This window comes from Protopterus annectens, chromosome 1.part2 (genome assembly GCF_019279795.1).
Source record: "Protopterus annectens isolate FY-2018-M chromosome 1.part2, PAN1.0, whole genome shotgun sequence".
Lineage (NCBI taxonomy): Eukaryota > Metazoa > Chordata > Ceratodontiformes > Protopteridae > Protopterus > Protopterus annectens.
In genome coordinates, this window is record NC_056727.1 from 16,242,904 (window position 1) to 16,314,992 (window position 72,089).

Below are 72,089 nucleotides of genomic sequence, written 5' to 3' on the forward strand. Positions count from 1 at the left end.
GAGATATTCTCTTATTTTCTTCATAAATGAGGCTTTCTATCAAATCTGTGATATTACTCCTTTGTTCTACCAATGATTTTAGTTTGTTTAGAATTCTGTGCTAAGAGGTTGAGAGGCAAGTGGATTTGTATATGAAACTATTGTACATGTTATGCAGTGCCTGTCATTGTAATGCTGCATTCCTGAAATTTGGCTGGTTTGTGATTAAAGTGGGAATAGTTTTGGGGAATGTCTTGTTTTTTTGCTCCATAATTTTATTTCTTGTCTCATAGTTTGGTGTACTCTTCTTAAACGTTCTAACTTTCTACCTAACCATTTGTTCTTTCAGACTTTAGTCACCTGCTCCAAAGAGATTGTAATAACAATCTTTTAGATCTTTTTTGTGATTCTTCACATGTTTGGGGGGATGAAAGGAGGAGAATGTTGTAGAATATGCTGAGATTTGCCACCAGTGGTTGGTATTTGACTTAAAACTCTGTGATTTGGACCTTTCTCGTTAAGTCTTTTGCCTACTAGTCATAGTCATTCTCATTCTCCAGTCTTTCTGCTTCAGTACAATAGTAACGGATGTCAATGGAAGTCATTATGTGATGTAACTATAGATGTTGTAATGCACTTCATTTGTGCTTATTGCCTGCATTGCTGTTCTTTTTACCTACATGTCATTGTTACTCTGCAGTTTTTTTGCCTGAGGTACAATAGTAACAGACGTCAACAGAAATTTTGTAATACATTTTGTTGTGCCTATTATATAGCTTGTCCTTATGTACAGTGAACAGCATTGGTTGCTCATTCTTTTGTGCTTGCAGTTGTACTAACATGACTTTTTTGAACCTAATCCATGTTTTCTGATTTGTCTGCCTGCACTGGAGTTCTGTTTCCTACTGGTCATTTTTTTCTCTTTAGTTTTTTCATATCACAGTGCAAGATAGAATTAACTGGTGACTTTTCTTGTTGGGTGCACATTGCACCATGGATTTTGTACCTCTTAGTTGACTTAGTGTGGCAGCTTCAGTTTTCCTGCTTAATCTGAATGCATATTTTGTTGTGGTCAGAACTTAACACAGCTGTCATCATGTGTGCCATTGAGCTATAAAAGTCAGCTGACATGAGAATTTACATTTTGTAAAACTCATCTTTCATATCAAGATGTAGTGCTAGAGGGGGATGATAATGTTACCTGGTCATAGACTGTACTTTTATTGTGACTTTTTGTAGGTGTAGTAGAGCAATACAGTAGAGGATACTTGGAGAGTAATGCACAAAAGTGACATATAGTTAGTGATTGTATTTTGTAAACAGAAGAGGCAAGTGCCGCAGGTAGTGTGTTAAGGGAATGGGTGTAGGTTTGCACCTTGAACTTATAGTTAAGACACTCATTGCATACACTGTTTGGCTAGCTTGGGATTTGTATTTCAGATTTTATGGCAATGGGCATCTCAAAGTTGAGTGTTTGTGTCAGTGGGTCCGTTAAGTAAATCTGATAGGTAACATTTCACTACTGTCATAGAGGCGTTGTTGCTGTGCAATCTGGGAAATACCATCATGTTCAGAATGTGTTCAGAATGCTAACTTATGTCAAAATTTCAGTTGACATTACATAGCCCTGGGTAGGTCAAAGAAAGTAGTGTTCTAACATGTACCTGAAATGCAGTGTAGTGCTTTTTACTAAAAGTATGACAAATGGACTCAATGTCTGCATGAGTAGCAATGCTGCTTTACTTCAATTCCTAGTTAAAATGAAGCATCATACCTCTCAACCTGGAAACATCAAAAATCTGGACAAAGGCCCATGAAAAATAGATACAAATCTGTACGTTGATTAACATAAACTTTGCATACATAAATACAGGGCGTCACCTCACAGCAAGAGGTTCTCTGGTTCGATTCTCGGCTGGGGTGCCTTCTGTGTGGAGTTTGCATGTTCTCCAAGACATGCATCTGGAGTGTTTCTCCCTGGGCCTCCGCTGAAAACAGGCTCTGTGGAACCTAGTCGGACATTCCCGGTCAACAAATGTTAAATAAATAAAATAAATAAAAAATAAAATAAATGCAACCCCACCCACTCAAATGGAATAGTGGGATATCAACTTTCAAATGCAAGAACAGACAACCAAAATATGCCCCCCCCCCAGAGCCTGTAGTAAATGGTAACCATTTTTTGAAATGTGTAGCAATGATGTTCACTGGGAAGAGAGAAGATGATGAACCTTGGGATTTTGTTTTTGGTGACTTGCCGTATGTGGGTTTTGTGGTAAAAGTAGGGCATTTACAGGTAGGCAATATTCTAATCTTAGCAAACGGATATTATAGTTTGCTAGGACCACCAAAAGTCATTCTCCATGGCCTACTGATCAGTGGCGTAGCTAGAGTTTGTGCCACCCTGGGCTATCTTTGAGTTTTCCGCCCTTCCCCCCTCACAAAATCGGGGTCGAATGGGCCCCCCTATACACAGCCCTCCCCCTGCAGCCATTCCAATGTCCCACTTACCACACTGTAATGTGCATACTGCTTTATTTCTACAATAATTATTTGGATTTCATTTAAAACTTTTATTTTACATTTTATAGAACAAACACTAACAGACATTTGCTAAACAAAGCAATACAGTCTCACAATGAAAATAGACTTAGCATTAAAACTTCTCCGCCCTTGAAAAACAGTATTGAAACCCATATTCAAAGAAAATGCATTTGGCTAGTGGCTGATAAAGATTACCTTTAGTCTGTTTTCAAATCATTGGCCCCCTTGCACACAAAATATACACGTGTTCTTTGATACACCTTCCTGATTCTATTAAATTATATTCCTTGCATAATACAGCACACTTGTTAGAGCAAGTTTTAAATTTATTGTTTTGAACATCTTTCCAGTAAGCAATGAAGCAAAATGCATGAGCCAGCAATGACAAAACTGCCCAATTCAGGACATTTCCAACATAAAAGTCTACTCAAAGTCTACAGTCGACCAGTATCAGTAAATATGCACAATCTTTGCAGAAGTAAAATTCATCTAAATAATTCCACATTAAAGAGATCTGTAACTAACGAAGAGGTTGCTGCTAGCAAACAACTTTATATTTCATTGTTTCATCTACAAATAAAGTGCTTGTTGCCCTTGAGGAATAAATTGCCTATGTTACATTCAAAAGAAATTATAAGCTAGTAATATTGCAATAGGGAATAGATGGTAAACTGATAACAGGTTCATAGCTACTAGACATCTCTGCCAAAGAGCACATTCTCATGACTGTAGCATCCACCTCCTTTAAATGTACAACAAAATACAGTATCAGCAATCAATCAACATACTGTGGGAATAGAACACACAGCCTTCTGCATTAAAAACAAGCATTCTACATGTTGTGCTACCAACAACAAACAGATTTGGCATAAGCAGCACTAAACCTCTGTCCCCCTGAAGCACTATGCAGAACAAGAAATCTGGAAAAAGCCAACATTTATTGGGGGAACAAAGGTCTAAAACTAGAGGCACATTTTAAACATTGCTTATATAATCTTAGAAAAGTTGCTAGAATAAAATAGTTTGTGTTACCATGCATTTCCTGAAAGATAGGAAGACTGAAACTTAAATGGCTATCATTATTCAATGAATTCAGTTCTCACTGATTTGCTGGAAAAACACAAATCTTAACAGGAACAGACCACAAGTACGAGCCAAACATTCCAGATGTTCTGTGCAACTTTGGACTTAACTCCTTGAATCAAAAGTGGTGGAATGGGTAGAGAATTTAGTATCTTGCTTCTAAGGTACAGGGTCTGAGTCTGAGTAATTCTAATTTAGCATGAGTTATACCTAACTGGGGCATTCACACACACACACACACACACACACACACACACACACACACACACACACACACACACACACACACACACACACACACCTACCTAGTATCTCCTTACAGCAGCAAATAATCAGGCAGAATGAACTACACTGGGAACAGGAAGCAGAATGGCACTACTAGTTTATCGCAGCATCAATCTCCTTCCCTTATAATGCACTCTGAACTAATGAACTACACCGGGGATTGGAAGCAGAATGGCACTATTAGTATCTTGCAGCAGCAATCACTTTCCCTTACATGCAGAACTAGTATCTCCTAAAAACATTAATGCACTCTGAACTACCAGGAACTGGAAGCATAATGGCACTACTAGAATCATTAATGAACTCTGAACTACTGGGAATTGGAAGCAGAATGGCACTGCTAAAAACATTAATGCACTCAGCTACTGGGAACTGGAAACAGAACAGCACTGCTAAAATCATTGATGCACTCTGAACTACTGGGGACTGGAAGCAGAATCACACTAATAGTATCTTGCAGCAGCAATCTCCTTACATGCAGAATGGGACTGGAAACAGAACTAGTATCTCTGAAAAACCTTAAACGGAAGTATCTTCTTACATGCACTCTGAACATGGAGAAAGCCTTAAACGGAAGCTGTAAGCAAACTCCCCTTACCCATACCTTGACTTGCGCTTCAGAACAAAGGAACAGGAGCAGCAGCAAACTTCAGACAAGAAATAAGAACAAGTAAACTTACTTTAGTTTTGGGTGGACAGAAAGAAGAAGAACAGACTGCATGGAACAGATGCATCCAGACTAGAATGCACAGAAGATTCTGCTGGACTGGAAGAATGTATTATATGAAAGTTTTATTTTATTTTGTACTACCGTCCCAAAAGTGCTGCCCCCCTACATGTTGCCATACAGATTTAAACACAAACACAGTCAGGCAGTAGTACACACCGCCTCCATCCCTCAGCCAAATTCTGACAGGCTGGTGACATCAGCAAAACTTCACCCAAAAAAAATTTTGAAAAAAAAAAAAACCTGGGAAATTCGGAAATTAAAGGGGCCACTTGAGAATTCATGGCAGTCCATTATTTTGACCTCAAAATTGGCAAATACTGAGAAATTTGGTATAGTTGAGAGGTCTGTGAAGCATACATATTAGTCAGGAACAGCAAAAGGAAAGCTTCAGCAGTAGTGAAATGGGGATACAAAGAGACAGGGTTCCATTAAGAAAATGTTCTGTTGGTTATCAGAGAAGGGAGAGTCAGCAAAAATCTACCTTCAGTACAACACAGTGGTTCTGCACTACACCCTACCCACTATTTTGTTGCAGATACACCACAGGCTATCCCTTGTGAACCTGCAGCTGTTACCACAGAATAAATCATGTCAACATATGCAGATACAACTTTAGAAGTGCTGCCCAGATCACCAGAATTTAATACAGAAAAAGGCCATACTTCCGTAGTGACAACATATGTGGCCTTTGACTTGCAGGGAGTGTCAGGTGTATCATTTGCAAATCTAGGAACTTGGCCAGACTTGATAAGGGATGAGTTTAGGGTAGCTGTCATCTAGCATGGACTTGTGCAGGTGGTGTTGCATAGTTCCCAATCAATGAATAGAAAAGATTTACATCACAGAACTATTTTCATACACTGCCTAATGGGGAGAGAAAAAAACATACTTAAACAATGTAATTGGTCAGCACTGAAATATCTTCCACTTGATGAAGCTGTTGAATATTTTAATTCCACATTCTTATCCATCCTGAACCACCATGCCCCACTACGTACTATTAGATGTAAAGCTAAACCTGCACCTTGGCTCTCAAACACTTCAAGGCATAAAATCCATCTGAGAAACAAAGCCTGGGTGAAATGGCATTCTACCAAAAACCCATTAGATCGCTTAATTTTCAGACAACTAAGAAATGATACAAAAAAAGCCATAGTGCTAGATAAAAAGAACTTTTACCTCCAAATACAGCAAACCCATGTTAATAAGCCTCAAATGTTCTGGGACAGCATTAACAAACTTCTTCATCCAGGACAATCAGTCACCCCCAACCCTCTAGGCTCCAACCCAGATAATCCCATTCATACTGCCAACTCCTTTAACTCCCTCTTTACCAATGCCATCCAATCTCTTGCTAGCCATCTTACACCAGACACTGCAAACCTGCCTAATTCTTTTTTAAATCCTCCTCCTTCCTTTCTATTGCAACCAGTGTCTACTTCTACTATTTGCTCTCTTCTAATAAAACTTAAACCTTCCACCCCCTCAGCTGACCAACTCCCAGCAGAATACCTTCAAATAGGAGCCAAATCTATAGCCTACCCTATATCCATTCTTATCAACAGAACCATTAGTGAAGGACATGTCCCGACCATCTGGAAAATTTCTTATATTATTCCTCTACACAAAGGTGGGAACTCAAATGATTTCTCTAATTTTCGTCCCATAGCCTTGCTATCTCCCCTGGCAAAAATTATGGAAAAATGTATTCAGAAACAACTTCTAAACCACCTTCTTCAAAATAAGCTACTGGCTAACTGTCAACATGGCTTCAGCCCTTACCATAGTACCACCACTGCCCTGCTATCTTTTACAGACTGTATTAACAATAATCGTAACAATGGCTTTCATTCCTCTGCAGTATTCATTGATTTATCCAAAGCCTTCGACATGGTTCATCACCAGCTGCTCTTGCATATCATGCAATCTCTGTCCCTTGACCCATTAACCATCAACTGGTTCAAATCTTACCTTAATAACAGAAAACAAGCAGTTCTCTGGCCCAATAATCTTTCTAATCTCCTCCCTATCTCCCTTGGTGTCCCTCAGGGCTCCATATTATTTCCGCTCCTATTTTCCATCTGTATTAATGATCTTCACTCAGCTATTCCTCATTCTAACTGCATTCAGTACGCAGATGACTCCACTATTATCTGCTCAGCTACCTCTCAAATTGAACTGCAAACCATAACCCAGAATGCATTTAACACTGTGGAACAATGGTTTACAAACCGCTGTCTCCTCCTAAATCCAAAGAAAACAAAACTGCTACTCTTCTCCCCAACACGTAAGTCCACCCCCATAGAATTTACACTTACATCTAACAATGGCACTGTTATCCCTCCAGACCCAACTACCAAGCTCCTAGGAATAACTATTGACAATAACCACAACTTTGACACACATATTAATAGTACAATAAAAACAGTCAACAAGAAACTTGGATCCCTCTATAGAATCAAACCCTTTCTTACTCCAACAGCCAGGACTGCTATAGCCAGAACTCATCTCATTTCTACTCTACTCTATGCCTCACCCATCTATACAAACCTTTCTAAAACCAACATACACAAGCTGACTGTATCCTATAACATTAATGCACTTGGGAACTGCAGATTAGCACTGCTAAAAACATTAATGCACTCTCCTTTCAACTAAACAGAACAGCACTGCTAAAATCATTAATGCACTCAACTTGGGAATTGGAAACAGAATTTTGCAGCATCTTCATTAATTCACTCAAGTACTACTGGAAACAGAACAACATTAATGCACTCAAGTACTCAGCACTGCTAAAATCATTAATGCACTCAAGTACTGGGAACTGGAAACAGAACAGCACTGCTAAAACATTAATGCACTCAAGTACTCAACTGAAACAGAACAGCACTGCTAAAATCATTAATGCACTCAAGTACTGGGAACTTTAACAGAACAGCACTGCTAAAAACATTAATGTAGCTGGGAACTGGAAACAGAACAGCACTGCTAAAATCATTAATGCACCTGGGAACTGGAAACAGAACAGCACTGCTAAAATCATTAATGCACTCAAGTACTGGGAACTGGAAACAGAACAGCACTGCTAAAATCATTAATGCACTCAAGTACTGGGAACTGGAAACAGAACAGCACTGCTAAAAACATTAATGCACTCAAGTACTGGGAACTGGAAACAGAACAGCACTGCTAAAAACATTAATGCACTCAAGTACTGGGAACTGGAAACAGAACAGCACTGCTAAAAACATTAATGCACTCAAGTACTGGCAACTGGAAACAGAACAGCACTGCTAAAATCATTAATGCACTCAAGTACTGGGAACTGGAAACAGAACAGCACTGCTAAAATCATTAATGCACTCTGAACTACTGGGGACTGGAAGCAGAATCACACTACTAGTATCTTGCAGCAGCAATCTCCTTACATGCAGAACGGGACTGGAAACAGAACTAGTATCTCTGAAAAACCTTAAATGGAAGTATCTTCTTACATGCACTCTGAACATGGAGAAAGCCTTAAACGGAAGGTGTAAGCAAACTCCCCTTACCCATACCTTGACTTGCACTTCAGAACAAAGGAACAGGAGCAGCAGCAAACTTCAGACAAGAAATAAGAACAAGTAAACTTACTTTAGGTTTGGGTGGACAGAAAGAAGAAGAACAGACTGCATGGAACAGATGCAACCAGACTAGAATGCACAGAAGATTCTGCTGGACTGGAAGAATGTATTATATGAAAGTTTTATTTTATTTTGTACTACAGTTCCAAAGGTGCTGCCCCCCCCCCCCCTACACGGTGCCATACAGATTTAAACACAAACACAGTCAGGCAGTAGTACACGCCACCTCCAGCCCTCAGCCAAATTCTGACAGGCTGGTGACATCAGCAAAACTTCACCCAAAATAAATTTTGAAAAAAAAAAAACTGGGAAATTCGGAAATTAAAGGGGCCACTTGAGAATTCATGGCAGTCCATTATTTTGACCTCAAAATTGGCAAATACTGAGAAATTTGGTATGGTTGAGAGGTCTGTAAAGCATACATATTAGTCAGGAAAGCTTCAGCAGTAGTGGAATGGGGATACAAAGAGACAGGGTTCCATTAAGAAAATGTTCTGTTGGTTATCAGAGAAGGCAGAGTCAGCAAAAATCTACCTTCAGTACAACACAGTGGTTCTGCACTACACCCTTCCCACTATTTTGTTGCAGATACACCACAGGCTATCCCTTGTGAACCTGCAGCTGTTACCACAGAAGAAATTATGTCAACATATGCCGATACAACTTTAGAAGTGCTGCCCAGATCACCAGAATTTAATACAGAAAAAAGGCCATACTTCTGTATTGACAACATATGTGGCCTTTGACTTGCACGGAGTGTCAGGTGTATCATTTGTGGATCTAGGAACTTGGCCAGACTTGATAAGGGATGAGTTTAGGGTAGCTGTCATCTAGCATGGACTTGTGCAGGTGGTGTTGCATAGTTCCCAATCAATGAATAGAAAAGATTTACATCACAGAACTATTTTCATACACTGCCTAATGGGGAGAGAAGAAAACACACTTGCTTGACAAATTCATTCTCAAAAGATGCACTGTTTTGCTTTGCATGCAAATTATTTGGACATTCTAGCCATTTTCTTCAGTCAGGTAGTTACAGATAATGGAGACAGATGTCCAAAGCTTTACCCAGCCACGACTGAGCAGCACAGCATGCAGCTTGCATGATGAAGTGGAAGGAACTGGCCAATAGAGTAAAGAGTAGGCAGATGGTGGATGATAGGAGACACGCAGTGGTTGAAAAAGAGATAACTCACTGGCATGGTGTGTTAGAATGCATTATAGCTATTGCCCAATAGCTGGTGGAATGGAACATGGCATTCTGTGATACAAGTGATGCCCTGTGCACCTATGGCAATGGCAATTTATTAGACCAGGTGCAGCTATTGTCACAGTTTGATTCCATCATGCCTGAACATTTGAATTATATTAGGAATAAAAAAGTAATGGATCTTTATCTTGGGAAGAACATATTAGAATTAAATTATATAGCTAATTGCAAATGCTACTTTAAGGACCATTGAAGGGAAGGAGAAAGATGCTAGGTACTTTTCCATGACTCTTGGTTACACACCAGATATAAGTAATAAAGAGCAAATGACTGTAGTAGTAAGATATGTGGATTTTTCAAGGACTGCAGCCATTGTAGAGGAACACTTTCTGTGCTTTGTTTCTGTTAATGATGCAACCAGAGCAGGACTTACAGAAGCACGTCTTCAGACTCTGCAAAATCATCAGCTGGACATTGATAACTCATACCTCTCAACTGTAAAGATTTTCACAGAATGTCCAGATTTTTGGCTCATATTTTTGGTCTGTTCCTCATAAAATTAGTGGTATTCTGCCAAATCACTGGGATGATCTTAGGATTGAAGTCACTACATAATGATATACAAAGTGAGTTTCAGACTTCAAATCCTTCAGAAAATGTATGCTAAAACAAATCTGTTACTCTATCAACCTTTTAAGCATATAAAAGTAATAATTAAAATATGTCCCTATTTTTGGGCCTTTGTCCCCCCATTTTGCTGATCTTTGTCCAGATTTCTTGCACTACGAGGTTGAGATGTATGATGACTGTCGAGGAGAAGGATATGACAATGGCAGCAATATGAAAGGGAAACAAGCAGGAGTGCAGGCCCAGATAAAAAAAATAATTCAAGGGCTTTTTATGTGCCATGCACCTGCCATAATTTAAATCTTATAGTTAGTGATGGAACACATTCATCACTGCAGGCAGTGTTGGTATTTGGATGTCTGCAGAACATTTACGTACTCTGTTCAGCATCAACAAGCTGATGGCAGACCTTGAAATGACACATAAACTTTACCGTGATGCCACTATCTCGCAGTCACTGGGAATGGAGGATAGAATCTGCCAAGGCAGTACGATTTCAGTTGAGGTGAGTCATGGAAGCATTACAGTAGGTAGGTGAAACTTTACATACAAATGATGCAGAAACATATCAACAAGAAAGGGGACTGTGCTCGGAACTTATGTCATATAAATTCATTGTATGTTTAGTGGTTTGATATTTGTGTGCTAACAGAGGTAAATCATGCAAGCAAAGTTCAGCAGTCCATTTGTTGATATCGCTACATGTGTCAAAGTGGCGGCGTCCACTAGGGACTTGCTGAAGAACTAGAGAGAGACAAGATTTCAACATGCCATGGGTGAAACCACCAAGATAGCAGAAGAACTGGAGGTGGGAACCACATTTCAGGAAAAGAGGCAAAGGAAATTAAAGTGTTCCATTGATTATAAAGACAAGGATGAGACTGTAAAGGATCAGATGGTAAAACTATGCGTAGAGTTCTTCAGTGTGCTGCTGGACACAACAATACAGTAATTTATTGACTGGTTTGAGTAGCTTTCAGAGTTTGATAAGGCCTTTGGATTTTTATCAAATATTAAAGGCTTGAGTGAAGTTGCAGAAGAAACACTGATCCAACAGTGCAAGGCTCTAAAAGAACAACTGACTGACAGGGTAAGTGGCCACTGTAATATCGATGACTCTGAACTTGGGCATGAACTAAAACAGCCTTTGTTGAATGATTGATACTGAATCATCACCACCAATGAGTGTGTTAAATTTCCTCATTCACATCCATTTACGAGAGATCTATATAAATACTTATGTTTCACTGCACATTTATTTGACTGCACCTGTTAGAGTGGCTACTGCAGAATGCAGCTTTTCTAAACTGAAACTCACAAAGACATACCTACATTCATCAGTGAGTCAGGACAGACTTTCAGGCTTAGCTGTGCTCCGAAGTGAACATGAGGAGAGATAAGGCTTTTCATAAGTTAGCCTCACTGAAGACTTTGTCTGGAAGATATTTCTTAGGATACCAGTAATATTCTATATATATATGCTCATATTTCCTTTTATGTAATCTTTTAGAATGCTGTATGGCAGTACATTTCTGGAATCACCTTAGCTTGGCTTGTATAATGGGCTGTGGATTCACTGATTTCGCTAACTCCAGCAAGTAAGACCAAGTAGGACAAGAAGGATGAAAAGCAACAGTATTTGTTGAGGAAAAGCCAACTAGGACAGACGAGCTTCATCATGAGGCAAGGGCATCTAGGATTCATCATGAGGCAAGGATAGTTGGGAGCAGTGGATTCATCATGAAGTCAGGACAGTTGGGAGTGGCAAGATTCATTGTGATGCCTGGACAGTTGGGAGTGGCAAGATTCACTGTGATGCCAGGACAGTTGGGAGTAGCAGGATTCATGATGAGGGCAGGACATTTGTAAGTAACAGGATTTATCATGAGGCCAGGACAGCTGTGAGTGGGAGGATTCGTCATGAGGCAAGGACAGAAGCACAGGAAGAGCAAATTGCTCATATGGCACTAATAGTTGCAGCAATCAGAAAAGATAAGGCGCTAACTGAACATCGAAGGTAAATGACACTCTGGTATATGTCATCTGTGTGCTTTTTGACTTTGCCTGTTTATCTTTGGGTTTGAGTCTGTTTGCCTCTGGCTCTGTAATCCCCATGGCTTTCTCCCATAGGTCTTGTGTGTTTCTTTAGGTTTGAGACTATCTGCTTCAGGCTCTGTAATCCCTATGGCCTTCTACTGAATGTCTTGTGTGTTTCTTTGGGTTTGAGTTGGTCTACATCCATTTCTGCAATCCCCTTGGCTTTTCCTGTATCTCTTATGTGTCTAAAGTCTTTTCTATGTCTGTCCCATGGCTGTTCTGTGTGCCTTTAGAATGTGACTGTTCTGCACGTCTGCAGTGGTTTTTCTGTCTTGCGTGATGGGGTCAGTTTACCTAATGCTACTTGTGTATTTCAGTCTTCCTGTATTGCTGCCATCATCTTGTTTGGGAGTCTCTGTTGGTGTCTCAGTTCTGTCCTGCTGTAGTGCCATCTTTGTCTTGTGTGAGCCTCTGTTCAGTCTTGGTGTACTTTCTCCTGGTCTTCTGCATCTCTGTCCTGTTTGGGTGGGTGCCTCTGTCCTGTAAGTGGGAGTCTGCATGGGTGTTCAGTTTTGCTGTAGTGCTGTCTTTTTCTTGTGTGGGTGTCTCTATTCAGTCTTGCTGTAGTGCTGTATTTGTCTTATGTGGGTGTTTCCTATGTATGGAAGTCAGTGTTCAATCTTGCTGTAGTGCTGCCTTTGTCTTGTGTACGTCTATGTCCTGTGCATGGAAGTCAGTGATGGTGTTTTTGTGTACTTCTGTGGGACTGGCTACCTTGATGATGTACAGAGGCTTGTTGTAATGTAACGGCATGCTACTAAATGCCAGTCAGTGTGTATGTGTACCTCTGTGAGTGGCTACCTTGCTGTGGTAAAGGGGCTTGTCATAATGTAACAATGGTACTAAATGCCAGTCAGAGTGTGTACCTTGGCACTACAAGTCTTTGTAATAGTCTGAATGGAGTAACACTGTACAGGAATTGTTAAATGGTGCTGGGTGAGCTTGACAGGAAGGGGGGCATGACAGCAATGTGGTTGCACATTACAATCTTATGGGGAGGGCCCCCAACTTTAAACTTGCTGGGGGCCCCCAAAATGATAGCACTGGCTCTATGCACATTCAGTACATAATACCTTATATCTCTTTTAAATTCATTTCTATGTAACTGTGCTGAGTGCAGTTTTCCTTAATTGAGAGCCAGCAACATATGCAAGATTTTGCAAGCACGCACTCAGGTTTCAGTTCTGAAAATAGACAAAAGTAATCACTCCCTTACAATCAAACTGTTATACTCACATATAACCAGACCAGTTTTAATCTATTTTAGGAACTTACAGCTCAAAAGCTTCTGGTCATGTTTCCTCAGTCCCATGCTACTTTCATATTCTCGGCTCAAGATGACATTTATATAAAGGCATAGTGGTGGTATTTGCAGTTTGGCCTTGTAAAAATGCAAACCCTATGAATATGAATACACCTTTAGACTTCCATACCTAACATGTTTTAATGGACTACTTGGGGAGAAACATATGCATTAATTGTAAAAGTTGAATAAAAATAAAATGTTTAATAATAAAAATTCTAGTACAAATGATATGTTGAATTGAAGAGACATTATTTTAGTCACTGAGAAAGCACTGGAATTTGTCAAGGTTTTTATTCATCTTTTAAGCAAAGGGAGAGATGGTGAATCATTGATTTTCTTGCTACATTTGATCATGTATTATTATTATTATTATTATTATTATTATCTTTTTTTCTCTATTTTGAGCCATTTTTGTTAATTACAAAATCCATATATATGTAAGTTATTATTCAGCTATGGAGTATAAAGACAGAGAATATTGGCCATGTAACTAGTTTTGTCAAAACTATTGTTATTCATTTCGGATAGCAGAATTATTCTTTTATGAAAATAAAGCATGTGGCTGACTAACAAAAAAAACAGCTTTATTCATTTGTACATACTATTGCAATGTGGTGTTGGACTATTACAACTCGGTGCTTTTATGCATGATGCATATAAGCAGTGACAAGAGTCTATCTTGAACCATATGTATCCATGATCATGAATACAACTCCTGTGATGTACTGCAATGGCTTATACATGTTCATAAAGCATTTATTTATTTGCTTTTTCATACAAAGAAAGTAGCAAAGACTACCTCATTGTATTTCTACTTATCAGACCGTGCTGTTCAAATAGCTTGAAAATCTCAATGACACTAACCATCTTCCTTCACCATTATTTAAACTGCAATTTGACATTGCTTCAGTAATTATCTGCGAAGCCCTTGAGAAAACATAATTTATTATGTATTTGTCACTGACAACAAGCATGACCTTTATCACTCTAATGTTATTCCCAGCAGCTATAAGATGCACGCTCAGCAGCCCTCTGATGGAGACTGCATTGAGCCTTCTACCCCTGCAGCTAGAGGGGGTACTGTTCTGTGCTGCAGCTGGAGATCAGGAGCTATATAGTGCCTTAATTTAAACATGCAAAATGATAACTTACATGACAGTAACAAAACTCCCCTGATGTCAAGAAACTGTAGTCTTACAGCTATTAAATGTTAATTGCTTAACACTATGCACTTGTGCCATTTTGTATACATTTTTAAACTTTCTAGCCAAAAAGAGTCAACAACTGAATTCCTGATTCACTGTCTATTCACTGTATTTTCATTTTAAAAAATCAAACAATAATTCTTCCAGAGGATTATTATTTCTAAAGAAGATTACACATTTAGCTGCTAAACCCTATAAAACAAGTCAAATGTATAAGCACTTAAGGCAACTGGGAAATCAGGAAAAATTCTGTCCTTCACGTAATCTTCAGAGGCCAAAAAGCTGCAGTTTAAATGATGACAAGAAATGTAATTAAGACCCGTTTAGCTGCAATGAGGAAGTCCTCATTATCAGCTAATTTGCATGTCTCTGAATTGAGCTATGTCACAGTTGGTAGTAAAAGTAGTGGTGGATGGATCCTCCAGTGGCCCATGCATTGTGTTGTCAAAGGTCCACACACCTCTCAACCATCCAGAGCTCTGCAGAATGTCCCTGATATTGTATTATGTCTATCACATCCATTGTAAAATAACTGATGATTACAGTTAGTTAAACTGGACATCAAAGTTTCGTACATGTATTGTTTACAAAATGCTTGCTGATGCAAATACTAGTGTTCTATTAATGTTTTCGATGGTTTATAGTAATATTTAAAAAGTGTCTGTGTTGCTGGACAGTGTTTCCTCCAGTGTTACTGGCTTTAACTGAAAGCCTTGAATGAAGATTTTGTGAGGTATGGCTGCAACCCCCCAACACACATGAACACAAGCATACACACACACACACACACACACACACACACACACACACACACACACACACACACACACACACACACACACATGCACGCACACGCACGCACACACACACACACACACACACATACACATACAAACATTCACACTTTCACCACACTCAGTCGTACTGACATACTCATTCATCCCCCTACACACATATTCTGCCACTACCTTGTAACCCAAATAACTCCCCTTCTGTGACCACCCAGATGCGCACACACACCACATTCATAACTTTGCAGACTTGCACACTCACTGGCAAACACATGTACACACACACACACACACACACACACACACACACACACACACACACACACACACACACACACACACACACACACATCCCCACTACTACTACTTCCCTGCCAGATATTCTGGCACTTACCAGGAATATAATCTCTCCCACTGACTGTAATGGGGGGCTACATTATTGTGGCTGCATTCATTAACATGGCTGATCATGAGAAGCTATGCTGCAGAGTGATTCTCTGAATCGCCTAGCTGCATAAATTATTTACTGCTGGCGTTTGCGGGGAATTGTATCTGGTTAATTTTCACAGGCCCCTCCAGTGGAATGCCTCATTAAGATGTAGTTTTGCTATGGGGTGGGTTCATTCTGGTGAGTCTACCTACCATAAAGAATCATGGTCGACATCTGTTTAGTCCCCAAAATTTAGTCGACTGCTCAGATGGTCAACAAATTCCCAGATCACACAATTCTCAGGGTAGGGAAATATGGTCTTTCTCCATGATTGTAGTATATATAATTAGCAGAGGGTGCTGGAGTTCAGGGGGCTTCCCACCTGCAAAAAGCAATGTTTTACTCAGAAAGTTTGTTTTGCATGCATTGAGATTTTTGCTCAGGTCATGCATAGTAGTGTGTTGACGATTGCATAGTCGAACTTTTGTGGTCGATCTTGTGCACATCAACATTTGGGTCAGTTATCCTTTTCCAGTAGACCCACATATAGATAGATATATAGATGGCTAGATAGATAGATATAAAGTAGGCAATATTAATATTTAACAACTGCATTACATGAACAATAGATTCATATCAGAAAGGTTGCACCATCACGTTGGTAAACTTAGGCTAACAGTTTAAAAAAAGAAACTTGTATTACAGTGAGACAATCATGGTATTTCATTAAGCATATTCAACAAATTTTCATACATTTACAACAAAAAAAAGAGAAAAATCATGTAAAACTAATGTCATAATATTTACACAGAAGGCCCATCTCATGTATTGTCACTCAAGATACAAATCTGCAAAAAAAAAAAAAAAAACACTCTTACCTTGTACTATACCTGATTTCAAGGTACCAACATCTAAATATCTTATTTATTTCTTATGTGATTGTTATTGTGTACTAGAAAAGAAAGATGGTGTTATCTTTAAAATGTATAAGAGTGAAGACTAGTACCTAGCAAAACATGTTAAAGGACACATTGCATAATTTTGTGTGCGCACACACACACACACACACACACACACACACACACACACACAGACACACACACACTAACATACCCACACACATAATTGATATTAAGTCTGTATTATATAGTGGTAAGAAGATAAAAAAGAAAGCAAAGGGAAAGAAAAGTATTGGTTATCCCTGCATGAATCCGGTTGAAATGTTTCCATCTCATTTGTACACTTTATGACATGTAATGCTTTTAGTAGATTCTTTTTCACTTATTGCTCACCGAAGATCTATAGCTATATTTGGTGAATTATAATCCTGTGACTAAAATGATGGGACGTTTTTTTTTAACTGTCAAACCATGTGGTGATAGGAATGCCAAAAGCCTTTGTTGGTTACTTGTCTAGCCTTCTCCATGAATGATACAACTTGCTGTTTTACTTTCCCTCTAAATTTCTTTGACCTATGTAAGCAGGCCCTGAGTGACTCATAATATCATTCAACTCTACTTTGGGTTGACAGGAATCCTGAATCAAAAACCAAGTCCACAATGTCACCTCAGTGGCATTGCAGGCTAACCCACACAGTAACTCTTCTTCTGAAGAAGTGGGCACCTTTCTACAAATCCACAAACTGCCAGTGACTGCTCCTCTGCTTATCTGTCTATCCCACTTTTAAATAAGACACCATCTCATGTTTGTCAGTCATATGATTGTATTATTAAATATATTTTTGGTGGCATTTACAATTAGTTTTATATGCCTTTCCATTTTCTCCGCTCCTTTTAAAAAGTTCACTACTCTTTAATTCTAATCACCTTTTCACTGCTCTGCTCTACAAGATATCTGTTATTCTCATATCACATGTCCATATATGGCTACAGCCTCAGTGTCTTCCCTCACACTGTCACATCTTTAGAGTGCAAATAACTTAGTCATGTAAGAAAAAAAAAGTTTTTATAGGACTTCTGAGTCATATTTTTTCCAGTACTTCCATCTTAATCATTGCCTTGTTCATTTTTCAGTGAGGTACAATTCAGATTCTGTTTTAGTTGAAACAATGTTTAAAACAAAATTTGTTTGAAATTATATGTAGGAATGTATATATATATATATATATATATATATATATATATATCAGTGAGCGACAAGCTTGCCAAAGCTTATTTTACTTTGATTTTTTTGTACTTGCACTTTATTTGCACCTTGTTGACTAGATTAGTTCTAGTAAACCAGTGGTCTCTTTTCAGTGAAAACCTGAGGTGATATTTATACTGACTAAAAGAAATTTGACCAGGACACTGGGGCACTTCCCATCCTCTTTTGGATAATCACTGTGCGATCTTTTACATCCACCTGAGACCAGGCAGTTGGGGCCTCAGTGTAATGCCTGTATCCAAATTGTGGGTACACATCATAAGTAAAATTTGCTGATATTTGAATTGGGTACTAATTAAGATTTATTTTCATTTTCTTTTAGCTTTTTTTAATTAAGATTTTTACAAGAGTTTGCATTCATCGATGAGCAGTTCATACTCTGAGGTCCTGCAAATCAGCTAATTTCAAACATGATTTAGATGTGTAGATTTTGCACATCATATTTCTATCTTACAGCTAGTATACATTTGAAAATATAAAGTATGCCATTTTAATTTTTTTAAATGTCTTCAATATGCAGATTTATAGTTGACTATAGTTGTAATCAGGATATACTGTAAGTGCTCATGTGGTATTACCTGGCAATACACTTGCCCCCAGTTGCTCAAAAAGGAAAGTGCCCTAACTCACACCAGCTCAATGTTATGTAAATATTTAGCTCTCCCAGTACCTGACTCTGTTAAATCGTATAGTCCAACCTCTAACCTTAAAACTCTCACCCAGTTCTTAATCTAAATCCTTGTTCCCTACCTCAGCCACACTAAACCTAAAGCCCTTAATCACTCCCTAAACCTAAAATTCCAACCCGCTTCCAAATCTCAAATTCTATATAGCTCCCTACTCCTACACTCCCTTCCCACTTAAATATAAAGCTTGCCCTCCTGCAACTAGCCCTAAAACTCCTCTCCTACTCCCTAACCCTAAGTCTCCCATCCTAATTCCTATCCCTAACACTCCGGTCTAGCTCCCTAAACCAAACTCTCCTCCACTCACTCGCTACTGTTGCCATACTTTCCTTGCTCAAACTTGAATAATGTGTTTGGGTAAGGTACATCAGCTTTTTGCCTGAACTCATATTCAAGTTTGGGCACAAAATATCCTATATGAACTACAAGAGGCTCGTGTCACTGGCTAAGGGGATTCTGAGTGCTTAGGATTCAAGCACTTGTAGAAGACTCCTGTAATAAGCTTATAACTCAGATTCTGGTGACTTGCAAAATAGTTCATTGTACATTGAGCAGTTATTTTCTGATTTATAGTTCACACACACACACACACACACACACACACACACACACACACACACACACACACACACACAGTCACACATTTGGGTGACTCTGTGTGTGTGTGTGTGTGTGTGTGTGTGTGTGTGTGTGTGTGTGTGTGTGTGTGTTTCTTTTTATTTCTATTCACTAAAACCAGACTCTGGAATTTTCATTTAATTAGAGTACTGCACTGAAAAAAAAATATCAGTCTTGTTATCTTGTTTTAAAATCTGGCTTTACAGGAGGAATGTGCATTTGCATGAAATACACCGGATAGTAGCTAGCACAAAGGGTTAAAGGTCTGAGCTGTTAATGTGCTTTTTCCTGTGCCCAGTTTACAGTGTTTGACTCCTTTCACCTTCATTTGACTACTATATGACTCTGACTAGACAATGCTCCTGGGTCACTCCTTCAAAGGGATAATTTGCTCACTGGGCTTACCTGGTAAAAAAAAAATATATATATATATATATATATATATATATATATGTAAATATATAAACACTTTATAAGCTCAAAATCCTGAAATATTAAATTTCAGAATCTTGAGCCTATAAAGTCAAATGGACGGAAATTGTGAACCCAGAAATATTGAATCCGACAATGTCAAACCCGCGGTATGGATAGCGCATTAGGTGAGTGTTGTTTATTTTAGGGTTTTGGGGAGGGATTGTATGTTTGTGAGTATGTTCGGATGTTATATGTGTGGGTTAGGGTAGGTAGGTCAGAGTGTGAGTGTGTTAGTGTTGAGTGTGGTGCTGGGATGTCTGTGTTATGGAGTGTAGTGCGACCTCTGAGTTAGTATATATTAGTAAGGGGGGTGTGGGGGTGTAGCGTGTGTGTGTTTGTTTAGTTGTGTGTGTGTTTTGTATTGCTTTTTGTACAGTGTTGGGAGGTGTGTGTGTTTGTGTTTATATATGTTGTGCAGTGTGCGCTGTGTATTTTCGTGGTTTTGTGGTTTCGGGAGTTTGAGATTCATGGTTTTGTGGTTTTGGGAGTTTGGGTTTCGCGATTTTGTGGTTTCAGTTATTTGGATTTTTGACTTCATGGTCTTGAGATACTGAAATTCGATATTTCAGTATTTCTAGATTATGAAGTGAGTATACACACACTTATATATATATATATATATATATATATATATATATATATATATACATACATACAAACACACACACACACACACACATATATATATATATATATATATATATATATATATATATATATATATATATATATAGATTCACTAGAGAATGTCGAGTTTCTGAAAACATGACTTTCATATGGCCGAGACCATATGATCGACTTTTCAGAAACTCGGCATTAAAAAACAAATCACACACAAAAAAAAAAGTCACACCCATCATTTATGCAGGGAGGCAAGCCCCCCCCTACAACCCCGCATGTGATGGGCTATGCCACCCCACCTCCCCCCTACTTAAATATACCAACTCTGAGATCGCACTACAGTGGGGAAAGGGAAATCTCCCATTCCACGCTGTATGCAGAAGCGCAGAACAGTAGATTTCCTGCTTCCTCGCTACAATGCAATCACGGACATCACATATTCAGGTAGGAAAGGTGCAGGGGGGTCTTGCCCCCATACAAAAACGATGTTTATTACTGTTTTATTTTTTATAATTTTTTCTTCAATGTCAGGTTTCTCTAAACTGGATCATATGGTCTCGACCATATGAAATTCGAGTTTTCAGTAACTCGACATTCTCTAGTCTTCATATATATATATATATATATATATATATATATATATATATATATATATATATATATATATATATATATGTATATATGTATTTGAAACTGCTCCTGATTTCATAGAATATCCCTGACTTAGCCTCATGTTTTTGGTTTATACATCATAATATCATTGATTTTGTGGCAAATCACTGAGGTTTGCAGTCAATAAATGATGACAGACATTTTAATTTTCAGAATTCATTCAGAAAATGCATGCTGATGCAAAAAGCTGTTATTCTAGCTATTTTTAAGTATAAAACATAAATATTTAAAGTCTATTTCTGATTTGGGGCTTTGTCCCTCATTATTTTGTGGCTTTGTCGCCAGTTCTGGCACTAAGAGATTGAGGGATACTAATTATCATCACAGATTAGATTTGGTTTGCAAGACAAAATTTCTCTAACTGTGCTGAGTGACGATGGTGGCTGTTTGTTGATTAAAGAAGTTAACTCTCTGGTCAATTGCTTTATTAACCATCTGACTTTCCAGGATTAATTTGCATGTTTGAAAACAAAGTTGGAATATTTGCATATATTTATGTGAAACAGAGCTTTCATCTATACAAGATATCTCAGGATTTACCTGATTTTGCATTTATTTTTGGTGTACTCCTAAGGAAATCTGATTTTCTGGCAAATTATTTAGGACTACAGTTACTAAATGGTGACAGAGATTTGAGTTTCACACAAAATGCTTGTTAATGCAAAAAAAGAAAAGAAATGTTCTAGCAATTGCCACCCACTGATTCCAGGCCTTTATCCATGATTGTTTTTTTGGGTATGTCCCTGATTTGTGTCCAAAGTTTTCTCAAAATCAGATAAGGTGTGGTGGTTGGCAGTCCATCATTGAGGATTAGATCTTCAATACTCCATCTGCTCTCATGGTGAAAGTGCTTCACCTTTGAGATGTTTTGTAAGAGTTTCTGCTTTAAGCTATAGTGACTAAATCTATGGAAACTCTGATTGTTGGAGAAGTGGTTAGGGATGACTCTGATAAGCAGCTGATGATTGAACTGATGATTGTGTTGAAAGTTGTGTAAACTGAGTCTAAAGGGTTACAGGACTGGATTTGTATGTAACAAGACTGCATCAGCACTATCCAAGCAGATCTGAAACAAATGCAGGTAGATCTGCAGGATAGACGTTTAGTGAATGGCAAGCAGCAGCAGATAACAGAATATCTGGAGAAGAGATACAAAGTTTACAAGACAAAGTGGGTAATCTCACAATGATGTGGTAACATCAGACTTTCTGGAATATCAGAGACAGTGGAGGATTGAGATCTTGGTTATTTGTATAGCAGTTTTCTTCTGGCAATGAATGCTCCTACAGAGATGGACTGGAAGGTAGCTAGGATACATCAGATAGGGAAAAGAAAGGGGATGGTGCATATTCCCAGATAAATGATATTCAAACTGCACTCATACGCAGAAAAGGAATGGATACATAACAATGTGCAATAACAATGGGCATTTGCTGCACGGTGCAAGAGTTAATGGCTATGTAGTACATGCCATCAGGATTAGTCTAAGGTCCTGTATTGAAAGCAGGTTAAATTTGTAGGTGTAAGGAGGGAACTGAAAACTAAGGCTTTATTTGTTGGCTAAACTACCTAACAGATTTTATTGCAACTGCAGATGGTCAAAGGTTGTGTTTTACTTTTCCTGCAGTGGACTGTGATAATTTTGGCAGGCAGATGGGCCACTGGGTCAAAAACTAGTCATGCTGTGTAAAAAGGAAAATTGGTAAGAAAACTGTAGGTGCTACAGCTCGGAGCATGCTTAATGTGGCTACTTACACAACTATGGTGTGGACTGCAAATCAGCAGTGGGGGAGAGATCAATGTTTGGAAGATGATGGTGGGGAAATTAATAAATCACTTAAGAGGGACAGGGAAGATACTGAAAATGGGGTGGGGGGGGACATTGAACCTTAGGATAAGTGAGATATGCAGAATTTGGACAATCAAGTGAGCCCAGGGAACATTTTGAGTTTTTAACCACTCTAGAACTTCCACAGGATAACAACAAACCAATATAACACTAAACAAAATTAACCCATTAAATATCTTAATTTTAAAACAGAACTTATAGAAATAGAATCACTTATACCCGAATAACTTGTGGCATCCAATCTCAATTGCCATTCCAATTCACCCCGATTTAAGTGTTCATCAGTCACAAAGCCCCTGAAATCTTTATATACCTGATCCAAAATTGAGAATTTAAATTTATGGTCTTCAGATTGTAGGATGTGTTTATATAGTGCAGCTGTAAGCATTTAATTCCGTATATCTAACCAATGTTCATAATAGGTTCATAAGTTCATAGGTTCATACTAGGCTATCTGCCCAAGGGCGTTTATAAGCCTAGCCCATAGATATGTGGCTTTCGCCATCCCTTTAGTTTGAATAAAACTATGCCTATTATTTTGCTGTGCCTCTGTCAAGCAGTGACACTGAAGTAATCCCTGGGGTATATCTGCGATCTCCCCTCCATTGGTCAAGATTCCTCTTGAACAAGGCCAGCAAGGTGCTCTGCCTCACATGTACCGGGATTTTGTTCCACAGCATAGGGAGTCTCTGGGTGATGAATCTGTCCCTCCAGCACATTCTATTAATAACCGTGTCAAGGTTTAAGTCTCCCGCCCTTGTGGTTCTGAGGGATCTAGATTTTTTGAGGTGAAGCATATTCATCAAATCTGGGTTTGACATGGCCTTATATGTCAGGCACAGGTCACTTCTGAGCAAGCGGTATGAGACTGAATAGAGCTGGAGTTCTTTCAGTCGGGCAGCATAAGACATATTTTTGAGACCCTTTATCCTCTTGGTGAGGAACTTTTGGGCCTTTCCAGCTGCTGCAGGTGTCGGGTCAGATACATTCCGAATGGGGCATTGTACTCAATCATAGGTCTAATGAGTGATGAGTACAGGGGGACGATGACCTCCCTTGATCTAGATGTGAATCCCTTCATGATCAGGTGGGCAATGTAGAAGGTTTTCCTGACTACTTTAGCAACATGAGTGTCAAACGAAAGGCTAGTGTCAACCTGGGTCCCTAGGTCCCTGATGACTTCTTCTGTGCTCAGTGGATTGCCACCTATATGGTAGCTAGGGGTAACCTTGTTTTTCCCGAAGGGTATGACTATGCATTTCTTGGTGTTTAACTTTAGGCCATGGCTCTGGCACCAGTTATCCGTTTCTGTGAGGCCCTTCTGAAGGATATCTGTGTCAGAAGTGTTTTCGACTATGGCGCCCAGTTTGCAGTCATCTGCAAACTTTGTCAGCCATAACCCTCCTGTGTTTGCTTGTACTTCTGAAAAGTAGATGCCGAACAAGAGTGGACCCAGGACTGAGCCCTGTGGGACACCACTTGTGACAGGCTTTGAGTATGACATGGCTCCAGCAACTCTGACCCTGTGGGTTCTGTCACTTAGCCAGTTTGCAACCCATCTTGTGATGTATGGGTTTACATTCAAGCTGATGAGTTTTTCGATGATACCTGAGTGGGGTATTGTGTCGAAGGCCTTTGCCAGGTCGAGGTAGGCTGCATGGACTGCCTTTCCCTCATCAATGGCCTTGGTGACAGTTTCGAAAAAGTCAACCAAGTTTAAAAGGCATGATCTGCCTTTGACAAAGCCAAACTGGGTTGGATCCAAAGTCTGCAAGTTCCCTATGTCTTTATTTATGAGTTCCATTATGATCCTCTCCATGGCTTTGCAGATAAGGCTTGTCAAGCTAATGGGACAGTAATTTCCAGGGTCGGTGGAGGCACCGCCCTTGTGAAGTGGGACCACAGTCGCAGTGCGCCACTCCTTGGGTACGTATCCTGAGGTGATGCTAAGATTAAACAGCTGTCCTAACTGTGGGTTTAATTCCTCATTGAGTTTGTGGAGCACACAGCCGGGGACACCATCCAGTCCCATGGATGCTGTGTTTTTTGCCTTGGAGAGAGCAGTTCTCACCTGGGTGTTGGAGATGTTTGGGGGACTACAATCCTCTGGTATAGATATCTCTCCTTTTGGGGGGGGAGAAGTTTGCACTGAACCTGTCAGCCAGTATGTTGGCAATGTGTGTAGGTTCAGTAATCTTCACATCATTTTGGACTAATTCTGAGCATATCTGGGAGTTTCCTCCTAGGTTTCTAACAAAGCTAAAGAAGGCCTTATGATTGTCTTTTGTGTCCTTGGCGATTTTTCTCTCAAAATTAGCCTTGGATGATTTTATGAGAGCTCTTAGTTTTTTACTTATAATGATCAAAGGTGTCTTACCTTGCAAGGATTTTGCTCTATCTTGTAGTAGCTTCCTCCTTTTGTTGTAGAGCTTGTTTATGGCTGGGGTCCACCAGACTGGACGCTTGCCTTTGGTACAAAGAGTCTTTGTTTTGTTTGGGATTGCTTGATCCATGCAGTCCTGTAGGTGCTGGTAGAAGGCATTTGTAAGTGATTCAGCGGTTTGAGTAATGTTTACCACTGGCTCAGGGGCCTTAAAGGAGACCACACTAGTTTTAGAAGTGTGAAGTCGGCTTTTGAGAAGTTTTTCACTGTGGTCTTTTTATTTCAGGTGGGGCGGGATGAGGACCTCCAGCGAGATTAGTTTATGATCTGATCTCACCAGTGAGGGGTATACATCCTGTGTTGAACATTGTGATCCCATGTTTGTGATGATGAGATCAAGTATGTTTTCTCCTCTTGTGGGGATGGTGACTAGTTGTTCCATGGCATTTGAGTTTATGAACTCCAGGAACCTTTGGGCTAGAGAGTTTGGGCTTGAGTAGTGTTCCCAGTCTATATTAGGGTAGTTGAAGTCATCTAGTATGATGGTGTTTGGAGATACATTTATCCCCTCCAGTGTTTTCAGGAAGGCCATGTGAGGTTCCTGAGTTTGAGAGGGTGGCCTGTAACATGCTACAAATTGCAGAGCAGTCTTGCCTATGGTTAATTGCACCTGGATGGTCTCTGATGCATCGTGCGTTGCCACCAACCTTGAGGTGTGGGTGTCCTTTATGAATATGGACACCCCCCTCTTTTTTTGGTGTTGTCCGGATTTTGGGGCTGGAATGCATGATATGAGGTGAAACCTGATAGTGCTGGGGTGCTCTCAAGAGCCTTGAACCAGGTTTCTTTCACAGCACAGACATCGATGTTCTCCATACTGAGAAGGGCCTCGAGTGCGTGCATCTTGAGATTGAGACTTCTGGCATTGAGCAGCATTACCCTTATTTTTTTTCCTTTTTTGTGTTCTAGGGTGGTAGGTTTAGAATTTGAGCCTTGCCTAAAAAAGGCACTATGGCGGTGGCAAGAGCCTTTGCCAATATCCGGAAGCCCAGGGGTGACAGGTGCAAGCCGTCCCTTGCGAAGCAGCGTGGCTTGTCCAGCATGTCATCCCAGGCAGACAGACATTGGATCCCCTTTGAATGACACCAGAATTTAAGCCAATTATTAAAGCTGATCATCTTATCACTGTATTGTGGCATAATTCTAGGTGAAGGTAGGATACTGCTCAAGGTCAGGGTCATACCTGCTTGGTCTACATAATCAGAGAGCTCCTCAATGTCTCTTTTCATGTAGTCCAAGGAGGTACGTCTCAGGTCGTTGACACCAGCGTGGACAATGACTGAGTCGTACTTGTACCTGCTGTTGAGAGACCTGAGTGCTTGCGTTATGTGGCGGATTCTAGCGCCCGACAGGCAGCTTACTGTGACCTTCTCCTTACTCAGTCTGGTGAGCGGGACGTCAGTGTGTCTGACTATGGAGTCACCAATGACGAGTGTGTCTGGCATTGTGTTTGGCCTTAAGGGCTGTGACTGTTTGACACTCTGACTGTGTGGTCTATGTGTTGCATGTGTTTGGTCCTGAGGTGGTGGTAGTTTGGGTGTCTGCTTTGGTGGCCTCTGCTGTTTTGGTAGATTTTTGATCAGAGCCTCTGAGTATGTCTTTGTGTGATTATGTGTATGATTTGAAGTTGTGATGGTACTATGTGTGACTGGGTATGTAGTGTGTGTGGTTTCCTTCTCCTCCTGTCTGGTCTTGCCAGTCCTGTGTTGAGAGAGCTCAGCCTCCAGTTTGGCCGTATAGTTGCATCTCTCGCATGTATTTGTGTTTTGTGGGAGAAGGAGAGGATTGTCTGTGTACATGAGGTAAATGTAACATTGCCTCAATATTCCCAGGTTCACCAGTTGAGCAGGAGAGGACACTAGCAACTGATCCCTCGACATGCTAGAAGTAATAGATAAAAAAAAAATTACAAAAGACTCAGAGGGATGTGGGTTCTAGGCTGGTGGGGTACTATCTATAATAAAAGTGCTTTATCAAGGTGCAAGTACTGTAGGAGCAAGTGCTAGGCTTTACAGATAGAGAATAGTCTACTTGGGAATCAAGTAGAGATGAACTTTTTACTTATAGGATACGCTGGTTAGATCAGCAATACAGTTCTAGGAAAGTAGTTATAAGGGAAAATTTGAAGAGTGGAATTTAGGTAGCCCGAATAGTTTAGCCTTCTTTAACCGCCGCTGCTCTTGTGTGCAACAGTGGCAACTCACTGGCAATAAATTCTGGTTTTCAACTTTCTACTTGTTTTTCCTACATAACATGTTATTTTATGTAATTTTTGTGATTGGTCATATTGATCCTTTGTTAGTAAACTAATGTGGGGATACTTAAACTAGGGAAATTCTATTGGAGAAAGTTCTGATGAAGTTCCTTTGTAGTAATGGAATGAAAGTGCTCGACTGTTTTTTTGGAATAAAGTAAATTCAGCATGTTATTCTGTGTTGTTCTAGTACTATGGGTTGGTGTTATAATATTTTGAGTTTGTCCAGTACACCTCCTGCAAAATCGGACAATTGTACATCTGGGGAAATTCAGAAGGTGGAGTAAGAGGAATGTTTTGTAGATACATGGGATATATTCTGTAAACGGATGGAAGAAGAATTGCTGCAGAAATGGTACTGGGCTAGAAGCAGTTAATGATGGGAATATAAACTCTTCAGCTTGTTACAAATCTGATCAAAAAACAAATATAAGTTGGTTTAATAAAAAATAAGTAGAGTACAGAGTTTCAATGTGCATTTTGGACATTGTCACAGGTTAATAGCTGCATGTCTGACTTTTGAAATGATTGTTAATGTGGGCCTGTGTCCTTTCCTCCTTTGTACTTGCAGTTTGAAGTTAGGTTAAAAATTGTATAGGAAATGCTCATAAGTGATGACTGATACTATTTTGTTTTGTCTTTTTATTTTATATTCCTGTGCCCATATGGTGAGGGTTAGAATAAGTCCAGTTTTTACAAAAAAAACCCCAAAAGTTAAAGAGTGTTTTTGTTTTTGAAAGTTTATACAGTAAATGAAAAGGGGAGGTCTATTGGAATATTAACTGTAGCAATGTGAGTTGGGAGCAGAGGAGAGACCCATGAATGCTACAAGTATCACTAACACAGCTCCATTTGTTTTCCTGGCTCAAAGAGCTGGGCATGTATCCAAGATGGATCCAAGGGTCTCTATAGACCTAACCTGGGTAGAAAATGGTCTATAAGGCCAGGGAAGAGAAAAAGGAAGAAGGAAAGGTTTTAAAGTTAGTTACTTGGAATTTAGGGGAGCTTGTCACCCAATCATGTGAGGGAGAATATGGAGTAGATTAAAGTGGCTTAAATAAGATGTAATTTTATTACAGGGACTTAAACTTAAGAGGAGGGAGGCACTTACGTCAGGGATTCACACCTTTAAGGTTTAAGGCTATACTACAGTGACAAGAGGGTAGAAAAGGGTAGTGGCAATTTTTGCTAGGAAGCAGATGATGTTGACTGTAAAGGAGCTTCAGGATGATTTGGAAGGTACATGGGTCATGGTTGTTATAGAAATGGAAGGAGAAAAGTGAAAATGGGTGCTATATATGTTCCAAATAGTCATTTTACAGAAGTGTTTCAAAGTGTATTACACTCAGTGACAGCTATTTAAGTGAGAATGTGATTTATTACTGATGGGGGAGACTTTAATTCTGCAGTAGACTAAAAAAGAGATAGGAATATGAATGTCAGGAAAACTATATACAAGTTTCACAAGCGCTAACAAAATGGGAGAGTAAAGAGTGCTGGCAGAATGTTAGCAGGTTGCAGCATCCAGAACAGCTTGCATATTCTTTCCATAGGGATGAACACAAAGAGGTGAGTAGTGCAGATAGAATATTATTAAGTGGTAAGAGTATTATTCAGGTAATTGGCTCACAGATTGGGAAAATGTCTTTCTGACCATATGAATGTTTACGTTTCTTACTCCCATGGTTTAGTAGTGCCACAGCAAGATGGAGATAGAAATCTTAGTTATGAGAGGGGAGAATTTAAATAGGATGGAAGGCATCGGTTAACTGAGGCAATCGATGACTAAAATCGAAGATAAGGTGTAAGTAATAGAGTCTGGAATTGGTGGGAAGCATTCAGGGGTGCATTACAAGGACATTTAATGGGAGTGAAGGGGCATCGGCAGACAGGAATCAGGCCAAATTAAACAGTTGGAAAAAAATTTACAAAGGTTGCAAAGAGAATTAGAAAATGAAAACTCAGACAGAATCGAAATAGCAAAGGTAAGTGATTTGTGGAAATTGAAAACCAACGTAGAATTGGAAAGCATTATGTTAGGAAAAGATTTAATTAGGATACAGGATATTTGGTGGACAAAAGGGGGAAAAGATGGGGGAAACTACTATCAATTATAGTTGATTAGTGGCAGAAAGACTCTGATCTTGGCTGTTAAATGTAAGGAAGGCAGGATGATTCATGATAAATCAGGAATATAGGGTATTTTTATGTATTTCTTTAGTGAACTATATAGCTCTAAGCTTTTGTAGGAGGAATTACATCTTAAAAGGGATAGAAGTTTTAGGTGTCAATGAATGAAATTAAAAGAAGACAATAGGGAGAGGTTGGACACTAATATTTCTGAAAATGAGGTTATTGATGCTATTAAATCATTGAAGAGGGAGAATTCCCCTGGTGGAGATGGTTTTACAGTGGAGTTTTGCCATTTGTTTTGAGATTAACTGCTACGGTGTTCATTTGAGTTATATAATGAGGGAACAGTGGTGGTAATTATACCAAAACTCTTCACAAGGTACCAATATAATACTGATTTCTAAGGGTAGAAGTGATAGGCAATTGCTAGACAGTTGCTGGTCAGTTACAGCACAATTTAACAGCTCAGTCTTGATGCTAAGATATTATCATAGATTTTGGCAACACATCTACAAGGGTTATTACCAGGGTTTATTAGAGAAGGGCCGTGTTGCTTTAAGTAATTGTTAGTTAACAAGATACTTTTTGCTTTGGTAAAGAAAAACAATTAGAATCAAGCTGGGCTTGTGTTCTTTTACAGTAAAAAATAATTTGACTCCACTGAGTGGCCCTTTTTGTTTCAGGTTTTATAGGAAAAGGAAATAGGAAATAGGTTTCAGGGTTGGATCTCACCATAGGATAAAATGCAAAGGTACAATTACTTATTAATGGCAATTTGATGTACAATATTTAGGTTAGTTGAGAGATGAAATGAACTTGTTCCCTGTCCCCTATTTTATTTATTTTAACAATAGAAACATTGGCACAAGAAGTGTGTATGTTTTTAAAGACAATAAATGCAAATGGATTTTTTTTTTAGAATGTGCTAATGATTGTATGCTGATTGCCCAAAGTTTAGATCTTATCCTCTCTAGTGTTACAAGAATTTTTGAAAAGTTTTAAAAAATAGCTGGTTTAGAATGTAATTAGATTAAGACAGTGCAGCGCAAGTAAGGGTGGGGACCATTTCTGGTTTACTTGAGGAGGAGAAAAGTATAAGAAAAACCTCAGCTAAATATTAAGGACTGAAATAGCAGAGAATGAAAAAAAAAATGATAGACCAGAATTATGATGAGTTATTTCAGGAGATAAAAAGGCTGTGGACCAAATGGTCTTCCACAGTGTTTTCTTTGTTGTGGAAGATTAACTTAATATAAATCATGATTTTACCCAAACTTGTATAAATCTGTCACTATTTAGTCATATGTCATTTAAAGAAGAGTCAGTTACATAAAATACAATAGATTTCTGATAGGTTTGTTTGGAAGAGTAAGCGATACATGATTACAAAGGCAGAATTACAATGTAAACAAAAGGCAGAAGGCTGGGGGTTGCCTGATTTTTGTATTTGTGCAATTCCAGCAGCAGCTCCAGTAGTCTTGTAAGTTGATACAGAGATTAGGGAGAGGTCTATGTTTCCTCTTAAGGCTGAGACTCAAGCTAAAGCCATGTTGGCAAACCTAATTACGGAATTGAAGGGATCTAGTGACTCTATCTTGGAGTGATCTTTGGAATGGTCCAATCTTTATCATACAGGGTCATACTTTTTGTTGCAAAAGATGCAAGAGAAAGGAGTAAGAAGAGTAGGTGACCTAATACTGGGGCCGAACGGAGGCATTTTTCATTTTAGGGAGAGATACTATTTACCAGGAGGAGTTTGGTTGCAGTCTGAACATCTAAAACAGATTGTAAAGAACTGGTTGGATAGTGTAGGGGTTTGAAGGGGAAAGAGTCAGGGTGGAAAGCAAAGTAAGTTGGATGTTGGATCCCTTATATTTGTGACTAGATAGAATGTCATGTGGAAGTTTATAAAAATTATTAAATAAGGGCAAACATATTGTTGATGTGAAAAAATGAATGGCTAAACGGGAGATTGTGGAAAAGGTTCAGCTATCAATGTATAATTGGAGAGAATGTTTTTAAAATAACAGATAAAATAAAAGTTCTACCAAAGGTATGGGACTATCATATGAGGTGGCTGCATAGATAGTTTAGAATCCCTTTATATTTGACTAAAGTTGGAACTTTAGGAGACGTAACATATTGGAGGTGTGGGGACAAAGGCACTGGATATGGTCGAACTCTTCTGGGAATATAGAGTAATATAGCAATGTCAGGAAGGAGCTATTAAATCATAGGAATCTATTTTTGAAAAGAAAGTACCTAGGAAATGGCAGTTTTGCTGGGATTAGGAAGTGTGGTGGCTGGTTGGACCACCACTGAGAAAACTATCATGCTATTGTTAGGAGGATGGATCAGGAATTCCTTTGTTTGGAAGAGAGATATTCTTGGAACTACTAATATTAAAACTTACTGCAGAGCTTTGCTGCACAGGTATTGATAGAGAATAGGCTTAAAATATCTCAAAAATGGATTAAAGTTCAACTTTATTAAAAAAAATAAGTAGTAGTTTGGCTGGGAATGGTAATGAAGTTGAATAATTTAAAAGTGTTTTCTGTTTTGTTTTCTTTTTGTTTATTGCGATGTTTATGTTTGGAATTTATTTGATATATTATGGCTTAAGTTTAGATTTTATGTAATGATTTTTCCTTTTTCTTATCCGTAACTTGATTGTGTATTATCTTATCTATTTTGATTTTAATGTGATTATATTATTTTTTGTTTTCATACTGAACATCCTTATTGAACTGTTTTGTTGTACAAAAATGTTTAATTATCAGTAATATAAAAAAAAATCCAATAAGGTGTACTGAGCTAAGTAGCTGTGACTGCTAGCTCAGGTTTGTCTTTGAATGAAAGTAGCATACTCTCATTTGTTGAGTTTATTTGGTAAAATAAGTTTTAATTTTCCCAGTATCAGACATCTGTGGCATGCACTGTCAAAAATAAGAATGGCTGACTTTTATAGTCATGATCAGGTTAAACAGCAGTTAGTCTGGCTTTGCAGTATTAGTGTGCAGTTGTGTAAATCAAGTTGGGACACTTTATTGTGTCTGTTTTTTATCACAATTGGATATGTTAGGTGCATACAGTCAAGTAGCTGCAATTAATGGGTATGGATATCAGTGGAATATAATGCAAGTTTGAATTATCTTAAATAGGGAAGGTGAATCCAAAATTTCTTTAAGTATATGAACATTTATGTGTAGTCCAAAGACTGTGTGTGTGTGTGTGTGTGTGTGTGTGTGTGTGTGTGTGTGTGTGTGTGTGTGTGTGTGTGTGTGTGTGTGTGTGTGGGGGGGGGCATGATTTGAAAACTATTCAAGAACCAAGATGCACTTAAACTGCCATTAAACATGAATTTTGTTTGCTACATTTCCTTAATTACTCAAAAAAGCTTTAAAGTAGTGCAGTGTAACACTTTTGAGAATCCCACTTACTATGTTTTAAACAGAAGTACTAACTCCTGTGATAAATGTCATTTTTGAAATACTTCATGTGTGGCACAGTGGAATGGTTTATAACACTGCTGCCTTATAATAAACAGTTCTCCAATTCAGTTCTTGGCTGGAATACCTCCTGTGCAGAGTCTGGATGGCAGCCTCTGCATCTGTATGGATTTTTGTGGTTGCTTTGGTTGCCTTCCATCTCCCAGATGAACATGCATTCTGCAAATTGCCCACAGGTTTTATATGTAGAGTGTGTGTGTCTGTGTGTGTGTGTGTCTATGTGTGTGTGTGTGTGTGTGTGTGTGTGTGTGTGTGTGTGTGTGTGTGTGTGTGTGTGTGTGTGTGTGTGTGTGTGTGTGTGTGTATGTACGTGCGCATGTATTCTGAGGTAGGGCTTTATGCTGTCCAGAATGGGTTTCAGTGTCTTGCACCCACTCGTTACAAAGATAGGTTGCAGCATCCTTGCAAACCTGTAAATGATAAACCGAAAAATGGATGAATAGGTGGAAGGTCCTTGATAAGAGTCTGTGGTCTGATGCATTGTTATTACTTTCTTTTCTTCGCCTAATATGTTCTTTGTGTACAGGTACTAATTGCTTAATATTTTATATGTTGTACAAACTTCCTAAAAGGACTGTTTTTGCAAATTGTCATAATATATACTTATACTTCTAACTGAACATCATATATTTTTATCCTTTATCGGGTCTGTGCTGTTATTATAGTTGAAAGAATGCCTGAGCTATTGTACTCCAAAACTGCTCACTTCTACTCAATATGTTAATGTCATGCTCGTTTAGTTAAATTGTTACTACATACGTTCATAGGTTCATAGGATCATTCTAGGCTATTGGCCTGGAGGCCCGTATAAGCCTAACCAATAATTTTGCCCATGTTCCCACAAAGTCAGCACCTGTTTCCCCTATCCAGCAGGGACACAGGTGGGACCCCAGTGGTGTATTTTCTGTTTCCCATCCAGTCACCCAGGTTCCTCTTAAAGAGGGCTAGTGAGGTACTCTGCTTGACATCGAGATGAAGTATATTCCATAGACAGGGGAGTCTTTGGGAGACAAATCTGTCCTGTCAGAAAGGTCTATTAATGTCACAGATGAGGCTGAGGCCTTGCGTGCAGGTTGCGTGAGTGGAGTCTGACGTACGGATATGCAGGAACTAAATCAAGGCTGGGTCTGAGATGGCCTTGTATGCCAGACACAGGTCACCTCTGAGCAGTCTGTATGAGACTGAGTAGAAGGACGGGGCTTTTAGCCTATCTGTATAGGATAGGTGTTTGAGACCCTGGAATTTCTTGGTCAGGAACGTCTGTGGTCTCCAACTGCCGCATGTGCTTGGCAAGGTAAATGCCAAAGGGTGCATTGTACTAGATAATGGGTCTGATAAGGGAGGAGTACAGGAATGTTATCATCTCCTTGTTCCTGGATGAAATACCCTTACTTATGAGGTGGGCCATGTACAAAGCCTTCCGTATAATGGAGGCAACATGTTGGTCAAAAATCAGATTGATATCAACCTGGGTGCCCAAGTCCCTACCAACTGATCGTGTGCTTTGTATGTTGTTACTAATGTGATAATTAGTGGAGACACCATTTTCCCCAAAGGGGATTATGATGCATTTCTTGGCATTCAGTTTGAGGACATGCTTCTCTTCATTAATTTGGGTAAGGCTCTCTTGGAGGATGTTCACATCACTAGGGGAATTTAAGATAACACCCACCTTGCTGTCATCTGCAAACCTGGTCAGTCACAGACCACTGGTTTTGACTTGCATTTCAGAAAAGTACATCCCAAACAGTAGAGGCCCCAATACCAATCCTTGGATGCACAGCTTGTTATGGGTCTACTGCTAAAGGTGGCTTCCCCTATTTTGACTGAATGGGTTCTATCAGTGAGCCAATTAGCTACCCATCTGGTATATATGGGTTGATGCCTAGCTGGGAGTGTTTATCTATCTTACCCACGTGGGGAATAGGTTTGAAGGCTTTGGCTAGGTCAGTGTAGTTGGTGTGCACTGTCTTCCCCTCGTCCATGCCTTTGGTGACTCTTTTAAAGAAGTGGACCAAGTTTAACAGGCATGATCTCCCTTTGACAGAACCAAACTGTGTGGGATCAACCATTTGGAGGTTGCCATTATCCTTGTTTATAAGGTCCATGATGACGCATTCTATGGCCTTGCAGATCAGGCTAGTTAAGCTGATGGGCCTATAATTGTCTGGGTCAGTGGAAACTCCACCTTTGTGTAGAGGGTGACAGTGGCTATCCTCCATTTGGCTGGGAAGAAGCTAGTGTTTGGGCTTTATTTGAATAGGATGCCTAATGGAGCTGAGAGCTCATGCCTGAGTTCATGTAAGACACAGCACGGATGCTGTCACGTCTCATGGAGACTGTATTTTTTGTCTTTGAAAGGGCATTAAAGATCTGCTTACTGGTGATAAGGGGGGACAGGTGCTGAGGATGTCCTGGTTTACTGATGGGGGGAACAGGAAGGTGAAGTTTTTACTGAACCTGCCTGACAGCAGGTTGGCTATATCTATGGCTTTTGTGTATGGGATGTTCTTGACCAACAGTTTAGAGCAGATTTGGTTATATCTTTAAGATTGCAGTTGTATGTGAAGAAGGCCTTGTCATTGTCCTTAGTGGATGTGGCCAATTTGGACTTGAAGTTAGCGTTAGAGGATTTCACCAGTGACCTTATTTGCTTGTTCAGACAAGGGAAAGATTGCTTCTAACTTGGCACCTGCTCCTTCTTGGTCCTGGACAGCAATTTTTTCCCTTTTATTATAAAGTTTGTTTATTGCTGCTGTCTGCCAAACAGGTTTACTCTTCCTTTAGAAAGCTGATTTGGTTCTGTCAGGTATTGCTGTGTCCATACAGCTATGTAGGTGCTGATATAGTTTTTTAGTGTAGTCTTGGACATTAGTGCTAGTTCCAATTGAAGGGATGGTAGTTGTGAAGCTGCTTATAGCTGATCTCAGGAAATTGTAGTCAGCTTTGGAAAAGTTTTTTTGTTTCACCCTGAGAAAGGGGGATTGGGGAGATGGTGACTTAAGTGATCATTTTATGGTCAGATCTTACCAAGGAGAATGATACTGTAGGGGTGCTACAGTGGCTACTTATGTTAGTTAGTACCACGTCCAGGATATTGTCAACTCTCATGGAGGTGTCAACCAGCAGATCCCATGCATTGGCATTGACGAAGTTGAGGTATCTCTGGACATTCATGTTTGGGCTAGAATAGATCTTCCACTCTATAGTTGGGTAGTTAAAGTCATCCATGATCATGGTAGAGAGTTGAATCTTGATGGATTCAAGTAGTTCCAGATAGGTAGAGTGGGACTCCTGAGTCATGGCTGGGTGTCTGTAGCTAGCTATGATTTGAATAGGTGTTTTGTCAAACGTTAACTGCACTTAAAGTGTCTCCTGTGTGTCATACTGTTTGACCAGCCTGGAGGTGTGTATGTCTTTGACAAAAAAATTGAAACTCCACCAACTTTGACTTTGTAGCTCTCCATTTGGGGTCTGAAAGTATGGTAGGATGAGTAACCTGGTAAAGCTGGGGTGCTCTCCACAGCTTTGAACTAGGTTTCAGTGACTGCACAAATATCAGTATCATCCAGGCTGAGAAGTGCTTGCAGTGAGTGCAGTGTCATGCTAATACTCCTAGCATTTAGCAGCGTGATCTTTACATTTCATATAGGAGAATTTTTTTATGTTGGTAATTTTGTGCTCATGACTTTGCCTAAAAAAGGCACTATGGAGGCAAGACCCTTTGCCAGAAGCCTGTAGCCCTGGGGAGGCAGATGAAGGCCATTTCTGTCAAAGCATTGTAGTCTGTCAATTATGTCCTCCCAGGCTGTCAGGTACTGGATCCCCTTGGAATGATATCAGAAACTAAGCCAATTGCTAAAGTCAGTCATTTTCTGTTTGTATTGAGGCATAATTCTGGTTGATGGTAGGATGCTGCTGAAAGCTAGGGACATACATGCCTGGGACAGTTCATAATTTCAACAAGCACATCCCTGAAACAGTTTCCGCGAACTCTAAGTTGCAACTGCTCAAAATCGTGAACACCGATATTCTGAATAACAAAATCTCGCCCCCCTTTTGACTCATGGTAGCACTTGTTTCAGGTGTGGAGCGGTTGGAAATTTCAACGTTCACTGTTTTGTTCGACGTTTAGTCCAGTCAGTGGGACAGAATTCATGGATACGGTTCTCCTATGTGTACATTCAAAGATGTTCTTTCAACATTATTAAGGCAAACTGCCTGGGACACATATTCAGTGGACTCAATCATGTCTCTCTTCATATAGTCCAGAGAGGTACGTCTCAAGTCATTCATACCAACATGGAGTATGATACAGTCATAAGAGTACCTGTGGTTAAAAGACTTGAGAGTGTGCATGATATGGAGGATGCTAGTACCTGGCAAGCAACTTACCATGACTTTCTCCTTATCTAGCCTGGTGAGGGGTACATCTGTCTATCTTATGATAGAGTCTCCTATGACTAGTATGTTGGGTTTGTGGCTGGGCCTTAGAGGCTGTGAGACACAGGCGTGTGTACTATGTGTGGTGCTTGGTGGTGTGGGTTGTGATGTGCATGTGTGTTTTTGCTTGGGAGGTCTCTTTTGTTCAGGTATGTTTTTGTTGAGAACCCCTGCATACATAAGAGTGCATTGTACAGGTGTGGGTGGTGTTAGAGGTGTGGTGTTCTTAGTGTTTGAGCAGACAACCTTTTCAGTGCCAGATGTACTGGCTTGTGACTGAGACAATAAGGATTCTAGGTTCTTAATGTAATTGCATCTCTCACACATTGTGTTTCTAGGTGTTAGTAGTAGAGGGTGTCCGTGTACATGAGCCAGTTGCTACACTGCCTCAGGATGCCCATATCAACCAGATTAGCAAGAGAAACCATAAGAAATTGTCCCTCCATGGTTGTCAGGATCTGTAGAAGAGGTCAGGGATATGTTGTGAGTAGGGCTGGATAAAATCAATAAAGTAGATGCAAGGGAGGGCCTCACTTACACAGGAGTGATGGTAAGGGAAAAATGCAGCTGAGATACCTTGCAAAGGGTTACAACAGCACAGAGGTAGTGCACAATGAGAAAAAAGCACAGACCCATGCAAACACAGGGTATAAATTCCACAGAAATTAACGTAAAATATAAACACTAGGAAATGATCAATCAACCCTTATCTCTGAGCTCTTAGCTAAACACCCTATGCCAAACCAGTTCCAACCAGTTCACTTACTCCCACTAAGTGCAGGCAGGTCCCAGCCAACACATGATGGTGTAGCAGGAAAAGCAGGAATCATTCAAACAGATCTGGATACAGCAAAACCTGTAACCAGACTATGCTAAGATGTTTAAATTCTGTTTAGGTTGATTTAATACAGGAGAATAGATGCACACTTAACTATAACAGCAGCAAACAAGAGCAAACTGATTTAAACAAATTAATCAATTAACCATTACAAAATCTGAAAACTAAGCCCTGTTCCAGCAACCTTTAATCACATGAGTTTTAACTGCACACTCCCACCACTAAGGTGCAGGGGAAACTTCTCCAACAAAAGATGGCCTGGTTTAGTGTTCAAGTTATACAAACAGAGCTAGATTCAGCAAGTCTTAATATAGTCTATGCTGCAGCAAACAAGATGGACCAATTTTAGAAAGAAATAGTTCAAATAAGCAGGCACAATAAGCCTTCAACCAACAATTCCCACCTCAGAAGGGCAGAATCTATGCTCTCCTCCCACACGAGTGTTGACCACAAGCCTTCTTTATGTAAAATAACTGGCCTGAACCCCAAATGCTTAAACTAGACCTAAGACACTTTTAGAATAACAGACACACTAACCCTTTAACCAGCAATTCCCAACTTAGAAGGCTGTAAGCTACCTCTATTGCCACAAGAGTGTAGACCACAAACCTTCCTAATGTAAAACAACAGGCCTGAAGCCCAAGTACTTAAACCAAAAGGATTAGAATAACAGTCACAATTTAATCAGACTACTAACAAGCAGTAATAAATACAGCAGACTAAATGCAATTGAATACTTTTAAGAACAAGCACCATACTCTGCCTGGTTAGCTCCTTTGTCTAAAAAGTGATCAACTTGGGCTGTTTTATTTTTCAAATACACATACCAGTTAATCTATATGTTGCCTAGCATACTTTATTTATAGTTACAGCTGTTTCCTTGAACTGCCTTGTGTATTAGCAGCAGCAGGTTGTCTTTTTTGCTCTGTTATACTATTATATGTTAGGTACTTTATCAAGGATACTACTATAAATACATGAACTGAACTTATTCTGCGCTTGCTCTTTTTGACTTTTGTGCTGCTAGCACAGCGTCCTTTAAACATATTATTTTTTGATGTTGTTAATGCATTCTGCCTAGGCAATTACTAGCTACCTCTACCATGCTAGTAGTGTGCAATTTGAGCTCCTATAAACAGTATCTGATGTTTATTGCTTTGTGATTGAGCTACGGCTATACACATTCTCAAGTACACAGTTTTAGATTTTTAAAGACCTTTGCATAATGCTGTTTTTTTTTAATCTTCTCCTATTATATTGCAGGTATAGTGGTATTTCTTTGTGACTGAGTTATGGTTGTCTACATATCTCAAGTTTAGAGACTTAAAGCTGCTCACTGAAGGATTTTGCTGTTGTACTGTAACCTGAATTATTCCTTACTCTCTGTGTTTGTCCTACTATTTCCATCTGTTTCATCAAATTGTCTCTCATATTCTTTTCCTTTTTACATTTTCTATACCTGTAACTGTGTAAAGCAATCTGCTTACCTCATTTTCTCCCTATTCTTTCACCCTAACCCTACCTAATCACATTCCCTCTAACCTACATTTCTTCATTTTTTGCAGAATTAACAGCCTTATCTCAGCAAACCTTAACACAAAAGGGTGTTCACTGCCACTATCCTGACCATCAGAATGGAAATAAGCCAATACAATTAGAACATCTGACTATCCTACTCCCTAAAAGCTACCTCATACCACCCAAGTGTAGCAATTTACATCTAAGTAACATAACTGTAATTTGCAGTTCCAGTATTGTAACTAATTCTGTATCATACCACAAGAGCTCATAATTCCCCCTTTACTACATTTCACACAGTCTTCTTTTCATCCTCCTTCCATAAATACCTGTTAGAAAAACATAATCTTATCTGTGCAGTGCCTCTGTTTCTTTTAGCACAATCCTAGTATCTGACTTTTAGTGTATGCATGGATATCTAACTGCTATCAGCTCTGAACTCCCCTGGTTTCCAGCAAAGGTCTCTTCTGTTCTCCCTGTATAATCTTTACCTCATGCTTTGTCTTCACTTCTCACCTTATTGACTGCTTTTCTCCCATGTTCTTCCTGATTAGTGTAGCCCAGCTCCATTCCCCATTGCTATGCTCGGGCTCCCTCCAATCCCCTCCCCTTCCCCATTCCCACTCACCCCCATATCAAGTGCATTTATAATCACCATTACACCACTCCCTCAGCTCATTATCCAATAAACATGCAACCTTACAATCTCACTTCATCCTCCCCTACAGTATAACAATTATTACCCAGTATTTCACATAATTTCTCTTAAAGATATTTTTCCTATCTATAACTGCTAATACAACTTCTTTCTACTACTTAGCCTATCTACAACTATTTAATATTTCCTCTCCCTCTCTTTCTACTCTTACTACCTCTAAACCTACTTACAAAAGCTTATCTCTCTTTATACTTTTACTACTTCCACACCCAACTCACAAAACCTACCTCACAGCAATATGCTCTCTCCCCCTCACGCAGCCATGCTCATATTATCTCTTATCATTTCACTTAGCATGCTGACAGAACATACATCTCTCAAACCCTTCTACATCCACCTGTAAAATCATCCACTCAAGCCTCCTCTTTAATCGCTCACACTGATAGTTTCTCTAATATCAATGCCAGCCTAATTGTAATTGTAAATCACTATATTCACCTCAGCAGACTCCATTTCTTTTCCACCTACACTAAATTTAACCAATTACCTTACACAATCAACAAGCTAACATCTAAATCTATCCTCTTTTACTATTTTGTCAACCATCTCCTCAAAATTTCCCATTTTGGTGATATTCTTCCCAACCATGGACGTACACAATCACCTATCTTTACTCATTCTCTCCCCTCTAAAAATATTATTCTTATAACAATAAATGTACACAGTATCTGAAATAAAATTACAGAGTTTCACTCATGGCTTACACAATACTCAAAAGATATAGTAGCAGTCACTGAAACTTGGTTATAGCCTCATATTCAAAATACAGAAATAGTTCCACAAGGATACAACATTTTGAGACATGACAGACCAAGCAAAAAAGCAGGTGGGGTAGCATTAATTTATCACAACAACTATATTATCTCTCCCCACTCAAAACCAGTCCCTTCCTTTAATAATGCAGAAATACTCCTAACTTCCTTACAAGTAAATAAGTCTAAACAAATCTGGATTGTAGTAGTTTATACACCACCTGGCAAAAATATTACAACACTAGAAAAAGAAACAAAGCTAACATTATGGGTGAATTAAACATTAACTGGCAAACTGTTATCTCTCACTCCCCAACAAATAGAATTAACGTTCATTGCTTCAAACAGCTCATCACTACTCCTACCAGATCTCAAAATAATAATCACTTAGGCACATCCCTAAACTTGTTTCTGGTATCAGATCCCCAAAAAATAGTCCAGCTCCAACACTCTCCCAAATACCTTAAGTGACCATGTACCAGCCTACACCTACAGAACCCCCTCCAGAGGACTCTAAACTATGTACCTACAAAACATCAAGAAATCTAACCAGTTTATACCAACCACTATTCAATAATATCTTAAAAACTTTAAACTGGTCCTCACTAAAAACACTAACTCTAGATCATGCCATTAACCACTTTACAAAATCTTCTTAGAAACCCTAAACAGCTTAGCCCCTCTCAATACCAAAAGAACAAAAGTAAACCATGCATCCTGGCTAACTAGGGCCACAAAACAAATGATGCAAAGTAGAAACTGAGCCTGGAAAGCCTGGCACAAAAATAAAAATGACACCAACCTACTCATACACAAACAACTGCAAAATAAAGCCAAAAAATTAGTCATAGCTGATAAAAATGTATTTCTCTCAACAACTAACCAACTGATATAATAACTCCCCAAAATTTTGGAACTCATCTCTGGACTCTTCACTCCAGGGTCCACAGAAAACTCTTCCCCAGCTCTTGGCAAAGATCCATCAGAAATAGCTAACATGTTCAATTCACACTTCATAGACAGTATACCTTAACTAATAAACTACCCCGCATCAAACACAAATCTCTCCTCAACTCTAAATCTTGTACCACCTGAAATAGCACATGGCAACATCAACACTGATAACCCTCTTAACCAGTAATCCTCTACACCCATTGCAACAACTCCTACTTTCACTCTTCAACCTATTCCCACCTCTCTAATACACAAGCTTCTCCTCAAATTAAAACTCTGCTCCCTGTCCTCAGACAACCTACCATCAGAATACTTAAAACTCCTAGCTGACACAATAGCCTACCCTGTTAGCATCATGATTAATAGATTCATTACAGAATCTGAGGTACCTAATCTTTGGAAAAAGTCCATTGTAATACAGTTGCACAAAGCTGGAAAAACAATGAATTGACTAACTATTGGCCCATCTCTATCCTATCCCCTCTATCTAAAATACTGAAAAAGTGTATTAATATACAACTTCTGAATCATTTTATCAAAAACAATCTCATTATTCCCATCCAACATGACTTCCATCCAGCACAAAGTACCTCCACTGCCCTATTATCTTTCATAGAAAATTTAAACAAAGCCATCTAACTTCCATCATTTTACTTGACCTATCTAAGGCCTTTGATACAGTATCACCTCAGAAACTAGTACAGCAATTATCAACACTAGGATGCTCTCTTCCTACTCTAAAATGGTTTGCCAACTACTTAACAAATAGACAGCGATGCATTTGATGGCAAAATAATCTGTCACAATACTTCTTTAACAAAACTGGTGTTCCCCAAGGATCCATTCTTGGACCATTACCTTTCAATGTTTTATTAATAATCTCCATAAGGCCACACATCAAAGCACATTCATTCAATATGCTGACAATTCCTCTAAATAATTTTCAACAACTCCTACAAATAACACAACACGGCTTTAATTCAGGGTTCACTAGTGCCTAAGTGGCTATGGTTGGAGAGGAATACAACCTACCTGTAAAAAGGCTTTTAAATAGTGTATCTCATTTATTTCATTTAATTTCATTTTATTTCTTGCAGGGGGACAATGTGATCTATAGGTAAAGCTTCCTCATGAAATTGTTTGGTGACATCTAGGACTGGATTCCAGTTGAGTTAATTATGTCCAGGACTGTAAAACTGTACCATGACTTACTAAACCACATAGATAAATCAGGAATCTCAGAATATTACATCTCATTCCAAAACAGGTATATAGCTAGCAAAAGGATTGGACTTACAATATTTCCACTGGCACTGAATGTTAGTGGAAATGTAGTACTTAACAGTGTAGTACATTATAGATAAAGAGTGAATAAGTGTGAGTTTTAGCTCCATTCGTGTGTATTCCCTGGTACTGCAGGCACTAACTGGTGTAAAGTCTATCTGCCTGCAGTACTGCTTCTCACAGGGAGGTGGATGTGTATTATAAGACATGAGAAGCTGGTTGGGGGAGCACTGGAGGACCTTGCTCTTGTGAGATAACATTTTATTAATATATTTAAGGTTCAGTTTCCAAGACATCTGAAATGTAGTTTTTCATGTGAGTTTCAAATGCACTTCATTTCTTCAGCCCCAAACCATGCACCTCATGTCATGTCAGACAGGCAAAATGCATTTTCACCTGTCATGAATGAATTTTCAGGTCTGACATATAGCTAGTATTGTGTGCCAGGCAGCTTTAGTGACTTACCGTCCCACCGTTATGTCAACACTAGTGCTCCAGGCAGACTAAATGCCTGCAGTACCAGAGACCATATACAGGTAGAGCTGTGGTACTAGGGTGCATTCAGGAATCTCAGTTATAATGTAGCAGTGCCAGCTACAGTTGCACTACACCATGCATATATAATTAGATTCTTTATCATAAAATACTTCTGCATATTGGTCCCATTACACATGGGAAATTGGCACTTATGTCCACAGTCTCCCACAAGGGTTCCAGTCACCTGCTATACTGCTACTGCAGCTGCTGCTGCTGCTGATGATGATGATGGACCAGAAAGCCAAGTTCAGAGCAGTGTTACTAGATTGCCTTTGCAGTCCACTTTGCTATACTGATCCTTTTAGAATCCTTCTGCATACAGACTCCCTTTTTTCTTTGGTGACCATTGTCTGAGTACACACCGATAATGCTGTTTTTAGTCTCCTTTTTTGTCTGTTAGAGCTGAATATCTGTTACTATTTGTGACCTTTGGAACTTGTAGTAAAATCTTTTGTCTAGAGAAGTCTAGCTGTTTCGAGGATCAGTCTGGTTTTATCTAGCTAGAAGCATTCCTGCAACACTATGTTATTTTGATTGGATGATTTGGCTGGTTTCTGTTTCTCTGCCTTTAATTGCCAGTGTTTAAAACCAGTTTGTACTTGTTTGCTCAAGCTGTTCAAAGCTGCAGTGAGATAGGCCACCCAGCTGCTGTTGTGGTCCTAAAGCTTGGTGGCTTTGAGTTGCGCGCCTCTAGTATAAAGTTCATACTGAACACTCCCCCCAGTCATATTACATCCGCTCATTCTACTGTTTATAGTGGAACTTCGTAAAAGCCCACCCCTTTAGCTTCTCATCCTTGAATTATCTTATTATCTTCTGTCTCCTCACTTTCTACTTAAAAAAAAACTGTACCTCTTCCTACTTAATTTTGCTGCTTGTGCTTAGGAGTTCAACTGCATTTAGTTTGCCATATTTATTACTGCTTGTTGGTAGCCTCATTAAATTGATGACAGTATTCTGTTGAATTGTAGCTTTATTTCTGCTGTCCGTTACTGTTGTGATTGTGAACTACTCTTTTAAAGCAATCTACTGATTAACTAAATTTTATTGCTCTCTACTGCAATTCATTATTGTTTAACTGCATTTTATTGCATTTCATTGCTGTTTAACTGTATTTTTTTTTCATACTGTGAGTTCTGGTCTTTTAATTATAACGGATTAATCTGCACTTCATTGTGATTTTTTTTACTGTGTTCTTAACCTTAAAATTGAGTAGCATATTCTAGATACAGGTCTGCTGCATCCAGAGCTTCAGCTGCACGGGTTTTAACCCTTTTGAGATATTCCAGCTACCAATTTTCCTTTAGTAGCACTTGCGTTGTCATCTAGTAGTACTACTCATAGACCTTCCTCCCTTTATGCTCTTAGCTCTTTCAGTTACTAACAAATATGTTTGGACAATTTCCTACATTTTATCCTGCCAGTCTGGATGATATGGGTATCCTGAGACAATGTAGCAACTGCCTCATGTACACGGACAACCCTCTACTACCACCTACTAACACAATTTGTGAGAGATGCAAATACATCAATCACTTGGTGTCATTGATCTCTCACCCACAAACCAGTATATCTGGCACTGAGAAGGTTGGCAACATGAACACCACATCTCAAACACCACCCCCAAGTACACAATACACCCCCACATATGCGGAGGTCCTCAACAAAAGCATACCCAACCAAAAGAGACCTCCGAGGCATAAGCGCTCTTAAAATCCACTGCCCACCACACCACACTCCACACATAGTCCACACACCTGTGTCTCACAGCCAATAAGGCCTAAATATATATTCAACATATTAGTCATAGGAGACTCCATTATGAGACAAACAGATGTGACCCTCACCAGGCTGGATAACAAGAAAGTCACGGATAATTGTTTGACGGTTGCCAGAATCCACCATATCACCATTGCACTCACCTCTCAACAGGTGCTGTTATGACTCTGTCATAGTCCATGTTGGAGTGAATGACTTGAGATGTACCTCCAAGGACTATATGAAGAGAGACATGATTGAGCTCGCTGAATATGTGTCCCAGGCAGGTATGTTCCTAACCTTAAGCAGCATTCTACCATCACCCAGAATGATGCCTCAATACAAACAGAAAATGATTGACTTTAACAATTGGCTTAGTTTCTGGTGTCATTACAAGAGGATCCAGTACCTGACAGCCTGGGATGACATGATTGACAAACCATGATGCTTTGCCAGAGATGGCCTGTTTCTGTCTGCCTTGGGCAAGGCTCTTGTCTCCCCCATAGTGTCTTTTTTAGGTAATGCCATGAGGTCAAAACTACCAACATGAACATTTCATCAAAACATAAATTAATAGCCATGCTGCTAAACGCTGAGTCTAAACATGAAACTGCACTTATTGCAAACATTCTTAACCTTGGAAAAAGCTGACATTTGTGCAGTCACAGAAACCTGGTTCAAAGCTGTGGAGAACACCCTAGCCATACCAGGTTACTTGGCTTACTATCAAAACATCGAGCATCAGAAAGTGAACCTTTCAAAATGAAGTTTACATGTTCAATGTTTGGAATACTTAGTAGGCTGAAATATCAGACACCAATGCAGGTGAAATCGAATTCAATTTCTGCAGTCTGATGTCCCCTTTGTAGCAGTCCGTATGGACCAGATCTGTACTGCACAAAGCTGACAGTCATGTTTTTGCAGGGGGCAAGCCCCCCTACACCCATTCCATTTATGTATTCCAACTCCAAGATCACACTACAATGCGGAAAAAGGTAAATCTCCCGATCCTCACTGTCCCATGATCTCAATAGGAAATATCCCCTATGTTTGCTCCACCTGCCAGACTACACATGGCTGAGAATGTTCATAGGTTCATAGGTTCATAGCTGCTGCAATTGTCGTCATCGACGCATTCATGGGGGGCATTGTATTTCAATCATTGGTCTGATGAGTGATGAGTGGGAGACTATGACCTCCCTTGATCTATAGAAGAATCCCTTCAATGATAAGTGGGGCATGTAGGAAGGTCTAACTAAACTACTTAGCTACATGGGTGTCGAATGACAGACTACTATCAACCTGGGTCTGTATGATAAACAGCTGTCCTAGCTGTCATGGTCGAATGCATTGTATCGACTGCCGTTACGCACTCGGACATCTGTATTTGATATTCCCACCGTCAACTAATGGGTTTTCTACATTTGGAATACCGGACATGTAAGTTTCACACAAGGCAAGTTCAAGATACTGATAGTAAACTAGTAAATTAATCTGTACTTCATTGTGATTTTTTTTTTACTGTGTTCTTAACCTTAAAATTGAGTAGCATAGTCTAGATACAGGTCTGCTGCATCCAGAGCTTCAGCTGCACGGTTTTTATCCCTTTTGAGGTATTCCAGCTACCAATTTTCCTTTAGTAGCACTTGCATTGTCATCTAGTAGTACTACTCATAGAACTTCCTCCCTTTATGCTCTTAGCTCTTTCAGTTTCTAACAAATATGTTTGGACAATTTCCTACATTTTATCCTGCCAGTCTGGATGATATGGGTATCCTGAGACACTGTAGCAACTGCCTCATGTACACGGACAACCCTCTACTACCACCTACTAACACAATTTGTGAGAGATGCAAATACATCAATCACTTGGTGTCATTGATCTCTCACCTACAAACCAGTATATCTGGCACTGAGAAGGTTGGCAACATGAACACCACATCTCAAACACCACCCCCAAGTACACAATACACCCCCACATATACGGAGGTCCTCAACAAAAGCATACCCAATCAAAAGAGACCTCCGAGGCATAAGAGCTCTCGAACTCCACTGCCCACCACACCACACTCCACACATAGTCCACACACCTGTGTCTCACAGCCAATAAGGCCTAAATATATATTCAACATATTAGTCATAGGAGACTCCATTATGAGACAAACAGGTGTGACACTCACCAGGCTGGATAACGAGAAAGTCACGGTTAATTGTTTGACGGGTGCCAGAATCCACCATATCACCATTGCACTCGCCTCTCAACAGGTGCTGTTATGACTCTGTCATAGTCCATGTTGGAGTGAATGACTTGAGATGTACCTCCAAGGACTACATGAAGAGAGACATGATTGAGCTCACTGAATATGTGTCCCAGGCAGGTATGTTCCTAACCTTAAGCAGCATTCTACCATCACCCAGAATGATGCCTCAATACAAACAGAAAATGATTGACTTTAACAATTGGCTTAGTTTCTGGTGTCATTACAAGAGGATCCAGTACCTGACAGCCTGGGGTGACATGATTGACAAACCATGATGCTTTGCCAGAGATGGCCTGTTTCTGCCTGCCTTGGGCAAGGCTCTTGTCTCCCCCATAGTGTCTTTTTTAGGTAATGCCATGAGGTCAAAACTACCAACATGAACATTTCATCAAAACATAAATTAATAGCCATGCTGCTAAATGCTGAGTCTAAACATGAAACTGCACTCATTGCAAACATTCTTAACCTTGGAAAAAGCTGACATTTGTGCAGTCACAGAAACCTGGTTCAAAGCTGTGGAGAACACCCTAGCCATACCAGGATACTTGGCTTACTATCAAAACATTGAACATCAGAACGTGAACCTGTCAAAATGAAGTTTACATGTTCAATGTTTGGAATACTTAGTAGGGTGAAATATCAGACACCAATGCAGGTGAAATCGAATTCAATTTCTGCAGTCTGATGTCCCCTTTGCATCAGTCTGTACGGACCAGATCCGTACTGCACAAAGCTGACAGTCATGTTTTTGCAGGGGGCAAGCCCCCCTGCACCCCTTCCATTTATGTATTCCAACTCCAAGATCACACTACAATGCGGAAAAAGGTAAATCTCCCGATCCTCACTGTCCCGTGATCTCAATAGGAAATATCTATATACTTTTTTCTGATGAAGTTCACGTTTTATAATAAAGGTGAAAGAAAGCGCTAAATTGCATTTCGCTTTGTGGAATCCTCAGCAGTTACTGGCCAATTGTTCTTTTGTTGTTTGTTCTTCTTAAATATCCCCTATGTTTGCACCACCTGCCAGACTACATATGGCTGAGAATGTCATGGTCGAATGCATTGTATCGAATGCCGTTACGCACTCGGACATCTGTATTTGATATTCCCACCGTCAACTAATGGGTTTTCTACATTTGGAATACCGGACATGTAAGTTTCACACAAGGCAAGTTCAAGATACTGATAGTAAACCTGTTACTCATCCTATCATTCATTCAGACCCCAAACTGTGGGAAGCAAAACAAAAGGAGGTGAAGTTTCAATATATATAAAAGACATACATACCTCTAGGCTGGTCAAATAGTATGATGCACATGAAACACTCCAGGTGCAGTTAACAACTGACAAGACCAATATTCAAAACATAGCTAGCTATAGGCCTCCAGCTCTGACTCAAGATGCCCACAACACCTATCTGAACCTCTTTGAATCTATCAATATTCAACCTTTTACCCTGATCCTGGGTGACTTCAACTATCCAGCCGTAGATTGGAAGAAATACTCATGCCAAAACACAAATGCCCAGAGATTCCTTGATATTGTCAGTGCAAATGCCTTGGACTAGTTTCTTGACACCCCCACAAGAGGTGAAAATATCTTCGACTTGGTATTAACCAACATGAATAACCACTGCAGCATCCCTACAGTGCCATCATTCCTGGTAAGATCCAACCACAAAGCAGTCACTTTTGAAGTAACATATAATTTTTTTTCTTTTTTTCAGAATGATGATTTTTTTTCATGATATTGCTTGCATACATAATGTTGACTATATACATGGTTAATTGTTGAATTTATAATAACGATTGCCTTACTTAAAGGTATATTTTTTTTAAATTTCAAATTTTTTGCAAAAATGGTAAGTATAGTTGAAAGAAACAAAAACAGATGGTTTTGATGTTGAATATTCTTATTCTTTAATGAAAGAAATACATAGAAGTTGTAAATATATTGAATAATGCCTGTTTTTAAGAGATTATTATAATGGTTAAATAAAGTGGGCCGGATTCAAAAAACCCACAGCAGAAAAAGCAAGATGACAGTGGGTTCCTACTGTTGCTGCACTGAACTCTGCAGCCCACCCTACCCCAAGGAAGGCATCATCCCTAAGGATTGTGGTTAACCCAACTGAATACTTTGTTATGATGAGACATTGAATTTAAAGATGTCTCCCTTCTCCAGGAACAGGTAATAAAATTCCATAACATGTTAAGTATGTTATGTTATGTTATGTTATATGTTAATAAATCCCATTATATATTCTGAACATAAATCAGAACCTACCCAAGCACTCATCTAGGTCGCTGTGTTTAATCAAATTTCTCTGGTACAGCACCTTCCTCTGTATGCTAGACCTAGTAATGTAAGGCATTGAATCTGTCTGTAATACCAGGTTTTGAAATGTCTAACTTCCAGACTATTTGAAGATATACAGAGCTGAGCATATATTTTTTGGTTACAGAGTTTAATTGTTGCTTAGATCTCTGTTGAAACTGTTGTCGCACTGTCTTACTGTTCTGAGACACTGATCTGCAAATAAACAGTGCTGAGTATATTTTTTTGGTTTTAGAGTTTGTACTGCTAGTTGTTGCTTAGATCTCTGTTGAAACTGTTTTGTTTCACCCACCCTCCCTATTTTTGGTTTGTTGTTTACATTTGGTGGCTTTTTCTGTTTCCCGCCCCACTGTAGATTTGATCTGGGACACTCCCCCAGTCCCATCTCTTTACCACATTCTACCTAATAAACTCTGTACTTGCTTTTAGTCCCTTTTAATTTAATTGCATTTTTTAAACTGCGTTTGGTCTAATATTGCTACCTACGCAAGTGTGAAAGCTTACAATGCATGTGAATTATTTTTACTACTGTTTTTGCTATTTTTCTGTAAAAAAAAACAAAACAAAAAAAAAAAAAAAACTTTAAGCCTGTTTCCTACCTTTCCTGTAACTAGTGTTCCAGATACAGATTTGCTGTATCCAGGACTGTATGTAAGCTTCTGAGCCCCCCAAGCCTTTCTGTGTTGGAGGGAAGCCTTCTAGCTTATCAGTGGGAGTGGTAAGCACTAGGTAACCTGTCTACCACATAAGGAGTGGTTCTGGCCCAGAAATTGTAGTTATTGGCCATTTGGGCAATCTCTTCCATCTCTCTCAACTTTCTGATTTGAAAGCCTGCATTTGCACTTGTTTCTGTCCTGCAACTCGTCTAGTGCATATACAGATTCTTAGTTTTAGCACTTAAATTTGCTTATTCATGCTCAGCAATTGTTCAGAACTTGTAAGCACTAAATAAGCTACTAATTACTATAGCACTCAATCTTCCTCATTACCTAGAGGAAAACAGTTTTTGTACTTACTTTTCTAACTTGCTTAGTGAAAAACAGCTCTTGTACTCACTTTCCTCACTTATCTAGAGGAAAATATTTTTTTTATTCAGGCATGTCCAAGGGTCAGCTCCCAGTGTTCTCTCCTGTCTATCTGATGCATCTGGGCATCTTGAGGAAATGTACAAATTGCCTCATGTACACAGACAACCCTCTCCTCCTACCACCCAACACTACAACCTGTGAGAGATGCACTTATCTAGCCAAATTGCAGGTAAAGCTCTCTCCAACCAAGACTGAACTTGACAGTCATGAGGAGAAGGTAAACATTTGCACCACACCACACTCATCACATAGTCTCACTAAATCTACACCACCAAAATCCACACATAGTAACACAAAAGCATTTGTGGAGGCTCTCAATAATAATCTGTCTAAGCAACAGATACCTCCAAAGCAGAAACGAAAGCAACCTCCATCACCCAATACAACCCAAATGACACATAGCCCACAGATTCAGTGTGCCACTCAACCACAGCCAATAAGGCAAAACAACGTACCCAACACACTAGTCATAGGTGACTCTATAGTCAGGCACACTGATGCCCCACTCACCAGGCTAAACAAGGAGAATGTTACTGTCAGCTGCCTGTCAGGTGCCAGGATCCTCCACATAACCCATGCTCTCAGGTCACTCCACAACAAGTACAAATATGACATCATTGTCCATGTTGGTGTGAATGACCTGAGACGTACCTTCCAGGACTACATGAAAAGAGACATGGAAGAGCTCTCTGATCTTGTAGCGCAGGCAGGTATGACCCTAGCCCTGAGTAGCATTCTGCCATTGCCCAGAATGATACCACAGTACAAGGACAAAATGATTGACTTCAACAATTGGCTAAGCTTCTAGTGTCATTCTAAAGGGATCCAGTATCTGTCTGCTTGGGATGACATGGTTGATAGACCACGATGCTTTGCCACAGATGGCCTGCACCTGTCGCCCCTGGGATTCTGGATACTGGCTAAGGCTCTTGCTGCCCTTATTGTGCCTTTTTTAGGCAAGGTTCAAATAATAAATTCACCACCATAACAGGAACAGGCAAGCAAAAACTGAGGGTAATGCTACTCAATGCTAGAAGTCATTTCTCCATTTTTGAGGCACTCCTTAAAATGGAGAACATCAATATCTGTGCAGTGACTGAGACCTGGTTCAAGGCTCCAGAGAGCACCCCTGTACTACCAGGCTGTAACTCATACCACACTTTTCGGCCATGTAACTTGGACCGAAACACCAAAGGCAGAGGTGTGTCCATATTCATTAAGGATATCCACACCTCCAGGCTAGTTGCTCAGCATAATGCATCCGAGGTTATCCAAGTGCAACTAACTCTGGGCAAAACTGCAATCCAAATTGTAGCTTGCTACATATCCTCCACCATGCCCCAGGATTCCCACTCCTCTTTTCTTGATGTACTGGAAAATATTAGGGTTCAACCAAACACCCTAATAATGACTTCAACTACTCCACCATTAACTGGGAAAACTACTCGTGTATCTCAATGCTTTCTGGAATTCATAAACTCCAATGCCCTGGATCAACTTATCCACACCCCCACCAGGGGCAACAATATCCTAGACCTAGTCATTACCAACATGAGTGAACGGTGTTCCACACCTGAAGTCAACTCCTCATTGGTCCAATCCAAACATAAACTAATCACCCTTGATATCCACATCCCGCCCCCACCCCCCACTAAGGAAACCACAGTAAAAAATGTCTCCAAAGCCAACTTCATGCTTCTTAAGTCAGAAGTGGTGAACTTCATGACACCCATCCAGATGGACAATACAGTTACAACTGCTGAATCCTACACAAATGCACTCTATAAGCACTTACATGAGTGCATGGATAGTGCTATCCCAAACAGAACCAAGATGCTATCCTCCAAAAAAAGGAAGCCAATCTGGTGGTCCCCTGCCATACACAAACTGTACAACAGAAGGAAGAAACTGTTGCAAAACAGAGTAAAATCCCATGAGTGGAGGAGCTCTCTGGTCAGCCTCAGTAAGAAGCTGAGATCCCTTATAAGATCCTCCAAAGCTAGCTATGAAAACAAAATTGCAACTAATTCCAGGGACAACCACAAAGCATTCTATACCTATGTCAAAAATCTCGATGGCAACACCCAGATCTACTCTAAGTTACAGCACAAAGGCAAGAAAATTACAGAACCAACTGATATTGCCAACATCCTGGCAGATAGGTTCAGTGCTAACTTTACCCCCTCTCACCTCCTAAAGGGGCCATATCTATACAGGAAGAATGCAGAGTCCCTGTAATCACAACTATGCAGGTAAAAGGTGCACTCTCTAAAGCCAAAAACACAGCATCCATGGGACTGGACAACACCCCAGGCTACGTTTTACACGAACTCAGAACGAACTGGCTCCTCACTTAAGCACCATGTTCAATAATAGCCTCACATCAGACTTTGTGCCCACTGAATGGCACACAGCAACAGTTATCCCACTCCACAAAGAGGGAGCCTCCACTGATCCCGGGAACTATCGAACTATTAGCCTGATGAGCCTGGTCTGCAAGGCCATGGAATGTATCATCATGGAACTCATAAACAAAGACATTGGTAACCTCCAAACTCTGGATCCCACCCAGTTTGGGTTTGTGAAAGGCAGATCATGCCTCCTGAACCTGATCAACATCTTTGAGGCAGTCACCAAAGCTGTAGATGAGGGTAAGGTGGATCACACAGCCTATCTTGACCTCGCCAAGGCTTTCGACACCATCCCTCATTCTGGAATTATAGCTAAACTCACTAAACTAGGTATAAATCCCTGCATCACAAGATGGGTTGCCAACTGTCTCATGGACAGAACCCACACTGTCAAAGTTGCAGACTCCATATCTGACCTCAAAGCAGTGACAAGCGGAGTACCTCTCCTGTTTGGTATCTACTTTTCTGAAGTACAGGTTAACACAGAAAGCCTCTAGCTAACGGAGTTCGCAGATGACTGCAAACTAGGAGCCATAGTCAAGTCGCCAAATGATGTGGACATCCTACAGATGGGCCTCGTTGAGACAGATGCCTGGTGCCAGAGCCATGGACTCAAACTCAATGCCAAAAAGTGCAGTGTCATCCCCTTTGGTAAAAACTCTGTACCCATGAACTACCACATAGGCAGCAATCTACTTAACACCGAATGCGTGATAAGAGACCTTGGGAACCAGGTGGACAGTAGTCTCTCCTTTATAGTCACATTGCCACAGTAGTCAGAAATTCCTTCTACATGGCACACCTCATCATAAAAGGGTTCTCATCCAGGAAAAAAAGAGGTCATTGTTCCCTGCTACTCGACACTCATTAGACCCATTATAGAGTACACCGCCCCTTTTGGAATGTACCTCACAAGACATCTGCAGCAGCTGGAAAGGCCACAGAAGTAGAGAGGGCTTCTGTCTATACACACTGAGCACAGTGGAGGAGAGGTGTTGACTACAACTGTTAGCTGAGATATATAAGTATCCTGTTTTTTTCGATTTATACAGATTATTGTTTCTAGCAATTTATATATAGCACTTTTTATTGCCTGCTGTACAGTTTTTGAGTGTATTTTTATTGCTATTAACTAATCTGCAGGGGTAACTGGTTTGTTTGCAGTTAAAAAAGCATTCTGTAGAGTCTCATTGCTCCTTTATCTGTTTAAAAACTTTCATTTTGTGGCTTTCTGTAGTGCTTACTGTCTATAGGATAATAGCTTTATTATTGTTGTCCCCACCCTCCCTGTTGGTGTCTTGCTGTTATACTTGGTGGCTTTGCAGTTGCCCGCCCCTACTGTAAATCTGATCTGGGACTCTCCTCCCAGTCTAGTGTCATTAGCTCATTCTACCTAATACAGACAGTACATCTGAGAAGGCCTTCTGTTTCTCCTTTTTCCCTTTCAAAAAAAAAAAATTGCCTGAATATCCTAGTTTCTGACTGTGCTTCTCAAACATTTTGGAAATATAGAGTATATTTTAGAGCATTTATTATAACTGCAATTACCTTAATATTGCTACAACTCAAGTGCTCTAGGTTGCACTGCATCTGAAGTGTTTGTGTGTTTTAGCTGCTTTTCTGTATATATAGACTTCTCTGTATATGTAGACTAGCTACTTATTCTGCTGTATTACTGCCTCTTAAATAATTTTCAGTTGTGCACTTGCCTTGCTTCATTTAAAAAGTTTTAAATTGCTAATTTTGTAGAGTTTTAATTGCATTTACTGTTTTAGACTACACACTCAAGTGTGTTAGCCTTTTCTGTGTTTATTTACTGTATTATTGCATTGTTTAGCCTGTTTCAACAAAGAAAAATACTATCTTGTTTGCTCATTTCCCACCTTTTCTAGCCAGTCCATATCCCAGGCTTTGCTTGTCTCAGGACTTTATTTTCTGTGCTCAGAGCTATCCAGACCTTGCTGTGGTAGTGGGAAGTCCTACTGCTTCCCAGTGGGACTGGTGAACATTGTACTGCCTATCTAACGCTAGATGAGTGGTTTCCAGCTCTGAAATTGTAATTTTATTAGCCTTTTTGGGCTGATTTCTATCCCTTTCAACTTTCTGGCTTAAAAACACGTGTGTTTGCACATTTTCCACATCGTGCAGCACTGCGAAGCTACAGTTAAACTATTCCAGGTGCCAGAAAGTCTGCTCTTCAAATTTTCCCTTAGAACTAGCTGGCTTCTCAATAGTAGCACTAAAATCTGAACGCCTGTGACTAGCACTTTGTCTAGAACCTGCTGGAATGCACTAGGAAGCCTGAAACTGATTCAAGCACTCATCTCTCCTTGTCAATAAGGAGAAATTAATCATAGGCACTAAACAGCCTATAATTGCAGAGTACCTTGCAAAGGTAAGAGAAAACAGCTCTTCAACTTTTCAAAAAAGCACCTAAACAGGCATGTCCAAGGGTCAGCTTCGGGTGATTTCTCCTGTCCACCTGGTGAATCTGGGCATACTGGGGCAGTGTGGCAACTGCCTCATGTACACAGACAATCCTCTCCTCCTACAACCCAACACTAAAACCTGCAAGAGATGCACTTACATAGCCAAACTGGAAGCTAAGCTCTCTCTGGCCAAGATTGTGCTAGACAGTCAAGAGGAGAAGGTTAACACCTGCATTACACCTCAAGCACCTCATAGCCCTTCAAAACCCACACAATCAACACCCACACATAGCAAAACTAAACCCACATATGCAGAGGCCCTTAACATTAACCTGCCCAAGCAACAAGGACCTTTGTAGCTGAAATGCAAACAAACAGCAGTCACAACCAAAGTGACACATAGCTCACAACACCAGTGTGCCACCCAACAACAGCCCCTAAGGCAAGACAATGTACCTAACACTTTAGTCATAGGTGACTGTATAGTCAGGCACACTGATGTCCCACTCACCAGGCTGAACAAAGAGAAAATTACAGTCAGCTGCCTGTCAGGTGCCAGGATCCACCACATAATGCATGCACTCAAGTCACTCCACAACAAGTACAAATACGGCTCTGTCATTGTCCATGCTGGAGTGAATGACTTGAGATGTACCTCCCTGGACTACATGAAAAGAGACATGGAAGAGCTCTTGGATCATGTGACCCAGGCAGGTATAACCCTAGCCCTGAGTAGCATTCTGCCTTCGCCCAGAATGATACCACAGTATAAGGACAAAATGATTGACTTCAGCAATTGGCTAAGCTTCTGGTATCATTCAAAGGGGATCCAGTATTTGTCTGCCTGGGAAGACATGACCGACAAACCACAATGCTTTGCCAGAGATGGTCTGCACCTGTCACCCCTGGGATTCAGGTTACTGGCTAAAGCTCTTGCCACCCCTATAGTGCCTTTTTTAGGCAAGGTTCAAAGGATAAAACCACCACCGTAACAGATACAAGCATGCAAAATCTGAAGGTAATGCTACTCAATGCTAGAAGTCTAAATCCCAAAATGCACTCTCTCGAGGCACTCCTAAAATTGGAGAACATTGATATCTGTGCAGTAACTGAAACCTGATTCAAGGCTCCAGAGAGCACCCCTGCAATACCAGGCTACAATTCTTACCACACTTTTCGGCCACAAAACCAAGACCAAAACACTAAAGGTGAAGGAGTGTCCATATTCACCAAGGATATTCACACCTCCAGGCTAGTTGCCCAACACAATGCATCTGAAATTCTCCAGGTGCAGCTAACACTAGCTAAGACTGCAATCCAAATTGTAGCTTGCTACAGATCCCCCACCATGCCCCAAGATTCTCACTACACCTTTCTAAATATACTGGAAAATATTAAGATACAACCAAACACCCTAATACTGGGTGATTTCAATTACCCTGCCATTAATTGGGAAAACTACTTGGGTACCAACTCCTTTTCCCAACGGTTCGTAGAATTCATAAATTCCAATGCCCTGGATCAACTAATCCATTTTCCCACCAGGGGAGCCAATATCCTTTAGACCTGGTTATTACCAACATGGGAGATAGATGCCCCACACCAGTGGTCACCCCTCATTGGTCAGGACTGACCATAAGCAAATCACCTTTGACATCCACATCCCACCCCCTCCCCCCAGTAAGGAAACCTCCTTAAAAAACTTCTCCAAAGCCAACTTCATGCTACTGAAGTCAGAAGTGACAAACTTCACAACACCCATGCAGATGGGATCTGGAGTTCGACTGCAGAATCCTACACTAAGGCACTGTACAAGCACATGCACTCCTGCATGAATCGTGCCATCCGAAATAGAACCAAGATGCTCTTCTCCAAAAAAAGGAAGCCAATATGGTGGTCCCCTGCTATAAACAAACTATACAACAGAAGGAAGAAACTGTTGCAGAAAAGAGGAAAATCCCAGGATGCAAAAAACTCCCTCACCAGCCTCAGTAAGAAGCTGAGATCCCTCATAAAATCCTCAAAAGCTAGTTATGAAAATAAAATTGCCAAAGATTCCAAAGACAACCACAAGGTATTCTATAGTTATGTCAAGAATCTAAATGGCAATGCTCAGATCTGCTCTGAGCTACAACAGAATGGCATTAAATATACTGATCCCAAGGATATTGCCAATATCCTGGCAGATCGATTTAGTGCCAACTTCACCCGCCTCTCACCCCCTAAAGGGCCCATCTCAATACCAAATTATTGCCAAATTCTGATAATCACAGCCACACAGGTAGAAACCCCACTCTCCAAAGCAAAGAATACAGCATCCATGGGACCAGATGACATCCCAGGCTGTGTACTACATGAACTACAAAATGAACTGGCACCTCACCTAAGTGCCATGTTTAATCATAGCCTCACCTCAGGCTTCGTGCCCACTGAGTGGCGCACAGCTACAGTTATCCTGCTCCACAAGTAAGGATCTACCTTGGATCCTGGGAACTACCGTCCCATCAGTCTGACAAGCCTGATCTGCAAGGGCATGGAACTCATTATCATGGAACTTATAAACAAAGACATTGGCAACCTTAAACACTGGACCCCACCCAGTTTGGGTTTGAGAAGGGCTGATCTTGTCTCCTGAATCAGATTGACTTCTTCGAATCAGTCTCCAGAGCTGTGGACGAGGGTAAGGTGGTCCACACAGCCTATCTGGACCTTGCCAAGGCCTTTGACACCACCCCCCACTCTGGAATCATAGATAAACTTACTAAGCTGGGCATAAATCCCTACATCACTCGATGGGTTGCCAACTGGCTTACTGACAGAACACAGACTGTAAAAGTAGCCGACTCCAAATCCAGCTCCAGACAAGTGACAAGTGGACCACTCTTGTTTGGCATCTACTTCTCTGAAGTAGAGGCCAACACTAAGGGACTCTGGCTAACAACATTTGCAGATGACTGCAAACTGGGAGCCATTATTGAATCCCCAAATGATGTGGGTATTCTACAAAAAGGCCTTACAGAAACAGATGCCTGGTGCCAGAGCCATGGGCTCAAGCTTAATGCCAAGAAATGTATAGTTATCCCCTTTGGAAAAAAACATGTACCCATGAATTACTACATAGGTGGCAGGACGCTAAACATCGAAAGTGTGATATGAGACTTAGGGACACAGGTGGACAGTGGTCTCACTTTCGATAACCACATCGCCACAACAGTCAGGAAATCCTTCTATGTGGCACACCTCATCACTAAGGGCTTTTCATCCAGAAAAAAGGAGGTCATTGTCCCCTGCACTCATCCCTCATTAGACCTATTATAGAGTATAATGCCCCGTTTGGTATGTACCTCACACGAAATCAAGGGTTGGGAGGGTGGCCTAATGGTTAAGGTGTTTGCCCTACAAACACAAGGTGCAGGGTTTGAGTCTCACAAGGGATAATTGGCTAGGCTTACAATGACTCACAAAAGCTGTTAGCCTAGTACTAATCTATGAACCTATGAACCAACAGCTGGAAAGGCCACAGAAATACCTCACTAAAAGATTCACAGGCTTAAAGCAGATGCCATATGATGACCATCTAAAAAAACTCCAGCTATACTCTGTGGCATATCGTCTACTCAGAGACAATCTCTGTTTAACATACAAGGCCATGTCAAACCCTGAGCTGTTGGACATGCTCCACTTAAAGAAATCCCAATCTCTCTGAGCCACATGCTCCAGGGATCTAAACCTTGTCTTCACAATGAATAAAACATGCTGGAGGGATAGGTTCCTGACCCAGAGACTCCCCATACTCTGGAACAGGCTGCCCATACATGTGAAGCAGAGCGCCTCATTGGCCCTCTTCAAAAGGAACCTTGATGATTGGATGGGAGATAGGAAATTCACCCCATGGATCATGTCAGTCACCCTGCTAGGCAGGGGCCCAGAGAAGTAAATATTGTAGGAAGAAATATCCAGGGAATTGGGAATTGTTATGGCTAGGCTTGCATAGGCCCTCGGGCCGATAGCCTAGTACCAACCTATGAACCTATGAACCTAAGTACCTCACATAGAGGATTACTGGCCTCAAACAAATGTCCTACACTGACTGCCTCAAAAAACTCCAGCTTTACTCCGTAGCATATTGCCTACTCCGAGGTGATTTCTGCCTAACATATAAAGCTATGTCAAACCCAGAGCTGTTGGACATGCTACACCTAAAGAAATCCCAATCCCTCCGAGCTACACACTCTAGGGACCTAAACCTTGTCACCACAATAAACAGGACATGCTGGAGGGATAGATTCCTGTCCCAGAGACTTCCCATACTCTGGAACAGGCTACCCATCTATGTCAAGCAAAGTTCTTCATTACCACTCTTCAAGAAAAATCTTGATGAGTGGATGGGAAATAGGAAATACACCCCGGGGATCACTTCTGTGTCTCTGCTCGACAGTGGCACAGAAAAATAACTTTCTTGGGTGGTGTAAGCCAGGGAACCTTGTTGGCTAGGCTTACGTAGGCCCTTGGTTTGATAGCCTAGTACCTACCTATGAACCTATGAACCTATATTCAGTCTGCCATACAGTGGAGCTGCAGGACTATAAGGCAGTCTAGCACAAGATCCACACATGTAGGGCACACTGGTGAATTCAGTTATGACATACAATATAGTTATTATGCCTGCATTCTTTTTGTACAGGAAGACTTGAGGGACATACATGGCTACTAGCACTTTAGGAAAATAATACTATTTTTGACTTATTATGATTGCAAGATACCCTCAAAAGAGTTTGGAAAACAACTCATACTACACACATGCACATATGTGCAGTTCTGCCTCCCCACCCCCCAAATACTTACACCTGCAATAAAGTTCCACCTGTATATGGAACTAGCTACTGAAGGCACCCCCCAAAAAAAATACTTACACATGCAATAAAGTTCCACCTGTATATGGAACTAGCTACTGAAGGCACCCCCCCAAAAAAATACTTACACATGCAATAAAGTTCCACCTGTATATGGAACTAGCTACTGAAGGCATTCTGTTTCCTACCAGGTATTGCCTGCATTAACTTGGTTCACATACAGTTGGAGTTGCATCTTTATTACTACTTCCTATTGACTTTTATTGGATTTTAGGCTAATTCATTGTTGAACCTCAGAAATGTACAATGCTGCATTAATTTGGCATAGAAATCCCACTTTGCATTTTGAAATTTGTTGAAGGGTTATAACAATCTCCATTAGTGCATACTGAATGAGGACTAGCAGAACCCCAGCGTTTGGACTCCGGTATGGAGTAACTGCTGAGCATGGCATTCCGGTATGGAGTAACTGCTGAGCATGGCATGCTACTTCTTGCCCAAGTCCTTTTTGGAATTTAGTCCAGTATGTACATTCAATGGGATGAATGCAGTTTAAAATAACTAAAACAATAACACTGCAAAAACACTGAACTGAAAGTCGGATGAAAATCCCATGGCATATCTGTCTCATAAAGCCTTTGTGGAGGAGCTAGGTTATATTACATTTGCTTTTATTGAAGCCAGACTTAATAAGATACAATGGACATATCAGTAATCAGAAAGAAATAAAGCATTGTTGTAGAATAACATCCAGTTTTAAAACTGCAGAATTAACCATAGAAACAGTTTAGCCCACACTAGTAAGAGCCTTATAATGGTTCACATTTTCTTTTCTAAATAATTAGTTTTACTTCTGTGTTTTCTCCCCTGTAAGTTAATACAATTTTCAGAAATTGTGTGTAATACTGGCAGTCCCTACCACAGCCAAGTGAACGGGGAGATTTAAAGCAAACCAGTGTGCTGGTCCTTAATCATTAATAAACTATATACTGAAAGGAAGAAACTTCTAAACTAAGTAGGAGAATGTGACATGGTAAACCACCAGCTACTCTTAGGGACACTAAAAATGCACTCTATAGATAACCTAGCAGTTAGCTGGTTTCATTCCTATCTAAGTGGCAGACAACAAGTTGTACTATGGAAAGATAACTGGTCGTCCCTATTACCAGTCACTCTTGGAGTCCCCCAGGGCTCTATATTAGGCCCCCTCCTATTTTCCATCTTCATTAATGATTTGCATAAAGTCATCCCAGATGCAAAGTGTATACAGTACACAGATGACTCAACCCTAATCTGTGCTGCCACCTCCCCCACAGACTTACAATCTTTATCCCAAAACACCTTTAACAAAGTTGAGAACTGGCTCACTGGTCGCCGTCTACTATTAAACCCAAATAAAACCAAGCTGTTAATCTTCACCCCCACTCACAAGGTCCCTTTACTATCTCTCACCATAGCATCCAATAATGGTACCATAATTTCCCCAGAACCTAGTACTAAACCACTAGGTGTAATTATCGACAGCAACCTTAAGTCTGATGCTCACTTTGACAAAACTATTAAAACAGTTAATAAGAAACTAGGCTCTTTATATAAGATTAAATTATTCCTAACACCATCTGCTCGGAGTGTGATTGCCCGTACCCATTTGCTATCAACCCTTCTTTATGCCTCACCCATCTTAACAAACCTAGGCAAATCTGACCTCAACAAACTTACTAGCTGCTACAATAATACTCCAAGATTTGCCACAGGATCAGCACATAGAACACATCACTGTTTAAACCCTAAATCACTAGGCTGGCTAGAACTACCCTACCAACTTCAATATAACCAATTAATAGTTGTTCACAAAGTTCTCTACTAACCAGATAGTACACCCATACTGAAAAATATTATCACTCCCTACAGTAACATAAAAACACTCCGCTCCTCCAACAGAACGCTAGTACAAACTGTTAAATCCAAAGATTCAGCTGGTGAATCACTACTTTCCAACTCTGTCAGTAAAACCTGGAACTTACTTCCTGCAGAACTAACTACAGCTCCTTCTTTAACCCAATTCAAAATTTCTCTTAAAAAACACCTAAAAAGGCATTGACTTTGTCCCTGCACAAACCCTGACTAAACCCTACTCAAATACCAACTAAATAGGAAACCTTAGTACAGGAAGAAACTTTCACTGTATTACTCTGATTCATTAACTGTCTAGAAATCTGATTAGATGTCTCTACCTACTGGAAAGTATTAATGTAAAGATGATATCTTGACACAACCATATACTACTAAAATGTATGTGAACCACTAAAATGTAGGTGTTCTCCTTTAAGAGTAAATAATCTGTAAATATTTCATGTGTGTACTCTAGAAAATCTTGTATTATGTTTGTATCTATTGTTGAATATCTGTCCTTTTTGTAATATTTCACTGTATGTATACATGTAATGTATGTCTGGAGCTTTTCTCCCCGGGCCTCCGCTGAAAATGGACCTATATCCAGTTGCACTTTCCTTGTTAACAAATGTGAAATAAAATAAATAAATAAAATAAATAAATAAAAGACAGCCCAAATTAAGGAGAACATTAAATGGCTACTTAAGAAACTAAAAAATACATTTATAAAAATAAAGGCATTGTATGAATGACCACAGAAGCCAGATGCATCTAAAAATCTTTCTTCAGTTATATCAGAAAAATGATAAGTAACATCCAACATTGCTAAGAGTTTATTCATAATGGTACTACCCACTCTGATCCAGTGGATATAGTCAACATGGTGGAAAACAAATTTAGTGCCAACTTCACTTTACAGGCATGCATTCCAAGTCCACTTATCTTTGATGGAATCAGGCCATCTACTATCATGAAAGAACATGTACTAAAGGTAATTTCTAAAACAAAGAATATTATCATCTCTTGGACCTGAAAACATACCTAGTTCCCTCATTACTACCATTAAACAAGCATTGTCAGACCAGCTTCTCTTCAGCCTGAGATTAGCAACTGGCTCTGTCCCATGGGAGAACTGTGCAGCTGTCATAAGTTGACTTCACAAACTACCAACCCCAGGAATTACGGACCTGTCAGCCTAACAAGACTTGTGCACACAGCCATGGAAAATCTCATACTGACACAATTAACTATTATATCAAAAATCTTATCAGACTCAAGCCCCAGCAGTTTGGCTTTGTCAAGGATAGATCCTGTCTAATAAATCTTGTGAACTTCTTTGATGTAGTTACTCAGGTCATAGATTGTAGGCAAATCTGTCCATACAGCATACCTGACTTTGCCAAGGCATTCAGTATCATACCACATGTAAATATAATACTCAACCTTAAGGATCTCCAAATCGACAGGTATGCCATTAAGTGGATAGCCGAGTGTCTTAGGGACAGAACTCACTCAGTAAGAGTAGGGGGTGCATCCTCAGAGAACATGAAGGTGACCAGTGGAGTTCATCAGGGATCTGGGCCAGGAACTCTGCTGTTTAATAACTAGTTCTCAAATCTCAACAAGTGAGGATCTCTGGTTACCAAATTTCAGAGATGATTGCAAACTGGAAGTCATTGTCAAGTCACCCTCTAACATACAAATTCTCCATCAGGAGCCTACAGTTGTTAATGGCTGGAATGGCTGGTGTACTAAAATGGACTCAAACTCAATGTCAAGAAGTGCAACATTGCAGCATTTGGTCAGCAACCCATAACTCTAGCTTACTGCATAGATAATACAACACTTCAAAATGAAAAGGCTACCAAAGACATAGGTACTTGGGTAGAAATTTCTCATTTGACCATCGTGTTGCAACAGAAATTAAATCATGCTATTTCTTTCAGATAAAAAGAAATCCTAACCTCTTCGTACTCTGCACTGGTTAGACCCATTCTTGAGTACAAAGTCTCTTTTAGCATAGGAAGGAAATGGGAAGACCCCAGAAGTTTATAACTAAAAAAGATGGTGGGGTTAAAAGATCTGAACTTCTAAAATACTTATTAAGGCAAGGGATAATGCAAAGACAGAGATTGTGTCTAGCTGTGCAAATATTTATTTCAAATCACAGCCTATGATCCTACAAAATTCTGATGAAATAACTCTTTTTATACCTTGAAGGACATTAGGTATAGTTTGAGGCACTTATGGCATGATATAATTTTAATAGATCAGAATCTTACAGCTGTGAAAAGTACATATATGTGAGCCTATCCTTTTTTTCTTTTACTAAGTATGGAAAGCTGAACTCGGTCACATCTTGAACCCTGTTTACCATCTTACAGTTATATTTACTTAGTGAACTTCTGTACTTAAAATAACTTCATTAGGATTAGTTATGACAGAAGCCCCTGACATCTTTATGTTATTTTATAGGTTCATAGGTATGTACTAGGCTAATGGCCCAAGAGCCTTTACAACCCTAGCCCATAGAAGTGCTCTGGCATTGTGCCGCCTGACATTAGTTCCCAGTGCCTCTATCAAGTATACCCACTGGAGTGATCCCCGGGGTGAACTTTCTATTTCTGATCCACTCATCAAGATTTCTCTTGAAGAGGGTCAGTGAGGTGCTCTGCTTGACATGTATGGGAAGTGTATTCCAGACCATGGGCAGTCTCTGGGTCATGAACCTGTCCTTCCAGCATGTTCTGTTGATTGTGGTAATGAGGTTGAGGGCTCTGGAGTGTGTGGTGCAAAGAGATTGGGATTTCTTTAAATGTAGCATTTCTAACAGAAATGGGTCAGACATGGCTTTGTAAGTCAAGCAGTGATCACCTCTTAGTAGATGATATCAGGCAGAGGATAGCTGGAGTTTTTTGAGTCAGTCCATGTAGGATATGTGTTTAAGGCCTAGGATCCTCTTCATGAGGTACATTTGTGGCCTTTCCAGCTGTTCCATGTATCTTTTGAGGTACATGCCAAATGGGACATTATACTCAATGGCTGGCCTAATGAGGGAAGAGTAGAGAGAGATGATGACCTCTTTCTTTCTGGATGCAAAACCCTTGGTAATGAGATGTGCCACATAGAAGGACTTTCTGACCACAGTGGCAATGTGATGGTTAAAGGAGAGGTTGCTATCAACCTGTGTTCCCAGATCTCTTATAACTCCTTCAGTATTCAGTGGGCTCCCATCGATGTGGTAATTAGTGGGAACTGCGTTTTTCCCAAAGGGGATGATGACGTGTTTTTTGGCGTTAAGCTTAAGGCCATGGTTTCAACACCAGTCATTGGTCTCAGTGAGGTCTGTCTGTAGGATGTCTACATCACTTGGGGAGTTAATAATGGCTCCCAGGTTGTAGTCGTCTGTGAACTTGGACAGCCAGAGTCCCTCCGTGTTGGCCTGGACTTCTCAGAAATAGATGCCAAACAGGAGAGGACCCAGGACCAATCCCTGTGGGACTCCACTCATAACTGGTCGGCAGTCTGACTTGGAGTCAGCTACTTTCACACTGTAGGTTCTATCTGTGAGCCAACTTGCAACCCACCTAGTTACATAGGGGTCGATGCCTAGTTTGGTGAGTTTATCAATAATTCCCGAGTGTTGAATGATATCAAAGGCCTTGGCCAGATCGAGGTAGGCTGTATGAACTGCCCTGACCTCATCCACAGCTCTAGTGACTGACTCACAGAAGTCAACCAGGTTGAGCAGGCATGATTTACCTTTCACAAATACAAATTGCATGGGATCTAGAGTTTGGAGATTCCCTATATCCTTGTTAATTAGGTCCCTGATGATAGTATTATCTAGAAATAGTCCTTATAGCTATTCCATCCCTTAATTTAATTTAGTAACACAGCTATAGAATTTGCCTATGACACAGAGGAAACATATGCCAGCTGCTTTGCTGTCTGTTAGAATAACAGGAAAGTAATATAACATTCCATGTCAGGCTGCCTAGAGTGTATGAAATACATCTTTAAGCACTCAGAATTGCAGAATATAAAAAAGAATTTACATTCACTATGTTTTTTTCTATTGCCATTCATTCACCTGTTTGCTATCCCTTAGGTGTCACCTTTGATCATAGTGCAGCATTTTATAGGTTATCAACAACAACATTATTGCAATTGTCAAACACATATACTCTGAGGTGTCCTTGTTTTGGGGAAATCATTACCATTTTTCATGCTTTTGTCATAAAACAGTTCAAGATTACATTTTTAATCAAAAAATATACTAAAAGTGTAAGACAAATAAGAATTACCATAATTATCACCCTTTGAAAAATATTGGTTCCTATATTCCCAGACATATTTTGTAACCAGTGAAATAATGTCCATTTTCTTTCAGATCTAATTAGATTTTTATCAAGCTCCACCATGTAATCAGCTATTTTTTCTTGTTCATTATGGAAATCAGAAATAAAAGAGCAACAGCACTTATCAAAGCCCCTGCAGATTCCCCATTTAGAGTTCAATATCATATCAAGGGGCAGTTGGTTTTGCAATGCCATGGCCCTTATCTCAGTCACCTCTCTGCTAGTGATACTAATATACTGAGCAGTTTTATTAGCCAGGTCAGTTAATACATGTGATAAATCATTCAGTCCAATTATAGTGTTATGCGTGCTATAATGGGAGAAAGAAAGTCAGTACCTATTCAGCTGGGTATACTGATTTTTTGTTTCTCAATCAGCCACTTGGTAGTGACCAAAAATGCTGGATGGCTGGGATAATGTAGCCTGCATAGCAGCATCCAGAACAGCTAGTGGGGAGCCAGGGATGGGCATGATCTCCACAAATGTAATAATGAGCATTTAGCATGTTCATACTTTGTCCCCAGCTATGCGATTTTAGTTTGAGTTCATTTAAAAAATATTCATATCGAGTCACATCATATCATATCGAGTTACATTACATCAAGAGAGGTGGAGCTGTTGCCATACTATACTCCAACCAACTTACTATCTCTCCACTTTCAACTCCCTTACCCAGCTTTGCTCCTGCAGAAATCCTCATTCTGAATTGCCATCTTAACCCCCATAAAAAATTGCCATTGTCTCCATCTATATCCCCCCAGGCGACAGCATTCCTGTTCTTGAAAACTTTCTCTCTTGGCTCTCCCAAAATATTGCCTATGAAACCATTATACTTGGTTATGTAAACATCAGTTGGGCTTTACTTTCCTCCTCTTCCCCTTCTCATGGCCTTAGTCTTTAAGGCTTCCACCAACTCATATCCTCCCCTACCAGAACCAACAAAACCTCTACCTCAGGATCTATTATAGACTGGATCCTAACTTCCAAACCTTGTATCTATCATAACCCTGGCACACTTCCCACTCTCGGAGTAATCATTTCCCTACCTCTGTCCATAGGTACTCTCAACAGTCACCCAAACAACACCTCTACAGAGTATGTCTAATCTGACTCACTTCAACCAAGACAAGTTTAACTCTACTCTGTCCAATATCAACTGGTCCTTCCTATACAACCTCCTCCTAAATTATGCTGTAACTGCTTTCAGTAAAATATATCTTGACATGCTAAACACCATGACACCATCTAGAAAGATTATAATAAAATCAAACTGCTCCCCTAGTTCACTAGGCACACACATTCTATTATACACCAGAGGACACGGCCTGGAAAACCTGGGTAAAAAATAAAACATCTCCCCTACTCTAACTCTACAAAGAACTTAGAAACATGTGTAAAAAAACTAATCAATAAAGATAAAATATCTTTTTTCACTTCCAACCATTGCAGCTCACATATCAACCCCAAGAAATTCTGGTCCACCGTTAATACAATCCTCTACCCTAGTACCTCTCCCACCCCCAAATCCTTCCCTCTGAATACTGCCACTGAAACCACTGCTCTATTAAACAATCAATTCACAGAAACAATCCAGAGACTAACTCAACATAGTCCCAATGCCTGTCCCCTGACTTTACCTTCCCAGTCCTTCTTCCTTTAATACATTCTCCTTACAACCTGTTCCCACTGCTTTATCAAATCCCAGCGGAATAAACTCAATCCCTGCTCTCCCTCTGTAGACAATTTAGCTCCCCGCTTCCTTAAAATTGCTGCCAACTCTATTACCTACCCTGTCTCTATCCTCATTAATCATTCTATTACTGAGTCTGTTGTCCCCAAATTATGGAAATCCTTTTACACAGTCCCTCTCCATAAAGATGGAAACTTGACTGATCCCTCAAACTATCGTCCCATTGCTATACTACCTCCAGTTTTCAAAATACTAGAAAAATGCGTTCATTCTCAGCTACTTATACACTTTCTAGTTAATAATCTCTTAACTCCCACACAACATGGCTTTAGACCCCACCACAGCACATCTACTCTTCTACTCTCATTCACCCAAACTGTAGAAGAAGCCTGTGATAACAACATATTTCTTTCCTGTCTATTCCTTGATCTCTCAAAGGCTTTTGATACTGTCTCCCACTCCAAACTGTTAATTAAACTTTCTGACCTTCACCTCTCTACCCACAATATAGCCTGTTCTTCTAGTTATTTATCTAATAGACTACAATCTATGTGCTGGCAAACTGTTATCTCCCCATTTCTGCTGGTACGCACTAGTGTTCCCCAAGTCTCTATCCTGGGTTCCCTCCTGTTCAATATCTTCACTAACAACCTACACACTGATACTAACCTCTCAACACTCTTGCAATATGCTGGCAATTCCATCCTTATTACCACTGCCTGCAGTATCCCTGAACTTCTCTCTTTTACCCAAAAGACTTTCTTGTCAATCAAAACCTGGCTCACTGATAGTCAAGTAATCTTAAATCCCCAAAAAAACTAAACATCTACTTTTTCTTTCTAAGACACTAGCACAACACAAATCCTCTTTCTCCATCACCTCCCTTACCATTATCAGACCGGAATCACATACTAAATTACTTGGTGTCACCATCGATGATGAACTAAAAGTCAATATGGATATCAATCAATGAATAAAGAAAACCCACCAAAAACTTGGCCTCTTGTTCCAGGATCAAAAATTTCTTTCTCCCTACTCCAAACCCTCTTTAGCCATGCCTCATCTCTTACCCTGACTTCTGCATGCTGCTCCTGTCCTTACTAACCTCCAGGTATCTCTTCTTAGCAAACTAGAGCAAACCTACAATAAAATAGCTAAGTTTGCCTCCAATCCCTCTATAATTCCCACCATTGCCTTGGCCTAAAGTATTTGCAATGGCCTGAATTCCCCAAACAACTACTCCTTTCTCAACTGCATATAACACACTCTTATTCATTATAGCCCCACTTCCTTCCCCTCTATGTCTAATATTGTAGCACTATACTACCCCTGACATCAGCTTCGTACATCTGACAAACATCTTCTGGATATCTACAAACCCACACAAAATATTGGGAAGTCACTATACAAATACTCAGTGGCCAGCTACTGGAACTCCCTCCCACATAATATAACAAATATCCCTCATAAGTCCCGGTTCAAACTTGAACTTAAAGACTATCTACAAAACACCTGATCCTGTCCCTTAAAGCTCCAACCTGATTCAAGCTACCCTCCTCCTTAATCTAATTTCCTCTTATATTTTTCTTTCCTCATTTCTCTCTCCTCTCCATAGTTCTTCTATATAATCCTTTGCATTCCAGATAAACTTGTTGTTACTGTATATATATATATATATATATATATATATATATATATATATATATATATATATATATATACTGAAACCTGTACAAAAACTGTTAAATTAGTTAACTTCACTTTGTTGTATATATTCTTGTTATATGCCATTTGTGATGTAAATTTTTGTCTTGAATGACTATAATTGTAACTGGAGCTTTTCTCCTCAGGTCTCCACTGAAAATGGGCCTTTGGCTCAGCTGGACCAACCTGGTTAACAAATGCAATAATTAAATAAATAAATAAATCTACTGTAGCCTTTATGAACTGCCCCATCTTGCATTGCAGATGTTTTCTGCAGTGAATACTGCCAGCTGAAAATATACTTATTTTGAAAAGGATGAAACATTATACCGAGTAAGGTTCATTATGCTAAGTCAGGTTTTCCTCCAACAGTCCATTTTTTCCATCTTACCTTTAAAATCTACAACATCTACTCCAAGACAACCAATTATTGGAGAGCCCACATTCTGCCTCTCAGTAACAGTCTTGGGGTTAACACTTCTGTTTTGCTAATGGTGCGAGAGAGAGCATGGGGACATTATTTCCTGGAGACTGCTGATCACTGTAAAGCCTAATAACTGCTTCATAATAGGTTCCATCTTGGAATTTGTGCTTATGTTTTGCTCCTGGTGAGAGAAGGAGCAGAGTGCATTGATTCTTAACTATTTCTGATTGGGCAGTGGATCTCTGTGCTTGATCTTCTTGATTGGTCTGGTTCCAATTCAAGGCATTTATCAAGAAAAGGTTAAAACAAGCTTACAGACCCTTGCATCATCTGGGACAAGACTGTGAGTCACTAAACACCCTTTGGCCTGCTCATCTTGGGATTGGTGCTACTGTTTTGCTTCAGGTGAGAGAAGAAGCAAAGGAGCATTGTATCCCATTAGCATGAAGCTGTGGTGAGACCAGCACTAGTAGTAGCCAGACAGTAGCCATTCAGATGA